At 32.0% G+C, this 72089-nt stretch overlaps 4 protein-coding genes across 12 annotated transcripts; 1 reads left to right on the top strand and 3 right to left on the bottom strand.

Annotated features, from left to right (window-relative positions):
* Positions 1-8655: 8655 nt before the first annotated feature.
* Positions 8656-10847, bottom strand: LOC131596302 (U-box domain-containing protein 45-like). Its single transcript, XM_058868914.1, has 2 exons — positions 10090-10847; positions 8656-9762 (listed from the first exon to the last, which is right to left on the bottom strand). Exons 1-2 carry the CDS (start codon positions 10707-10709, stop codon positions 8820-8822), a joined length of 1563 nt encoding a protein of 520 aa, XP_058724897.1. The 5' UTR covers positions 10710-10847; the 3' UTR covers positions 8656-8819.
* A 9624-nt stretch (positions 10848-20471) lies between these two features.
* Positions 20472-37946, top strand: LOC131600489 (CHD3-type chromatin-remodeling factor PICKLE-like). The gene is made up of 31 exons (XM_058872646.1): positions 20472-20574; positions 21895-22047; positions 23561-23698; positions 23773-23927; positions 24206-24367; positions 24919-25166; positions 25269-25364; positions 25498-25634; positions 25708-25917; positions 26184-26291; positions 26649-26699; positions 26804-26903; positions 27522-27664; positions 27791-27894; positions 28437-28575; positions 28675-28844; positions 30240-30306; positions 30379-30501; positions 31349-31458; positions 31539-31620; positions 32378-32569; positions 32843-32978; positions 33065-33173; positions 33293-33367; positions 34171-34232; positions 34330-34406; positions 35467-35597; positions 35794-36163; positions 36470-36602; positions 36828-36901; positions 37035-37946. Exons 2-31 carry the CDS (start codon positions 21901-21903, stop codon positions 37374-37376), a joined length of 4191 nt encoding a protein of 1396 aa, XP_058728629.1. The 5' UTR covers positions 20472-20574; positions 21895-21900; the 3' UTR covers positions 37377-37946.
* Positions 37947-45223: 7277 nt separating this feature from the next.
* LOC131600487 (two-component response regulator ARR12-like) lies at positions 45224-48192 on the bottom strand. 2 transcript variants are annotated; one of them, XM_058872645.1, is made up of 7 exons: positions 48042-48192; positions 47766-47898; positions 47421-47573; positions 46956-47330; positions 46789-46865; positions 45560-46390; positions 45224-45476 (listed from the first exon to the last, which is right to left on the bottom strand). In XM_058872645.1, the coding sequence occupies exons 1-7, from the start codon at positions 48042-48044 to the stop codon at positions 45435-45437; spliced, it is 1614 nt and encodes a 537-aa protein (XP_058728628.1). In that variant the 5' UTR covers positions 48045-48192; the 3' UTR covers positions 45224-45434. The 2 variants fall into 2 exon arrangements, with proteins under 2 accessions (XP_058728628.1, XP_058728627.1); XM_058872644.1 differs by having other exon boundaries at positions 47766-47901; positions 48042-48189.
* Positions 48193-59203: 11011 nt separating this feature from the next.
* LOC131596301 (uncharacterized) lies at positions 59204-64880 on the bottom strand. 8 transcript variants are annotated; one of them, XM_058868912.1, is made up of 13 exons: positions 64745-64880; positions 64305-64640; positions 63960-64037; positions 63840-63874; positions 63438-63519; positions 63322-63357; positions 63155-63232; positions 62787-62891; positions 61285-61340; positions 61099-61208; positions 60782-60888; positions 59927-60002; positions 59204-59828 (listed from the first exon to the last, which is right to left on the bottom strand). In XM_058868912.1, the coding sequence occupies exons 5-12, from the start codon at positions 63507-63509 to the stop codon at positions 59961-59963; spliced, it is 606 nt and encodes a 201-aa protein (XP_058724895.1). In that variant the 5' UTR covers positions 63510-63519; positions 63840-63874; positions 63960-64037; positions 64305-64640; positions 64745-64880; the 3' UTR covers positions 59204-59828; positions 59927-59960. The 8 variants fall into 8 exon arrangements, 5 of the variants coding, with proteins under 5 accessions (XP_058724895.1, XP_058724896.1, XP_058724894.1 ...); XR_009282267.1 differs by having other exon boundaries at positions 59224-59828; positions 59906-60002; XM_058868911.1 differs by having other exon boundaries at positions 59226-60002; positions 63960-64059.
* Positions 64881-72089: the final 7209 nt, after the last annotated feature.

The raw sequence follows: 72089 nt of genomic DNA, 5'->3' as shown, positions 1-72089 counted from the left end.
ATTTTGCATTTTTTTATTGAAAACATTTTGTATTTATTAAATTAACTTGTTAAAAGTAAGGATCACAATAAATAAGGTTTAGATAGTGTATGATAGCACTCATTATGTATCATATATATGAATTGACACTGATGTTTGTATTTGTTCATGTGCGAAATGGGTGGCAAATGGGAATATTCATACTATTAATGTAGCGTTTCACAAAAACTTGAAAAAGTGGGTGAGATGGGCGGACATAATTAAAGGTGCAGATCTAAAATTTTAATCTGTTATGCACTAAATTGTAAGTGGGGCGGGACGGATCTCCAGACACTGTATTTTTTAAGTCTAAAAATGCATAAAATTATGAGTTATTTTTTTCATCCATGCCATAATATGCAAGTCACACCTTTAAAATCCCAAAATATATATCATTTATGTATTCGATAATACATCTCCAGACGCACTTAAAATTACCATCAAAGACGTTGCAAATAAGACATTCTTATTTTGCTCAAAAAATTTGTTCAAGAATACATCTATGAAATCCGTAGTGTTGCCACCCTATATTAATACTTTTCAATCCTGCATAATGAAACTGTTGCACCTTTGTATTTAATTGATTGTATTAATTAAAAAGTATTAATACGTAGTGTTGCCACCCTACATTAATACTTTTCAATCCTGCATAATGAAACTGTTGCACCTTTGTATTTAATTGACTGTATGTCTGTATTAATTAAAAAGTATTGTTATTTATTTTAAAGAACATCAAATATATGAATTCAAATTAAAGTTAATTGAGATCTAATTACCTTTATTTCACTAATGAATTTGATTGATTCTTATTATCATCTTAGAAAGTTATAACTTCTCATCTTTCTATCACTTTGTTTATTTTATAAAAAATGTTACTAATTTTACTATTCATAAAAAAGGATAAGTAATCAATAAAAAACATAAGAGAAGGGGAGAATTGGAAATACTAAATGTGAGTGTGGTTGGAGTTGTGATTGTACATGGCCTAGTAGGGTGGCAAATATCAATGTAACAATTTTTAAGAAACTGTATTTTCGAACATATTCTTAGGATAAAATAAGGGTGACTCACTTAAGAAATGCTAAAATGTATGTAAAAAAGATACGTTCAGAGATATATTTTCGAACATTAAGGACAATTTTGACTTTTTTTACGGTGGTAGAGGAGAATATATAAAAATGGAAAGAGCAACCTCTAAAATTATATTAATGTCTATGTCTGCAAAAATCTAAAAAAAAATAGAGCCGAACAAACACATTAGAAGATAAGGACCTAAATTCTTGACTCACCCTACACTAAAATGTAGGTAAAACGGACATGGCTAATAGGCCGGACCTTTTTTGTCATTCATAGCTATATGGATACCAAAATACTTATACACATATGTGTATTTTTAATGAAAATAAATCAGCCAATAGTAAAATATTATATTATTTTAAATTTATATCAACATTAAAATATTTTAAAAATTTTTATTGTTGAATAATAAATAAAAAAAAAAACACATATATATATATATATATATATATATATATATATATATATATATATATATATATATATATATATATATATATATATATATATATATATATATATATATATATATATATATATATATATAAAGATATTAGGCGAGTTTGATACTAAGATCTTCGGATATGCATTTATATTCGCTTGTTTTAGATGATAATTATCAGAGCTCCTGTTCGTAGTTATTTTGCTAGTTCTTATTCTATTTAATGTAGATATTTTTTGCAGATACCCACTAAGTATGAACTTCATTACCATCTATAGTCAAAGGCTTTGTTCTTCGTTGACGCAGTCAAAAGCTTTGTTATCCAAAATATATATATATATATATATATATATATATATATATATATATATATATATATATATATATATATATATATATATATATTATTTTTTGGCAACATATTACTTTGGCGAGAGAACAATTAATTACCTGTATAGTAGTAAGCAACTTCTTAAAAGAGATCAAACTTTCACTCTTCACAAGTAACCCCTATCTAGCAAAGATATTCCTAAAAAATAAAAAACTTAATTGAAGAATATAAAAATGAGGTCATAATCCATAGCTTAAAAAAATCAGCATTGTATCATTATGTCAAATGCATTCAAATTCAAGTAAACTCACAAACTAACACAATTTTCAAACCAAAAATGAAACAAGATGCAAGAAGTCACATTGTACCATGAGAAATTGGGTTCAAAACAAGTTCTAAATCTCTAAACCAACATCCCGAACAGCCATGATATACGTATAAATTGGCTTTCAAAATTCACTTCAAACAAGTTCAAGATGAAAGAAAGTAAACTCAACCATAGCCAAAAGATCTATCGATCAACCAAAATCATGCATATTCAAATATCAAAGCTCAACGATGTCTTTAGAATCAAAATCAAATAATATCAATACAAAATATGACTTAATTCCACTTCAAAACATGAGATCAATTCCAACCACCTTTGAATCAATTAACTTAGAAACCGGGAAGCCACTACACCAACCTATTAACGCATACTTAAGTTCACTTCAAACATGTCTACACAACGAACTCGGGCAGCCATGAACATGAACCAAAACCAAAACTCAAAGAGAAGCACAATATCATTCAAACTCAACAATACACTCTAAAGACATTTAATCAAACATGTAATATGCTTCATTCTCAAATTGCAGTGCAACTGTGCAAGGTAAAGAAAAACAACATCCCTTAGTTGAAACCCTTAAAACTAAACCCATAAATCATTCCCAATCTCTGAACTAAACTAAACTAAACTGATGGATTATATCAAATTTCAACTTGGAATATAAACTACATATGAAAATAAACTTAATATGAATCCATTTGTTTTACTATAGAAATGCTATCAAATTTCTTTCAGGTATTTCATCAAACAAGTTGCAGGCAGAAGTCCAATCTTTGATACCAAAATAACAAAAGAAAATGAAGCCTAAAACTCACCGGCGGTGAGGTTCTGGATGAAGACGGAGGAGAAAACGAGTGTAGACAGAGGGACGCCGACGGTGGTGGATGGCTTCGACGGTGGTGGACGGAAGGGCGATGGAGGATGATGAAGATACAATGAGGGTTAACGTTTTTCGCGTGCAGAGAACAGAAAAAGAAAGAGAGAAAGTGAGAAACAGTAACCGGTGAGAAGCGTGTTTTTGGTTTTTTAATTAGTAATAAAGGCTACTAAAGCGCTTCTGAAAAGCGCTCTCATAGCCTGGTCTATACCAGCGCTTATGACTAAAAAGCGCTCTCATTAAACCCCCCTATAGCAGCGCTTTGAAAAGCGCTTTCATAAACCACCCTACCGGAGCGCTTTTAAAAAGCGCTTTCATAACCCACCCTACCAGAGCGCTTTTCAAAAGCGCTCTCATACCCCCCCTACCAGAGCGCTTTTTTTGCATCATTTTCCCTTGTTTATTAATTTTGTTTTTAGCGAACCCTACGAGAGCGCTTTTGCTAAAAGCGCTTTAGTAGCTGCGCTGCTACAGCTTAAATTTGGCGTAGTGGTTAGTATATTATATCCAAACATACTCTAACTGTCATGATATATAACTAAGTGCGTGTTTGGTTTCACGTTTGAATCATTCTTAATTGATTCTGGATGTGAAGAATTGATTTTGATATGTTTTGTTGCTTTCGAATAGAACTGATTATGTTTTTTAAATTTGATTTTGTTTGTACATAGAATTTGTAACATTTGAGTTTAAACTTGAATTTTATATTGAAATTTAGTGTCAACTCACTTTTACAGAAATTAATTCATCCAAACATAAGTCAATTTACTTTAAACCGCACTTTTAACCAGAATCAATTATACAAAATCAATTTATTCAGAATCAATTTTCTTCAACGTTAAACTAAACTCACGCAAGGAGAGCTATAACTCAACCTTCTACTAGAGGTGGTCTTGGGATCAGGAGGATCAGAAGTGCTAGACATGTTAATGTTGCCATGTTGATAAACATGTTTGGGAGATTTTCACAATCTTGACAAGATACGGGTTCAGATACTATCAACTAAATATAATTCTGTAGCCTACATCTTAAAGGCGAATAATTAGCATGGAGCATTGTACACAATGCGTTTTATTGTCAAAGCAGCTAAGACTCTCAAGTTGAGTTTTATCATTAGAGTAGTGAGAGGGGACATTTTCATTTGACATGAAAAATAGCTCCCAAATGATAGAATTTGTGACAAAATTTCTTTGGTGGATGAGCAAGATACACATCTACATATCATGGATGTATGCATTTATGATATTTAGAATTTTGACATCATTTCCACTAATCTTCCTCGGGGCATAAAAATGGATATGACTAATGTCTTTACTATGACTTAGATGATATTCTTATTTGGGAACCTTCAGTATCAAATACTTATTCTACCAAATCAATTTATTCTTGGTTAACTTTGGAGTTCAATCCACCTCATATTTAGACAATGACTTGATATTGGATTTGGAACATCAAATTACTTAAAAATATTCGTCATTTTGTTTGAATCATTATGCATGGGAAGTTACCTACCAACTATACACAGGTCACTCATCACATGTCAATAGATGCCTCTTGTTTTTAGATGTGGTGTTTTACACACTCTTAGATATTGCCCTAAGGCCATGCAAGTTTGGGACTCTTTCAGTTTTCCATCTCCCATTTATTTTTATGAGGATGATATATATAATTGAATGAAAAATAATACAGTGGTCAATCATGGCCCTTTGTTTCTCATTTGTTGTTGGATGATTTAAAAATCTTGTAACGGAAAATCCTTCAAAGATAATTGTCACTCTCTTAAAAAAATTCTTAGTCAAATAACTACTCTTTTACAATCTACCAAATAAATTTTTGAGAAAATTTCTTCACCCACCTCCTAACCTTCTTGCTCACCCCTGGTGAATTTACAACACTACCCCTTGTTTCGGAAGTTCATTTCCGAAAAGGTATTTTTTTTTGAAAAAAGGTGTTTTCGGAAATGAACTTCCGAAAACGTGTTTTTTTAATATAAAATATTGATTTCGGATATGCATCTCCGAAATAAAGTTAATTTTTCAGAAAATGTGGTGTTTCGGAAGTTCATCTCCGAACGCACCCTCCTTGGGGGAATTCGGAAATGAACTTCCGAAAATATGTCTGGACAGAAGAAAATGAAAAACAACAACAATTCGCTTTATTTAATCGGATGAAGACGATGGAGGAGACGCTGCAACAGGTTAGAAAGTCCCGATCCTCTAGAAATCCATACCACATTGTAACTTACCAACATAATAAACAACAACAAAAAACTTATGAGCAAACTATACTTACATCATAGTGGTGTAGATCCTTATCAGCCACTCGCAACTGAAAATGATTAGCACGAACTTGAATTTTCCTTCCCAATTTTCCTTCCCAATTTTCCTTCTGAGATGACGGAGCCGACTCTAGAGTAGCCTTCTGTTTAACTTCGGCAGTCAGGCTCTCGATGGAGATCAGAGCCGAACTCAAGGAAGCAACCGGCGCTGCGACAGATGGAACAAACGGCGCTGAAACAGATGAACGAACAACCGGAGCTGCAACAAAAGACGGAGGAGAGGTAACCGGGGCCGGAACATATGACGGAGGAGGTGGATGTCCTGAGGAAGAAGAACCAGAGGTACGTCCACCGCGAGAGCCACGGCCACCACCACCACAGCCTGATTCTGCAGCATTGATGGATGATTGTTGAGAATGTGTAGGAGATGGTTGACTCCGGCGATTATCGGAGTGATTTCCTCCACCGCGGCGAGACATTGCGTTGAAAGAGGTAACAACAGAAATAAAATGTGAGTAGAGAAAAAGAGTAAAGATGGAAAATGATTCGGATGTGATTGAAAAAAAATGGGTGAGAGAGGCTTTAAGTAGGAAAGTGTTTAGAAGGTAACCGTATGAGAGAGTGGTGGGGAGAAAAAAAGGCTTCCAAATTTCAAAAGGTTTTTTTATTCTTTTAATAAAAATACGTACTACTGTAAGTAACAAAATGGAATTAGCGCGTGGCTTTGGAGCTTCCCAATTTTTGTTACGTATTAGGACAGAGATCGTTTGAGTTCTTAACGATAAAGAATAAAATGGTCTATGGCAGATGGACGAACAACCGGCAACAACAGACGGAGGAGAGGTAACCGGGGCCGGAACATATGACGGAGGAGGTGGATGTCCGGAGGAAGAAGAACCGGAGGTACGTCCACCGCGAGACAAAGGAGCCAATCAATGTAAGCTATAGTTTATCATTATCATCAGGGGACGTCATTACAAAAAAATCAAACAAAGGGGTGCGCTGGGAAAGTCAAAGTTCTATGTTTATAATCCAGAAGATGGATAGTGTTCGCGGCGATGAAATCCAAGAATCTACATATTGAAATCAGAACAATCCAAAAACTAAGATGATAAATCCAATACAAAAACACTGTGCGATACAATCCGAAATCAGAACAAAACAAAACAAAACACGTCAAACAAAACAAAACACGTTATTCTGCCCGACGAGCGTTACAAAATACACATCAAACAAAATAAAAACACGTTATTCTTCCCGACAAGCGAACTCCTCCGAATGAAGATAGTTATACCAATCCTCATCCCACTCAGTATCAAAACCATCAGCGTTGATCACGCCTGAATACTGAGCCTGCACGTCCGAGCCATGGACCCCCAGGGGACGAGAAGCAGAACCAGTCAAAACCTTCTTCTTCTCCTTCACCTCCTTCACCTCCTTCTTTGAATTCTTTGAAGAACCCTTTCTTCCCTTAGCGCCACCCATTCCTGCGTAAAAATGAAGAAAGAAAGGTCCATGAGACCTCCTTTTATAAAAGAAGAAAGGGACACAAACTTCAAAGAAACAGACACAATAAATAAAGGCGTTAAAAATAAAGTACTTGCAAATTAAAACGGACACTCCCTACCCTCTCTAGTAGACGCAGTCCTGCGTGCTGGTTGGTTACCTGACATGTTCCTGTAAACAATTGAAATCGATTAATATGCGAGACAAAATAAAAAACAAAAAAAATTGAACTTCTGATACATTTCGGAAGTTCATTTCCGAAAACTGGGATGGAGGTGTTTTCGGAAATGAACTTCCGAAACACCCATGCGATGAAGTTATCTGCAACTCCCATGGCAGACCCCTAAACCAAACTTCAAACCAAATCAAAATGCTTCTAAACAACCTAAATACTACTAACAACCTAACCATATATCATTTATGCAATTAAAACCCTAAATAACATGCATTTGAATAATAGATCTAAAAATTTCAAAACTTACAAAGTGTTAGGATTGAGGGCTTTTGAATGTTGTTTAGCAGGGTGATTGGAGCCTTGATGCAGCTTTGGAATTCTGTTTGCACAAATTTTCGCCTTTGCCACTTTTTGTTTTGATTTAAGGTAAATGATTGGGGGAGGGGGAGTGTTTTGATAAATCTGCAGAAATCGCAGTATTTCGAAAGTGCACTTCCGAAATGATGTTTTCAGAAGTGCACTTCCGAAATAAGTCAATTTTTTCAAAAAAAGACGCTTTCGAAAATGAACTTCCGAAGCAGGGGTATTTTGGAATTTTCGCTGGGGGTGACCCACATAGGGATTGATGGTTCTAATAAAATATAGATCAGATATGATGGAAAAAAATTAGATTGAAAACTTCATTTGATATTATGCTCATAATCTTGTGGACATAAATAAGACTAGTTCAATAAAAGACATACTTAAATTATTATAGATTCTCAATTATTGCCGTACAAGCTGGAAAACACCGTAGCTTTTGTAACTTATCGTGCACAAGAAACTTAGGGAATCTTAGTTTCAAACAAAATAAACGAAAAAATGGACCCTAAATTGGCACATGATGGAAGTGTGACCTAATTGTCAGATTTTAAAACCAAAAAACTGCATCAACATTAGTAGAATATTTACAATTTACATTAAAGTCAACATAATTAGATCAATCACAGAAGATAACATATTACAAATCATAATACCCCCACAAGGGACATGATGCTGCATTTACATAGTGGGGACAACATGCCCTTATTTGCAACAAACAGCTAAGCTCTCTATGCCAAACCAGATCTAAGTTTTAATCCTTCTATTCCATTTGAATATACTAGTACATTAATTACTCAGTAAACTAATGCATGTCAGCATGTGGCATTAATTAAACAAAGAGGGTAATTAATGAATTCATTATTTTAACTACAAGAAATTAAACTAAGAGGTTACTTTAACAGATAGTAAGTACATAACGATCTCACTGCAGATTCATAACAAACTCACCCAAATTAGAATCTTGAAAACACAACACATGGAATTGACAAGCCTACAGAGGAAAGATTCTCAAATAGAAAATAGTATAGCAGTGAATGAATAGTCTCAATTTATATAAAAAAGATGAAAACGACCGACAACCGTTCTCCACATTTGATCCAGTTTTATGATTAAACCTAATAAAACATGATGTAGGTCCCAAAAAGGAGACAAAACTGTACTGTGGTTTGAAAGTGACTCCATGAATGTAGGGACACTCATAACAATGTTTTGACCTTAACATCCCTAAGATTATCCAATTTTGCATATCATGCCCTTCCATTGGAGCCTAAACTAGAAATATATTTCATAACTAACTATAAGATTTTGACATGAAATGTCTAATTTAGTAATGCTAGAAAACAAGTTGGCTACTACATACAATACAAGCTTAGAAGCTCAATAAAATTATGATAGAAACACTAACATACATTATGGTTCATTCTTCAGAATGGTAAACTCTTTGAAGTTGAACTTGAAGTGAGTGACTTAAAATGATCTGATGGAACAATATCTTGAGGCAAGTTGGCTCGCTTCGCGATCTTTCTCATGTTGTTTTGCAAACTCAATTGGACTAATTGCTTCACTGCTTTCTTTTCTTCGCTCATCATATCTTCGTCTTCTTCCGAACACTCTTTTCCTCCTCCTCCTCCGTCTGGTTTTGCACATGATGATGAAGTTCCGCAAATTGGGGCAGAGACTGCAGTGCCTAAATTTCCTCCGCCGTAGTTCCCTGAAACTTGTTTCCCTTTATCTATTCTCAAACTTTCCAATAGCCTTGACGCCCGATTCTGAGACAGAGTAGTACCAATAAGCGACAACTCAAGAAGCGATGACACAACCCCTGCCTCAATCATGGCCTGCTTGTCACTATAAGATTTATGCGACATAACCATCAAAACATACGAAACCTTCTCCTGGCATTCAGGTGAATCAGTCCAATTCAATACATCGACCAATATAGGAAACACATCAGGGACAGCACTGATCGCTTTTCTACCCGCTCTACTTGACACCAAGTTGCTAAGAATCGAAAGGTTTCTTTCCGTTACTTCCATGTCACCAATCGAGTTTACCAGAAACGGAACCAAATCAGTTTCCAAAATGAACGGAATATTCGCCGGAAAGATTGAAAGATTGTAAAGCGCTCTAAGAACATCCTGCTTAGCTTGATTGCTACTATTTTTCTTATCTAAACTCGTAAGAGTTCTAACTAAAAACGGTATTGCAGCAGACGACCCGATTATCGGTTTATTCGAATCCAAAGCACTCAATCCAAGGAAATTCGCAACAATCGCTTCAGAAACCGCGGAATCAGTATCATCTAAAGATTCAACAAGCTTAAGCATCTTATGAACAGAACCAACTTTAACAATGGCTGCTTTATTTCTGTAAAAAATAAACAAAAATCATAATCATTCTCAGAAAGTCACAATCATACACATGTGTAGAAATAGACATTAACCATTTTTAAAGAAAGAATGTTAAACAGAACACTTTAATAATAACAACAAACGCTATATAGAACTACCAAAATTAAAATCACATGCTTGTCATTAAACACTTTAATACCAAGAGAATAATCATAATCAAATAATTAATTAGTGAAAACGACATTATTAAGTTAATTGTTAATCATTAATTAATCATAAAGATTAAAACCTAATCACGAAAATTAAAAAGTAATACAAAAAATTAATCATGATTCGAACTCACGCATCGTTTCCGATTCCGAGATTGAGCAACGCGTAGAGTGACGCGATCTGAGAATCGAGGTTTGGCGAATCGAGCATTGTGACGAGAGGTGGAATCGCTCCGAGCATCGCGAGTGTTCCTCGAACTTCCAAATTCTCTTTCGCGAGCATTCTCACGGTGGTTGCAGCTTCTCGTTTCTTCACTGAATCCTCTTCGTGATGCAAATCCTTCACGAGGTGTTTCAGTTCCTCTAGAGCTTCTTCCTTTTTCTTCGCCTCAGCGTCTGATTCCAACTCCGCCATGTTCAGAAGATCCGATAGCTTCTCCGACTTTGTTGCATTCGGTTTGGAGGTTTGATTCTGTTGTTTTTGTTGATGTTTCTCGTTGGAGGAGAAAGAGTTTGATCTTGTTGTGGAGGAGAAGTCTTCGGTGTCGAATTCGTCGAGGCTGCGGCGGCGGTGGAAACGGGAGCTGGCGCCGCAGGTGACGGCGTCGAAGATGAGACGGCGGAGTGATGCGACGGAGAGGGAGTTCCATTGGCGGAAGTTGTTGGAGAATGTTGATGGTTTGGTTGAGTGGTGGTCGTGGTGGTGGTGGCCGAGAACGAGGTTTCCGACGTTGTTCCGGTGATAGTTTGCCATTCTCCGACGGCCTACATTGCAGGGAGAGAGAAAGTGGTTTGTTGTACTTGTGCTTAAAGTGGCGAGTGAAAAAGAACCGTTGAGTCCACGTTTTCGCTTTGTTTTGACTATTTATATTGGTGAGATGTATTGTGTGTGGGTCTCTGTATGAGTGTGCAGTGTGCATCAGTGCGTGAATTGTTTAACAACGGGTTTGTTTAGTGTTTATTTAATAAACACAAGTGATTAGTACTGCGTCCAATAATGAGTGATTATTCTTATTTAAACATTTGATACAATTAAGAAAAGTGTATTAATGAAAAAATGTTTAATTAAAATATTTTTATTAAAAAAATTATAAATTCACATGTGTTGATTGTTTGTATTGGGGTGAACATAATTGATTCTAACACAATTGAATTTGCTAGAATTGATTTTAACAGAATTGAGTTTAACATAATTGATCTGTGTTTGAATACATTTATGTAAAAGCGAGTTGAACAATAAATTTCAGTGTAAAAATCACCCAGAATCAATGTTGGAAGTAGATACTACAAATTTTAGTTTCACGTAGAATCCATTCTTGAGGCAGAATCAATTATACTTTTGATAAAACAAACATCTCAAAATCATCCAGAATCAATTCTACGTCTCTAGAATTGATTCTGAGTATTCCAAAAGTCAATTCAAACATGGTATAAGAGATAAATAAGTATAAGAATTCGCCCAAGAGTAATAAAGAGCCGTCAGAATATCAAGAATTTGTCTAAAGTATCAAGAACGTCTCATCTTAGAATATTAAGAGTTCGTCTAAGTAGGGTCGTATAAACCTTTTTCATGGATTAAATTGGTCTTTGATGGAGTACAAGAGAAATATTCTAACTTAAATACACATATAGCACACTTATGAATAATTGTCAACAATATGTCGCTGAAATTGACGATAAATGATGATTTCAATCTCCATTAAAAATGATTTCAATCAAGGACAATCATCTTAATGATCTTTAATGAGCTTTAAATACCTAAAGGATTAGAGACACTATATAAACATATAGTCAAAAAGAGAAAGACATAGACAAATCGACCGAGCTTTATTGGTCTTGCACCAGTGAAGTATTAATGGTGTACTTTTTCTAGTACATATGTCATTGACCGTGAGATCAGGTAAAACTGACATATGCCTCAAATTCAATTTGTGTAAATTGATGTTTCAATGTTCATACATTTTAGAATAATTATTTTTATTGTGTCGATAACCATGAAGCAGACAATTAATAACGGTGTTACAACAAAACTAAGGGGAGTGTTAATTGATGCCATCGTCCACCAGCTTGCAAAACCATATTTGTCGTCTACGGCAAAGATGTATTCTTGTCGCAATAGAAAATAATTGTAGTATTACAAACAGACTCACAAGTTATAGAGTACATAAACTCTATTTATTAAGTTTGAAATAGGTAATTTGTGATGAAAATAGATTAAATTGATGCATGTTAAATTGTAGAAAATTTCCATTAAGACTTCGCCCTACTACCTAAAGAGATGAAATTTTCAAAAAGAATCCTTAGAAAAAATTATCTACCAACATAACCAACTAAAAATCATATATCAGATTGTACTAACCAACTCATAAATGAAAAACAAGTGAGATGTCGTCTTGACGAAAAACACCACAAAAGAAACATAAAGTAAGAACAAGGTCGACAATCACCTTTCTCTTGAATAAAGTCCCTCCAAGAGAACATGATCACCTTAGATGGTGTCCAACTACCTTAAATGTGAGGATTAACCTATATGCCATCGAAGGACGGGGGACTAAAAGAAAACAAAAGGAAGTGATAAACAAATGACTATTTATGAACCAGTCTGAAAGATCTTTCAATTTAGAGTTAAGAGAAGAAATTTCTTTCTATTATGAGAAAGGATTGCGGAAACCATAATCTCTCCAGTCTCTTAGAGAAGAGATAACATAATCACCGTAACAAACAACAAAAATATTTTTCTAAAAATTAAAAACGTCTAATATAAGACCTAACCTCCACTTAACTAAAAAAGTTAAATTTATTATACCGAAATATCTAATCCTAAAATCATATTTATTCTTAAGTTTGTTCACGTAAGTCCAAGTAAGTAATGACAATTTAAAATCTTTATTAAGACCCCTCCACAAAAATTATACATGACACTTGAAAACAAAATATGTATTGTTTCCAAAATTCTCCTCTTCGTACAAATTAACATATTCAACAATCATCCTGTTAATATTCGATAATGAGATGATATGTCATGAAACAAACAAAATTTGGAACCGAATTATTGTTTTTCTCTAGTAGAATAGAATCTTTCTTTGATTTTCTATAGTTTACCTTTTTGCACTATTTTTTTCCGAGTAACCTTTCGCACTTATTTTATTTCTTGGAAAAATATGTAACTACATATACAAATAAATTTCCGTAATAGAACGTGTCGCATTTTTTATTAAATTATTGATTTAATAAAAAAGAACATACAATTTGTAAGTTCTTGAAAAAAAGGCCACGTGGTGTGTTGAGTTGAGTTGAGGTTGAGGGTACTATAGTATAGTGTGTAGTGTTGTGCAAGTTTTGTTGCTACTACTGCCGGCCAGCTAATAACGTTGGTGATGGAAGTTTCTTATGGGACCCATGTGGTTTTCAGATTTTTACAGTGTGGGACCCGTAATCATGCTGGATGAGGTGAAATTAATTGAGGTTGTATGACTGAGTTACGGTTGGTGTGTGTGTTCACAAATAGCGTGACATGCGACGGTGGTTATTGGTAACAGTGGTTTCTTCTATATACAGTAGTACTAGTACTCTTCATGTCAGAACCAAGAGGGTTACGTGTCCAAAACTGCACTCACTACTTTCGTTGAGACCAATACAGTGGTTAGTGGTATGAAGAAAAGTTGAGACCCTAATTTCTTCACCTCCTTCATCAAGAATCCATTTGCATATCTTAGGCTTGCTTCCAATTCAACGCAAATTGCATCGAAACTACTACTGTCTTAAGAGGAAAAAAAAAATCGCACAAATTTTATGTAATGTTATTATAAGATATTCCGGCTTATCAACTTCTTGAACCTTTGATCAAGATTCAAGAAGTTTTGAGAACACGTGAAAATGTTTTTTTTTTTTTACAAGTCAAAAGGTAGTTTTATTAAATTATAATGCACAATATGTGCTATGATAGGACAAATTTAGAAAACAGTCTATAAAGACCCGTCTGTATAATAACATCAGCAATACAATAGCCAAAAAAAAAAAAACAGACTTCAAAGACCAACCTATTATCACACATACTTGAACAAAGAAATCAGACTTCAAATTCAATTCGCAACTGCGCCGAAAAAACAAGTACAATACATACTAAAACAAAAAGTTATAAGTCAACACCCAATTATGCACCCATTGTCATAACTACCTCTTATGAAATCGTCAGAATGACAACCTTCTCCCTTTAACATCCATACATACCAAGACATGCCCAAGGATTCAAACACCACTGAGTTAAGTTGTAATTTAGGTTGTTGCTTTTAATGCTCAACCAATTCCAGGAAATTACCTTTACTTCTTCTAACATTTTCTCCAAGTTGATTTAACTGTTATGGAATACGTTTCTATTTCTTGTCTTCCATATGGTCCAGACGCACGCGAACCATACCACGACTGCACGCTGCAAGAACATTCTGCCACTGCTTATCAGCCCCTTGAACTGATCAAAGTGTATCAAACTATTTTTATGGAAAACTGTTGATACACCAAACCAGACTTTGCTCCATATACCTGCAAAAACTGGACACTAAAAAAAGATATGTGACATTGATTCTCTCTCCACAACCACTGACACAGTTACTGTCTTCTTGACTGAGCACTCCTCTTCTAGCTAGGTTAATTTTGGTGGCGATTCTGTCTTGAAATGCTCTCCACACAAATAAAGATACTTTTAATGAAATCGATCTATGTCAAGCTCTTACAAAGTTTCTATCAGAATTACTATGAGTGTTGGTCATTAAAATTTTGTATGCTTCTCTACCTGTATAACAATTTGAATTCCCTTCCAACCAAACCAAATAATCTTTCACCATTTCTCTCAACTCGGCACCATCAACCATATTTACTAGAGCAATTGCAAATTCTCTTTCTTCCTCGTTTAAGACCCTATTCCATCTCAAACTCCACTTGCTTACACCGTTTTCTATACTCCTTAACTCGCTAAAATATCATACAGAATCATCTAACTACTTAGATCAATTGATTCCTCTTATTTTCCTAATTTGTCCTAGTTTAAATTTGAAAATTACACTATTAAATACCCCATTAAACTAACTAATATAGAGAAAATGTTATTAAATTAATTAACATAGGGCAAATGCTAACATGTGCCTCAAGGGCACAAGTTAATAAACTATTTGTAAAAATAATTTTTAAAATGCGTATAATCAATTTTTTGAGACTTTAAATATGACTTTATTCCACTTTAAAATTTCTTATTGTAGTGTCCTTAACATGTGTCATTAGCGCACAAATTAGCAAGACCTTTAACATATTCATTTATTTTCTATTCACTCAAATTATCTCTTTACAAAATGTGTCACTATCTCATAGATTTTGTCAAGTACAATTTAAAATTCCTACTAACTCTTTCATATCATTTTAGACAGGAACTCTTTCCCCCCCTTTTCTTCTTCCTTTCTTTCCCTTATCTTATTTTCTTTTTCATTACTTTTTCAATTTTCTCTCTAAATCTAATTTGACAAATATTCTGGGTTGTCTATAGTGATTATGGCCGACCACTCTGAGGGAGTTACAACCCTTTTATAATCTTTTATATGCACCAGAAATATCATAATAACGATTACTGGAGATCTAAATTTGAAGTGCATCCAACAATTCTCCGCAATTCACCTGGCAAATATCAAGTTTGTTATTATCTCTCTCCTATATATAGATAAGGCTCCAATTCAGGTATCACATTTTAATTCATTCTTCTCCACCACACGCTAACTTGAGTGTTGGAGTACTAACCTTTCAGGTTGGCCTCCTCTCCGCTTCATTGGAAGCTCAGATCTGACGTTACTTCCTAGCCTCATTTCATTTCTAGTTTCAAAATGGAATAATAGTGTCGTATGTGAGAATCGACTTCTAATTCCTCTATTTTTCATAATTTCACGACTACTCTCTGATTCACCAACTCAAAACATTCTCAAGTCATCGAATCGAGAACACTCAAAATTGAACACAAAGATTCATTTAGTTCGATCCAATCAAGCATAGTTTCAACTATAATTCTCTGAATTTCCAAATCTATGATTCATATGCTTCCATGTAATGGCTAGATCCAATGCTATTTGTTCTGCCACTACTGTAGCTCGGGCAATAATCAGTCAACTGCCTCCTCCTCCTTCGCAAGGCATCACGAATCCAGAAACAGAGGCTACATTGCATCCATATCTAGTTTAGGCTCCACAAGTAGCTGGAATTTTCCAAATGCCTCTGATTGGACCTCTGATTCCACCTCCAGCCTTAGAACCTCAAGCCTTACTTAGTTTCCAACTTCTACAAGAAAACCTGAAGCCTTACTTATCTTTTACATTATTCTTATCTGGTTGAAAACTATCTTGAACCTTTTTGGTTTGAGCAATGTTGTAGGCATTACTAGCTTTTACAGAGATATATTTACTTGAATTAGGTTGGTCAAATTTTTAATATCCAAGACCACTCATATCATTTGTATATCTTTGCCTACTCAAGACACTTTCCATACCAATTTGGCCTTTTTAATCTCATAAACACTTAATTCAAGCCAACGACTTTTATTTAAAGAAGTTTACAATTAATGCATGTTGAATCCTTAACTTTGTCTTATTATATTTTTATGGTATTAACTTTACTTTCAAAACATCAAATTATTTTATTTTGTTTTGTGCTTTGTGTAGAAAGTGTTAAACATTCCGCATGAAATTCAAGAAAACATTTTTCAATTCATCATATGATGCGTTACTATTGGTTTCAAAATCACTAACCTCATTTTCTTCATCATCAGAATGGTGTGAAGCCATCAATGTGAAGTTTGATCTTTCTTCATTTTTTGAATTAGAAAATGAACTTACTTCGTTGTCCACCCATGCAATGTGAGTCTTAATTGGTTTAAAGTCTTTCTTTCCGTTGAAGCCATTTTTCCTCTCAAGAGGCAAACAATATGCTTTGATGTGACCTTGCTTACTGCATTTGGAACATGTAAAATTGACCCTCTACTTCGCGTCTGAGTCGCATGGCCGTGGTGGCATCAAAAGTGATGAAAGAATAGGATTAGAGAAGGCTCCCCCTTCAAGTATTCACACCGATACTGGAAGACATTTACATATGCCTTGTTTCCTAGATGAAGTTGTGATTGAGCCATCACCAGATTCTCAATAACTTCCACCTCAGAAGTAGTGAAAGGCATGTGAAGGCCCATAACTGAGAAGGAACATTCATAAAAAAGAATGACGCAATCGCTATACTAACTGCATATTCTGCTATTCTCGCTAAGGTTCAAGATGCCTTAACTCGAAGATGGACCAACCTCATAAAAGGCTCTGTCAAGATTACTCTTTCTCGCAAAGAAAGAAATGGTTAAAGAATAAATATAGTCCACCCAAGAAGATTGGGCATTTTTCTGGGAATTTTGAGCACTCTTCTATGATTTTTTACCCATAATGCACTAACGTTCCTGGATATGAGAAAGCAAAATATTAGAAGAAATGAGGATAACTGCAAACTGGGAAAAATGATTCAAAGCAATACGATGATGACTCTTCAAGAATTTTACGTTAGCATGTAAAAGAAAGTATACTCTATCAAACATGTCAAATCAGTCACACGCAACACTCAAGCGTTTCAAGTCCTAAGGATATAGTGATAGTACTTCCAAAAAGACATTTGAAGTATGAAACATTAAAGACGTAAATCCCCCACGGAAGTGAAACATTCCATTTTTCCTCTTCCGGGGGTGGATAAAAGAGCGGTTGCCAGCCAATGCCAATATGACAAACCCTTGCCTCACTACGTGTAGACAATGACTTAATGGGCTACTGTTGTTGGCCGACCATAATGATCTTGGCCGACCATTATAAGGGAGTTACAACCCTTCTAGAATCTTCTTAGGACATAAGAACTATCCTATTGACGATCATATGATATCTAAACTCTAAGTGTATCCAACAATTTTCTGCAATTCTTGTCTAACAAATAACAATAATATATTTTTAAAAATAAATTACATATTTAAATCATCAAAATATGACTTTTTTTACCATGTGTTTATTATTTTAGTCAAATACTAGTACTAGTATATCTTATTTTTTAAACAAATCAAACATCGAATTATTTTTAAACAAATAAATAAATAAATATTATTTAGTTATTAACAATTTTTTTGACCAACTATAAAAAACCATACATATAATTTTATTACATTTAATTATATTTAATTTTTTCTAATTATAGCTTATTAACTTGTGCCCCTAGGGCACATGTTAGCTTTTTTTCTATAAATAAAAGTAACTTTGTTTTTTAATGCAAGACAATTTTTGGTATGAATACATAATTTTATTTATGAGTAGATAAATTTAAACCGTCCAATTAAAACTGACCAATTTATTATCTGTTTGATCTAAACGAATTAGGCCGGGCCATATGTTGGATTGTTTCGATAGTTTAATTTAGATAGTACATAATTACTTCGATTGGGTTCAAATAATTATTTTAGATCGTAAAAGATTAAAACCTAACCTAAGAAAATCTAATTAATATTTATTTTATTACTATATAAAGATCAATGTTGTAAGGTTATTATATTTTTATATCTAATAGTTGCATTTGTGTACCTTTAAAAATACATGCATTATAAAATTTTGACTATTATTTTGTTTGTAGGTTAAATTATGATAATGATCGATAATGACAAATGATATTGGAAATATTATTACATAAGGATAACTTTTTTCAATCATAAAAATAATTTTATATTTTAAAATTTTGATATTTAAAAAAAAAGTTAATGTTTGTTAATGTTATAAAAAAATAAATTTTTATAAGTTTACTCTAATAAATATTAAACCAACTAAACTGACTCCATTTATCAGTCTAAACGATTTAATCAAATTTGCCAGAAATCAAAACTTTATCGATCGAAATTGAACAATAAAAATGAAACTATAATTTACGTCAGATTTAAGTTTTAAGCCAAAAATCGACCGATTCTTCAACCCTAATTTTAACATTTAAACTTATTTTTATATTAAAATGAAAACTAGGTGATCTACGATCTTACTCACACAAACTGAGTAAATTTTTTTAAAATAAAAAAGGTCTAAATATTTTTATAAATCTATTTTACTAAAAAAAACTAGACCACATACTATAATTTTTTTTAAATATATCAAACAAATATATTTAAATAATATAAACATTATTATTATTATTATTATATATATTATATCTTAAATTAAAATTAAAAACTTAATTATTTTAAAAAGTTATGAATAGAAGTTAAACAACTTATAAACAATATCAAAGTTGTTTTCATAAATTTTTCATAATAAATAATCTCTTAGCTTAGTAATTAAGCTCATATAAATAAATGCTAGTTTTCATTCTTCTTGCATACATTCTTCTTCTTACAACTATATAAATTATTTTCTTAAAAAAAAACATAATAAAAAGTAAAATATTTTTTAAAATCACCTAAAAAAGTTAAATAATTAATTTGTGATCAGATCTAAGTAATCTAATGACTAAATTCACATAATATAGCCTTTTTTTTAAACATATTAAATATTATTATAATTATTTCAAAATAAATTATATTCATAAGATTTAATAAATATTCTTACCTACCATATACATAATTATATTTATTTTTTATCTAGAAAAATTTGAAAATTTATGATAAAAATAATTTTAAATTAGAAAAAGAGAAAAAGAGTAATGCATTAATTTATACTGTCAATCAATCACAATTATGTATTCAGTTAAATTATTTTTTTATTTTAAAAAAATTTAAGACATGACAAATCGATGGGTTTTTTATTGGATAATAATGTAAAATTATTTTACACAATCAATGCATATTCATTAAATCCTTAGAATTTTTTTTTTTTTTTAAATGTCTTTTCTATTAAATCTATTTAAAATATTTTAAAAAAAGCCATTTTTTGAATTCTCTCCTGACCTATATATAATTAATGAGTTTAATTGCTATGCACTGTCAGTGTAAAACTTTTTACACTATCAATGCATTACAACCACTCAATTATATTATTTTTATAAAAATAAAAATAAAAGTCAAACACTTCTAATAGATTAACGGTTGTGATTTACTGACGGTGTAAAACTTCGTTACACCGTCAGTGTATTCCAATTAAATTCATAATTAATTATAGAATTTAATTGGTATGCAATTCACAGACAGTGTAAAACATTTTTACACCGACAGTGAATCGTGACCGTTAAATGTTTATTAAAATTTAATTTTAATTTTAATTATTTATAAAATAATATTTACGAATGATTGTGATGCACTGACTGTGTAAAAAATTTTACACTGACAGTGCATAATAATTAATCTTTTAATTATAATATTAAAATTTAATAATAAAGTATCTTTTGATTTATTGTAGTCAAAATTTTTATACTTTTATTAAAAAAAAATAGAATTTTCTTTTATATATCTTCGTGTATATAAAGACACGAAAAAAGTGTGACTTGGGCTTTCACCATTTCTTCTTCTCTTTTTCTCTCTTACAGTGTTTGTAGCAACTTTCTAACCGTTTCGCGGCGGGATTCTGAACTTCCCGCGTAGAGCACTCTTGCTCTCTGAGGTATGCTACATTACGTTACGTTGCGTTTCACTCAAATTTCGATTTTATTTTTTATGATAACTGGAGCTCTGAAAATCGAAGCTGTTGTTGAATTTGTTTTGTTTATGAATTCTCGTTAGTTTATGAAAATTGATATGAAGAAAGGGTGTATGGAATTTGGTTATTGTTTAGGGTTTATTGCTGTTTGATTTTGTGGAATAGGAGGTTGGAGTTCTGATGTGCATGTACATTGCTTGCGAGGCAAGAATCAAGGAACCAGCTTGGATTGTTTGTATGTTGAATTTTGGATGAAGTTGTTTTTATTTTTGTTTGTGAGAATATTGTATATGTAGTTCGGTTCGTTTGAAATGTTTCATTTTGCTTCCGGAAATAAAGAATGTATAACCAAGTTAAATGTGAAAATGAAATGATGCTATACTCAGTTTGGATTAGCTTTTGAAATTTGTGGTGATTGTCAATTATGATGAGAATTTGATTTGTAACTTAAGAAAAGTCATCGCGAGTTTATAATAGGGGTGGGCAAGTGAGAGGTTGCGATGGGTTACACTTGTCCCGGCCTTAACCCAACCCTAACTTTTTATCAAGTCAATTTTTAGACATGATACTCTATGGGTTAAATTAAGATCAGATCTATTACCTTTGGACTTAGGGTTTAGGGTAATTGAGACAAAATTTTAAGGTGATTATTCAATTATGACTAAATGTTGAAAGTGAAAGATTGATTTTTTACCACCTTGCATTCAAACTTAAGCATGATTATTACAGCAAAGCTTTACTACAAGATTTATATTTTAACCAACTTAGATTTCCTATTTAATAGTGTTTTGCTGCTGTTGTTTTGCCTTTTTATGCTTGTAAATGGTATGGCTGCAGTTTGGTTACTTATTAGCATGAGCTATTTTGTTTTAAGATTCTTTCCTAGGGTTGATTTGAAATCAAAATGAATTTCATTTTGTCAAAAGCACACATATCTGACTGTGCATTTATCTCGTGCATGTGTTTGATATATATGTTTTCATTTAAATGCACGTACTTATGCTTATCTTCTTGTTGTTTGTTGATTTGAGTATTTAAAATGTTCTTTTGGTGAAAAATATATTACTGGATATTTTATTTATTTACTTCAGGAATGGTGTCTCTGATTTTAATCCCTCTCTTTCAGATATCAGTTTATATCATAGTTAACATGTTACTCTAATACCCTAGTCAGTTACAAATTTCGTTTCCTCGGAGAAATCATGGTTTTACTTAGGGTGGGGGATTTGGTTGATAGATTAGTGTTCTTTCAACTTGCTTATTTGAAAATGTGTATCCTTTCAGAAGAACATGAGTAGCTTGGTTGAGAGGCTTCGAGTAAAATCTGATCGCACGCAGTTTTATACTATAGACTTGTCAGATGAGGATGATGACTTAATGCCCAGCAAAAGTCAGAAAACTCAGGAGAAGTTTGAGAGGATTGTTAGAAGCGATGCAGTAAGTTACTTCCTCCCTTTTTGCTTTTACCATTTCTGTGAAATCCATTTTATCTTGTGCTGTTCTCACTTTCCCTAAATTTTGTTTACATTTTTGGTAGTATGGTGTTAAGTGCACTGCTTTGATAGTTAATGCTTTTATTGCTGTAATGCAAAAAATACGTATCTGAATTTTCAGTCAAACTTGGCATGCTCTTGATGAAATTAAAGAGGCAGGCAATTCTTTGACATAATATTAATTGGCGAGAAGTGTTGTGGGAGAATTTTCTGCTTAAACTTGTTGTTTAGATCCTAGTACTGTTTAACTTGGTATGGAATCTGTAATTGCTAATGCTTACTAGATATCTATGGCATAGATTCAGACCTATCTGAGAAATAATACAGTGACTTCCTTCTTCTTTCTGTATGTTTATGTTATTCTAAGTTCTTGCAGCCTCATTTTTATCTGTTCAACTACTTGATATATGTTGTGCTAAGGTTTTGCTATTTGTGATGAATACCAAAATTGTTCAGTCCCATACAACATCATATGTCACCTAGTTATCTAATTTTTTTTCTTAAACTTGAGTGTACTTTATATCGCCAATTACACCAGAAAGCATGCCTTCATTTCAGTCTCCTTGCTTGAACCCTATGGTTCTGATCCTCACTATTCACTATCATTTTGAATGATGAACTCGTGGGATCTTCTCCAATTTTTATGGCATTTGTATGTTGGATCCAAGATACTTAAATTTTGGTATTTGTGGCGTGGTATCTTCTCCAATTTTTATCTCTAAGCATGAATCACGCGTGTTTCGTGATCAAAGAAAACACGGAAAAAATCCGTGTTGAGTGTGAAGCTAAACTTAATAGCTTCTCAAATTCACGGTGAAAAAGACCTTAGACGCGCGGCAGTGGTGACCCACTGGGTTACCAAACATTCCCTTAGTGCATCTTTTGCTAGAATTAGTGAGTCTTTTGCCAAACTTATATACCATATACTAAGTTTTACTTCTATTTAAAGGATATTCTCCTGCGTCCCACACTTGTCTGGACTACTCTAACCTGTCTCTTCAACTAGGACTATATTATTTGCTAAAAGCATGCAACGTAATGGCAATTATTGTTTTCAAACCTTTTCAAATTCTAATAAAATGAATTAAAGATGTGATTAAGTTCCTTATTGGAGTAGCTCTGGGATTGTCACTCCTTGCTTGCTTGATGTGTTTTTCTTGGTTCTGATTTTTGCATTTTTTACTTTTCTAATAAGGTTACTGTATCATTCTCTTCTTTGGTAGTTCTTTATTTACTTTTATTTCATCCAACAGAAAACGATGGAAGCATTTTGTTATATACCCATTTCCATTAATCACATTTGAAGTTAGTTACTATTTTTTATTCATTCATGAATTTTGGCCATCAGGCTGTGGTTATCACATTCACTTGTTTGATGTTATAGCTTTAGACAAGTAAAGTTGTCACCTCTTTTCTCTCCGACTTCTTGTTTTAATGTGTCTGTCGTTTCCAAATAGAAAGAGCATTCCTGTCAAGCTTGCGGAGAGAGCGAAAATCTTCTGAGCTGTGAAACATGCACTTATTCTTTCCATCATAGGTGTTTACTCTTTCCACTAAAAAGCTCCCATCTGGACAACTGGATGTGCCCTGAATGTGTAAGTCTAATACTTTTAACAAATTTTCTTCTTAGGTAATATCTGTATAATACTTGCATTCTCTGTGTGTGCAGGTTAACCCACTTAATAGTATTGATAAGATATTAGATTGTAATATGCGTCCTGCTGTAGCTGGCAAAAGTGATGCTGAAAACTTGGAATCAAAACAAAGCTTGGTCAAACAATATCTTGTCAAGTGGAAGGGACTATCGTATTTGCACTGCAGATGGTAAATTTACTGAAACACATAGACTGTTTTGTTATTTTCAGCTTACAATGGTTCCTTGTGAATATTATAATTTCTATAAATTTCCATTTCCTAGCCTCCTTCTATCTTTTACTGTATCACTATAATTTTCAGTTTTGAGTATTGGGTTCAATTTTCACTATCTATTACTGTATCAATACAATTTCCCAGCTTTTTACGTATTTATTTGCTCCGTATCTTTTTATCATTGCGGCCTACGGGTATTGTCCATTTATCAGCTACATAAATTTTCTCTTTAGGGTGCCAGAGGAAGAGTTTATGAAAGCTTTCAAGAATTATTCTCGATTAAAGACCAAAGTAAACAACTTTCATTGTCAACAGGCAGAAGTCAGACAATTGGATGAAGACTTTGTTGCCATTCGACCTGAATGGACTACTGTTGATCGAATACTTGCATGCAGGTTCAGCTTTTAGCAATTTCCCCCTCTTTTTTCTTATGTGAAAAATAACACAAGATGATTACGTTCATGGTCACTGTACATGTTTTTGAACTTTTGATTGAGTTTGAAATTCATTTGTCCCAGAATGTTCACAGGAATTTTGGTAGAAAAGTGGTTGTTAAGTTAAGTTCAAACTATAATTCTTGAATTTAGGATCACTAATCATTGACCTACAAAGTGAGATGGTTGCTGATTGCCAGAAACAAGTGCTGGGGATGGCAGGTTTAGACAATTTTATAAGTCGTTGCTGTGATTTTCAGGAAAATGGAGTCTGTTTCATTATTCGATCATCACAATTTTCCTCTAGTCTTCTCCTTATAAGTTGATGAGGGAATTTTCCTCCCCTCTGAACTGATTTTATAATTATTTTTCGTTTTTAAGTTGTGAGAGAATTTTGCCACTTAAATATGTTGCTTAATCATTTAGAACTATTTTGGGATAATTTTATTCCATCTTTTCTATGAAAGTGTTGTCAAATACTCAATTCATAGAATATTGTTTAAATGGCACAGGGGAAATGATAATGAGAAGGAATATCTTGTGAAGTGGAAAGAGCTTCCTTATGATGAATGCCATTGGGAGCTTGAGTCAGATATCTCTTTGTTTCAAGCAGAAATAGAGAGATTCAATATGTTTCAGTCTAGGACTAGGAAAATTTCTTATAGCAAGCAAAAAGGCAGGGTTAATGGTGATTCTGAATTGATAATGCAGCAGAAAGAATTTCAACAGTATGAACAAAACCCAGAGTTTCTTTCAGGGGGTGGGTGTTTTGACTGATCTATTATTTTGGCAAAAGCACACCTTTTGTCTTTCCTTTATTAGATTTGAATGATCCTGATTTCATATATTTATGCAAATGAAGGTGCACTACACCCATATCAACTTGAAGGATTGAACTTTCTACGATTCTCTTGGGCCAATGAAACCCATGTTATACTTGCTGATGAAATGGGACTTGGTACTTAGTTTCAATTGTTCTTGTGCTCAATCTATTTATTCCCTCCCCCTAATATCGCTTTTCCTTACTATTATTCCTAATTTGGAGTTTCTAGCTGAAGCATAATTTTGATGGCTTGCTTTTTCATCTTCAGGAAAAACCATACAAAGTATCGCTTTCTTAGCATCTCTTTTCAAAGAAAATGTTTCTCCACATTTGGTGGTTGCTCCACTTTCTACACTACGAAATTGGGAGCGGGAATTTGCAACTTGGGCACCTCAAATGAATGTTGTATGTATACTCAATTTCTTAGTTTCAATTTTATTAGTATATTTAGGCTTTTAATATTTGTTAATTTCTGTAGGTTATGTATTGTGGATCTTCTCAAGCTCGTGGCATTATCAGAGAATATGAATTTTACTTTTCGAAGAATAAAAAGAACAAAAAAGTTAAATCTAAAAAAATAGCTACTACAACAAAGTTGGAAAGCATTAAGTTTGATGTCCTTTTGACATCATATGAGATGATAAACTTGGACACAACATGGTTAAGACCTATTAAGTGGGAGTGCATGGTAAAATTCTACTCACCATTCTAGTGCTAGAACCAGTAAAATTAGGGGGTATTTGGTCTGTGGAAATGTTTTATGTTTCTTAAGATTACAGTTTTATACTTTAACAATTTGTGAAAACAGTAAATGAAAAAAAAACCATGAACCAAACATACCTTTAGTTTTCCAGTTGCCTCTATGGTTACCATCTAATTACATCTCGTTTGTGCTTCAGTGCATTATTCTTGGATGCTAATAACTTAACATCTGTATATACATGATGCATGCAGATAGTCGATGAAGGCCACCGTCTCAAAAACAAGGATTCTAAATTGTTTTCTTCATTAAATCAATACTCTAGCAGACATCGCGTGCTTTTGACAGGAACTCCTCTTCAGGTTTATTTAAAATTTATGCCATTGTGCCATATCAAATTTACTGTATGTTTATGTCTTGACTTTTTATAGCATTGATCAACAAGAACAGAGTTGCTATTTGGCTATACTTAGTTCTAGATGGCGTATTGTGGAACAATATCAGCCTGTTCCTATTTTACTATACTCTAGCACAATAGTGGCTGTTCCTATTTCACTATGCTATAGCACAATAGCGCCGCTATTTGACAACACTCTACTCTGTCTTGTAGACATTACTCCTTCTAGTGCATATTATTGATTTTTTACATAATGGTGCATGCATTGAGTTTTATGTTCGAAGATTGAACCCTACTTGACAACATGTCTGATGCATTTCAGAATAATCTGGATGAACTGTTTATGCTTATGCATTTCCTTGATGCTGGGAAGGTTAGTACGGGACATATATTATGAAAAAGTATGATTATTATGTTATCTAATATACCCCATAAAAGTCAAATGTCTCTAATGGACTTTCTATTTCCTTCTGGTAGTTTGGAAGTTTAGTGGAGTTCCAAGAAGAGTTTAAGGATATCAATCAAGAGCAACAGATTTCAAGGCTTCATAAAATGTTGGCCCCACATCTCCTGCGAAGTATGCATCTATTTCTTTAATAAGTTAAATATTTTTTTTTTCTGATTTTCTTGTCAGCGTTTCTGTTTATGCTCATGATTTGTTATAAAAGCACTGGCTTGTTGGTTGGGGTTTCTTATACTATTTTTGCGTTGCCTTCTTTTGTACTCCTCACACGGTCGATGTTTCCTACATTATCTTTGTGCTTCTTCTGTTTTCAATTTGTGCACTGTCAAATAATCTCGTTCTCTTAGAAATTCAGTCTTCGTGACCACTCTGAAATAATGATTGATGCAGGATGAAGTTGTTGGTCTTGTTTTCATTTTATACTGATATATTAACTTAATAAAAATAATGAGTGATAGTTATTGGAATGATCTATGTTGGATTAGAACTGGTCCAAGAAGATTCTAAGATCTCGACTTTCCTAAAAAGAAACTTTTCTAAAAGAAAAAAAGGGCTACTGGCTACTGATGTAGTCTGGTTTCCCTTTTTGAATTGAAGTGCACGAGTTACTATAGATTCAGAAAGTTAGACTTAGTTTGCGTAACTTTAGTATTCAACAAGGGTTTGACATACTAAATAGCTTATGACAAATAGGATTATCTGAAATGTGGAATCAAATGTTAACCCATGCAGGAGTGAAGAAAGATGTCCTGACTGAACTACCTCCTAAAAAGGAGCTTATTATACGTGTTGAATTGAGCAGCAAACAGAGAGAATATTATAAGGCAATTTTGACTCGTAATTATGAGATATTAACTCGCCGTGGTGGAGCACAAGTAAGATTCACGCTTTAGCAAACTGAACCTTTTTGTGTTCTATTCTTAACCGTAGCTTCATAAAGAAGGAAGCAAAGTGTGTCAACAGTATCTTAAGTAAGTGTTTCATGTGTTTTTTTGAACCAGATTTCTCTTAACAATGTTGTCATGGAACTACGTAAACTATGTTGTCATCCATTCATGTTGGAAGGAGTTGAACCAGTTCTGAACGATGAAAAAGAAAAATACAAGTAAGTTTCGATATTATTATTTTTAAATGCCATAATGGCTGTTGTCTATTAGAAATACTGGTTGCTCAGCTTATTTGGTGCTAAATCTTGTTTCTCTTTTCATTTATAAATGAAATTTGCTAACTTTCTTAACTAAGAGGAAGTATTAATTACTCCTATGTTTATGGCGCCAAAACAAGAAATCTTATGTTTAAAGGAATTGTTTTATCAATTTGAATCAGGGTTACCAAAAGCTATCGATAGTGGCATGGTCCTTGGCCGCTACAATGCCTCCGTCGCATCGAAAATAGTAGGTATTGCGATATGATAGCGCCACCCCCATAAATACTCTTAAAAGCTAATAATTAGGATGGGATATTTTAGAGTTCTCACTTCGTCTCTCTTGTTTCTAGAAACCAACCAATCTTTTTCACACCTCTCTTGTTTGTAAATTTAAGACACCAACGACTTTTTATTGTTAGTATAGTAATACCATGATTTTTCATTTTTTAAATACTTTTTATAACATATAGTTAGTTTACTTTCATTTTTCTCTGTTACAGACAACTGCTGGAATCATCAGGGAAGTTGCAATTGTTAGACAAGCTGATGGTGAAGCTTAAAGAGCAAGGGCACAGAGTCTTAATATATTCCCAATTTCAGAGCATGCTGGACAAGCTTGAAGAATATTGTGCTTACAAGGTATTCATATCACAATATTCTACGTTACTGACAGTTTCTGCACAGTTGATTTTTTTATGCATTTTATTGAATTACTTTTCCTTTTTTTAAACATACCAGCAATGGCAGTATGAAAGGATAGATGGCAAGGTTGGTGGAGCTGAAAGACAAGTAAGGATAGATCGATTTAATGCTAAAAATTCTTCAAGATTTTGTTTCCTTCTTTCTACTAGAGCTGGGGGAGTGGGAATAAACCTTGCAACGGCTGACACAGTTATTATATACGACAGGTACTTTTTACTTATTAAAGGACTCATTTCAATTTTAAATAATATTTCAATCAAATTAAAGTTGGAAATTCCGCTTTCATTGCGGTCCATTTGGGGCATTTGGGTTGCCTTCATTTGAGGCATTTGGCCTTCATTTGGGGCCGGTCCAAGGGCCAAACAACAGCTTTAGGTCTAAAATATTTGGGTCGAATCCCAATAAAGTAAAATTTAGTTATAAATATTTAATGGATAAAGCTAACATGTGCCCCAAAGGCACATATTAAGAAACCTAAATATAGTAAATTAGTATTGGAAAATGTAATAAACACATTAATTATGAACTTTTTATGAAAACAATGCACAATTTCTTAGAAATTTTTTCTACATTTAGCTCTTAACATGTGCCCTAACATGTTAGCATGACCCATATTTAATATGCCATATTTCTAATAGATTCTTTAGTTTAATTGGCGAAAGAGAATGCCTCATATTTATATGGTTATGGTTCATCTCTTAGCTACAACAAAATTTGGTTTTTTTTTTCCAAAGTTTTAAAAGGTCTCACTATACAAATTGCTTTAGGCCTCTAAGTAATTTGGACCAGCCTCACCTTCATTTCCACACCCCAACACCTTCATTTTGTTGGGTGTGAAGGGGTGAGTTTAGTCTCACATGGCCTAGAGATATTTTGTGTAGTGTTTATAAAGCTTGGGTAGCCATCACCTTACAAGCCATTTGTGTAATAAGGTTGAGTTAGGCTCAACCCAAATTCTAAGTAGTAATGCTATTGGCCATAAAAAAGCTCACTGCCTTTTTTTTTTGTAGTGAAAATCTAGAGCCAAAAGTTTATTATGTCTGATGTCAAGCACCTTTAATTGGTATTTTTAGCTTTCATAATGATAACTGCTTTCCCTATACATTTGCAATTTCTTAATGAAAACAAGCTAGTTTGATCATAGTAATTGGCCAGTCATTAGTTATCCTTTTACCATTTTTGTAGCAGTTTCCGTGTTATTTCTGCTAGTATTTACTATTGTCTGTTTTTTTGGTCAAGTATTGTAATCTTTTAATGGCATTAATGGTATAAATTTGACATGTGAACTGTTAAACTACCTTTTCTATGCCTTTTTAAGCTATTGCCCTATGTTACTCACTGAACATTAGGAACATACATATATGGTGCTTAACATGTCAAGTCGTTCTCTTAGCTTGTTTCTTTATGATGGATATTTACAAATACAACAATATGAAGTATACTTGCATTCATATAGCAAGTTGTGGGAACTCTCAATATAGTTCGTTTTTTAATGGCGACAATGCTACCTTGCTGAAAGTTTAATTTTCATAAATTTAAAGTATTGTCTAATTAGGTTCATTTTTTCACTATCATTTGCTGAGCAAACTGTTATTCTACAGTGATTGGAATCCTCACGCCGATCTACAGGCTATGGCCAGAGCTCATCGACTTGGACAAACTAACAAGGTTGGAGCTTTTTTCATAATTACATAGTGGTCTTTGTTTAGTGGGAATATCACAGAAGTTTTTGTGTTTTAGGTGTTGATTTATAGGCTTATAACCCGAGGAACAATTGAAGAAAGAATGATGGAAATGACAAAGAAGAAAATGGTGTTAGAACACTTAGTTGTTGGGAGCATAAAGACTCAAAACTTTAAACAGGTAATAAATTTATTTCTGTTGTTGAAAAATTGAAGTTTTTTGTTCTCCAAATTGATGATAACAGTCTTCTGTCACATTTCCAAACTGTTTACTGGTTGTTTAGTGTTTACAATGTTGGATGAATGATCATGGCTGCAAACCAAAAATATGCCGCAATACTGTGGTGGACGACATTGCAACCTATTGTAGAAGCTTGACAGCAGTAATTAGAATATAATATCTGTACTCAAAGTAATACCAAAAGAACTGCTGAATGCAATAAAACAAATAATAATGTACATCAAGAAAAATAAATTAAAAATAATATAATTCATAAACTTTAAAGACATTGTTGTAAGTCTCGTAAGTTCACTAGAGAATAAAAAACCATCAAGGTCAAGTAACAGAAAATTGAGAAGCAATGCCTGTTTATAGTAGGTACTTTTGAAACTTATGAGACATAAGCTCAACACCTGAATCAAAGAGTTTTTGTAACACATCCTTAAAACTGAGTTTCAACATATATCAGAAATTTCTCAAACACGGAGAACACTCTACATTTAGATCGAAGAAAATATATCCAAGTAAAATGTTGGTAATCATCAACAAAAGTGACAATACTTTTAGTGATCATGAGAAACTATGGGAGACATACCCACACATCACTATGAATCACCTAAAAAAGTTAAGGTGCTAAAGCTCATTTCAACTTACATGGTAAACAAGTAGTAGAAATACTCATGGTTTTTTCAATATTATTTTCAACTTTTCTTTTCCTATATGTTTGTTCAATAGTTTATCCAAACTGTCTCATAGTCATGGTACTTTTTAATATTTAATGGTAACTTCTTACTATTATCATGCATAGGAAGAGTTGGATGATATCATACGGTATGGGTCAAAGGAGTTGTTTGCTGATGAGAATGATGCGGTAGGAAAATCTCGTCAAATTCATTACGACGATGCTGCTATAGACAGGTAATGTAGACCGTCATACCTTGAGTATAACATATGATTATGCTTGATAATTTCCTTTAACATACATTTCGTTATAATAGATTGTTGAATCGCGATCAAGTTGGAGATGAAGAGGCCACTTTGGATGAGACTGACGAGGATGGGTTTTTGAAAGCCTTTAAGGTTGACGCTATATGATCTATTATATACATTTTTGTGCTTCTACCTTGACTTATTTTTGGTCATCTATTATTTTTTTTTGGGGGGAATATTTAGTTAGAGCTGAGTAGTTTGGGTATGGGTGTCTGGGTGCCAATTTAGTTGGGATGTCCATGCCTTCATCTTTTGCTTCACTTCAACTTTTTGCTTAAAAAAACTATACTAAACAGATTTAGGGAATTTACACTAATTACAAGCTACTGTAAACTAAACTGCAACTCCATTTTAATGCATTCCAAGAACTCAGATTTTCCATACAACCCCTGATGTTGGTGAATAAGTACTCTAACTTCCCGGGTTTGGATACTTTTATTTCCAATATTGGGCTATTCAACCAATCCTTTAGTGAGAATATCTACAAGCTGTCCTATTTCGCACATATGGAATACAAATAAAGTAATTATCCCGCTTCTTCTTTATGAAATGTCTGTGTCCCCCTTGACGTGCTTAGTTCAATCATGCTGAATTGGATTATGTGTTACGCTGTTTGTTTATATACTTTCACAGTATAGCTTCATATTTCCTTTCCATTTTATCTTTAAATCTTCTAAAATCAAAGTAAATCACAGATACTTTGTGCCCTAGTCTGAAACTCAAGTCCGATAATCTTAATTCAACACCAATTGTTTCCTTTATAAGAAATGTAATTGCATGAAATCATTTTGTACTCTTTCTTTTAGGTTATGTTCTTTTCATTTACCTGATAGATAATATGTTCTAGGTGGCAAATTTTGAATATATTGATGAAGCTGAGGCTGCAGAAGAAAAAAGTGAAATAGAGGGTAAATTTTCTGTCAGCGGCTCAGAAGGAAAAAATTACTGGGAGGAATTGCTAAAAGACAAGTATCAAGAGCAAAAAGTTGAAGAGCTTAATGTCTTGGGCAAAGGGAAGCGAAACCGCACAAAATTTCTGGTATGTCACTTAGTGTTGATGTGTATAAGTTGTATTAATCTACAACGGAAACTGTTTTGGTCCTGGTCTACTACGAGTTTGTGCTTCCAATTACATTTTGTCGTTTTTTCTCTATTGTTGGTTTCATTGTTATGACCACTGGATCCTATTTATTTTTCCTTGCTGTTGAGTGATGAGTTTGTGCAAATTCATACTTTTTTTCTCTCCTAGTGATTGTGTTTTTGTTGAGGTTATATATATGATTCACTGACTTTCCAGATGGTTTCTTTTAAGGGCGAAAATTTTTCTCGTCTAGAAGATGTAAGCTCTGACGGTGAGGATGACAATTATGAAGTGGATCTTACTGATGGCGATTCAAATTCAACAGGAACTACTACTGCTAAAAGACCTTCCAAAAAGAAAGCTCGTAGTATATATCAATATTTACTTATTATTTCTTTGGTGATTATGAACTTCATTATCTGTCTTTGACTGTGATGTTAATTTATATACTAGCTGCAGAGAACTTGGACCCACTTCCTTTAATGGAAGGCGAAGGAAAATCACTAAGAGTACTTGGTTTTAGTCAAAGTCAGAGGGCTGCTTTCCTTCAAATTTTAATGAGGTTACATTCTAGTTGCTGGTTTATGAGTATGTCTAGTCTTTCCCTAACCCTTATGTATTAAAGAAGGGTTTTTTCATGGAAATATTTGCAGTTTATCTCATTTAGTTAGTCAATAACAGGTTTGGGGTTGGTGATTTTGATTGGAAGGAGTTTATTTCCCACATAAAGCAGAAGACTTATGAAGAAATCAAAGAGTAGTAATCTGACTTTCCATTAAAATGTCACCTATTCTAATTTTTCTTTGCTGATTTATGCCAGAACTTGTATGTAGCTTTTCATATTAGCTTAGTTTTTTGGTAGGGGAGGGGGGATTAGACGACATTAAGGTTTGGGTAGAAAAAAGAGAAACAGTAGCAATATGGATACTGATAAAAATATACTTATGGATTTAATTAGATTGATCTTGAATATACTTGTCTGTCTGTATAGTTGTACATGTGGTCATTCAGGAAATTATGATATTATTGGTCGCTGTTGAGAGTTCTACGCTGGATAGTGATATGGTTTATAAGTGGCTGGCTACCCTCACCGTATGAGCTAGCTTTTGAAATTCAGTTAGGTCCAAACTCATTTTTAGATTTTATCACCGCCTTTGATCTATTGGGCCACCCACAAATGTCCAGTTCTGAAAACTTCATACCTTCTGGTTCTATATATATATATATATATATATATATATATATATATATATATATATATATATATATATATATATATATATATATATATATATATATATATATATATATATATATATATAAAGAAGAAAAAAACACCAAGAGTGACGAGAACATTTAATCTTATAACTTTGATAGTTTATTCCAAATATGATGCAATATTAAATAGTCTTGGGGAATGGTGAGATCCACTTATATGGGTAGATGCATAATTAGTTGCACAGTACAGTATGTTATAATTTTACCCACCACAAGGTTTATTAAATATTGTATGTTTAGTCATTATTTCCGAGCAAGTTTGATCTATATATTTTGAACAGGTATGGAACCCTTTTCTTGTCTCATATTGCTGAAGAGATAAATGATTCACCTACATTCTCAGGTGATAGATCCCTTATTCCTGTGATATTTCTCTCAAGCATCATCTCTCCTATATTTTCTATTAACTTCTTTTCCCTCTCTGTTGAACGTGTCTATAGATGGTGTTCCAAAAGAAGGATTACGAATACAAGATGTACTTGTTAGAATTGCGGTTCTGCTATTGATAAAGGAAAAAGTAAGTTCTTGAAATAAATGCACTGTCTATAAGTTGTTTTTTTTTTTGGATAGTATTGTGTCATTATGCTTTCTTGCTGCCTCTCACACTTGATTTTGTTGAGAGTTGTGTTAATTCAAATTAGCCATTCCTAGTTAGCCTGTGCAACAAGTAACTGTAATAGTTATCATTTCGGAATTTTCTATTATGTTAGTTATGACAGTTAGAGGTTGGTGAAGCTGTTGTAAAGCAGTTAATTCAGTTGCAAGAGATTAGTAAGTGCTAAACTATGTATTAGCAACTTGTATAAATGCGTGGCTTTGTTCCATCAGCCTGATTTCTCTCTTTTTTTTCCCCTTGATCTAGTGTGTAAGAGAAAGAACAAGTGTGTGTTCAAAGTTCAAACAGACTTGACTGCTTGTGTGTCTAATTATTTCAAATTTAGAAACTCTTTAACCTTGAATTCCTTCCTTGAAATGTTCCCATAAATTTTCTTGCTCAAGGTATATTTCATTAGCATATGTTCTTTAGTTTTTTTCATTAACCTGTTCTTTAGTATAAACATTAATGCAGAACACATCTGTGATAGTATCTGTATGTACTCAACTCTATTAAACTATGTTCCCTTTCACTGTTGTGCATGCCAGCTTTGTTCAGGTGATTTATTTGTGGTTTTGATTCCTGAAAAATAGCTGCGGGGGTTTGAAGTTAGTTAGGGACAGGGGGCTACGTTAATTTATGTTATCCCTAAAGACTATAAATCCATTAGTATAACTATGAAAGATACTGATTCTCTACTTAAACTGCTGAAAGGTGGAACAAAGTTAACAATATTTGCATATTTTGATTGGTCATCAACTGTTGAGCAATAACATGTGAAAATAAATCCATTTAAACTTATATTACTTCTATATCATTGCATGGTTTTCCTGTTGTGAAAACCTTTTCCAATTGATCATTTGAATTATTAAACTGTTAAAAATTGTTGCCACTCTATTTACCATATTTACATTATCTTTACTGTTATTACTTCCTCTAGTTGACAAATATGTTTTCTTCATCTTCAAATATGGAATGACAGGTGAAGTTTGCATCAGAAAATCCTGGTGCTCCACTTTTTTCAGATGACATCTTGTCACGCAATATAGGCTTGAAAGTTACAAAGACGTGGAAGGAGGAGCATGATTTAGTCTTACTGCATTCAATTTTGAAGTATGTCTTTTCATAGCTAATTATCTACCATCACAGCCATAGGCAAATGCATTGTATCTTTTCAAAATCTCTGTGTGTGTTACCCTCAATTTATTTCATTTAATAAAAAAAGGTTTTGAATGTTTTTGCATTATTATAATCTTTGCAGGCTATTTTTATTTAATCTAATCCTCTAACATAGTTCTTTTCTATTAAGGCATGGGTATGGAAAGTGGCCAGCTATTGTTGATGATATGGATCTGAATATTCTGATGGTCATCTGTCAGGAGTTGAATATTCCATTCATAAATGTACCAGTAGGACAAGGTGGCTCTCATATACCAAATGGTGCAAATATGACAAATGCGGAATCCTCCAGCAATCAGTATAGGCAGAATAGCAGCAGCGTCATGGCAGTTAATGGGGCACATGGTTCTTGTGATGCTGGGAACCAAGAAAACTTACATCAAGAGTCCTCTACGTTATGTCAATTTAGAGAGATGCAAAGAAAACACGCTGAGTTTGTAAAAAAGAGGTTTCTTCTCTTAGAAAAGTGTATCAATTTTGAGTACCAAAAAGAATACAATGTAAGTACATAAATGCTTCATGGCAAGCAAAATCTTTTTAACACTTTGTTTATTTCTCTTTGGTATGCACATGATTTGAGTTTGATATTTTGTTGAATTATATGTTTGTTTTGTTTCTAATTATTTCACTCATTTATCATCTTAGATTCCAACCTTAATCGTAGCTATGTATGCTTATGTTTAAATGACAAGGTTTATTTTACACTTAGGGTAGATCATGTAGTTACTACACATAACATGATTGGTCTCTGAAGATATTTAGTTGACTTGAATGTGGATTAACTAACCAGTGATCTTTGTGTGCAGGATGATATGAAAGCAAGGGAAGGGACCAATAATGAACTAAAAAATGACCCTACGGCTACAAATGTAGGAAGGCACATATTAGGGGAGACTCACACCGAAACGGTTGATCAACTGCCTCAATTAGAACCAATAAGTATGAATGATACCTATCCATTGACAGCTTTGTCTCATAGTCAGACCATATCAATTGCCTATTTTGCATCTGATAATAATGTATAAATATGTTTACTGTATGCCATTTTGTGCTTTGGTTCTTTTTACTTTCTATGAAGACCATTTGTCACATTTTTAATTTTTCCATTGCTATCTGCATACCAAAATCAAAGATTTGATTGCCGTTCTTCCTTTTCTTGTGCAGCTTTTGAAGAAATCTGTGCTTCTGTTTGTGATAATAATCCAAATCGGTTGACATTATGTTATCTTTACAATGAGGTAATAATGTGTTTTTATTGCCACTCTTCAACTGTTCTTTCTGTATACAAGATCTCTGCATGATACAACAAATGGTAGAAAACAGTTGTATCCTGAGTATCTTTATCAATTATCTTTTCTGCTGTATTGGCAGATGTGCGATGCTGTGGAGAGAAATACTGTGGATTTAGTTCAAGCATCACAGTCCAGAGAGCAGACAGAAGTCAATGCTATGGAGAGAAATACTGTGGATTTAGTTCAAGCATCACAGTCCAGAGAGCAGACAGAAGTCAATGCTATGGAGAATTTCCATGAACTTGCAACCAGTTGTGACCATGTGAACAGAATTCTAACACCACAAAATCAACCCACTTCAGAGCCAATAGCAAATTCTGATTTCAAACCAGATGGTATATCACAGACTGAAGTTTTGGAGCCTGAGTCCAATTTCATCATCCCTCAAGATGAAAGCAAATCTAGAGGTAATGGAGTCTGAATTCAAAAAACAAAGCAAGCAGTTCGAGCTTGATGGAAGAGAATCCTGATGACGTGTCTTCCAGAGACAATGTGGAGAATGATACGAGTTTAATGGCATGGCATACCAGAAATCTGATGCGGTGGTAATTTTTCGGGATGATGAGATGCAATACCTTATAGACATATATTTATTTATGCACCTTTTAGCATATACCTAATAGTAGTATTATACATACTCTCTCTATTTCAATTGTTTGGTTCTTTAAATATTTAAACTTTAAACAATAAAAGTTATGCACCTTTTAGGTTTTAAATTTATGATTTTAGTTAAGGTGATATGTCTGGTGACCATATTATTGTCTTTGTATAGTGCCGTCCTTATTAAACTCCTATCTCATTGAATTTAGAGTCGCATTCATGTCTAAATAAGTGGTTTGATCTAATAATAGTGTTGAGTTCGTGTCTAGCCAAACCTGTCCCTTGTACACTTCTACTTCTAGTAGAAATAAAGTCTCCCTATTCTTCAAATACATACCAAAACCTGTATGACCATCAGAAAACAGAACATCCACGAGGAGGCCGACATCTAGGAAAAAGGAGGTAAGTGATTAAGGTCCATACCTATGGCAAGAAAATCTACCTTCTCACGGTACCAATTAAAGATATACTGACTAGATCTAGTGAGAACTAGTGTTGTGAGAATAATTACATCATCCCAAAGCTTCGCATTCCTCCTCATATGTCATATAACTATAATCCAAACAATCCTATCAAGTTTCTAGCAATTTGGGACTGATAATCTGTCACATGTGACTCCTTGGTGTGAGGGTAGGTGGGAAAACATGTCAAGTATTCTCCAAGAAGGATTTAAAAGGAGTCGGGTAGAAAATTGACGCCCCTAACTTTGAGTTGGTTATAAATTATAATAGGTAGACAACTGTGGCATGCACACAATAAAGAAACAACTTAACACAAGGGGGAATAATGATAAATAAAGATGGTTCTCATGATAACTATTTCAGATCATTCCATTCAAACAAACAAAATGCATTTTAATTCATGAACAAATAAGATAACCAAATATTTTAAGAGATCAAGATATTATAAGCAAGAGATTAAAATAGATTGATGTTCATATTTGACAAATAGTTGAAATAGAATTTGATCATTAACTCTAGCATTTGTAGTCTGGTGTCGTGACTTATAATAAAATTCTAAACTGATATTTGAACTCAATTGTTTTTTATCATCAATCTGATCACTATTTTGCCACATCTTTCCACGCAACTCAAACCTTTGAGAACATGTAGAATAAGCACAATCCATAAGAGATTAACAATCTAAAAACAAACACAAATATGGAATCACAAAATACAGAGTAAAAGTTAAGCCTCAAGTCTAACTTGTAATCTATCATATAAACTTATTTTTTAAGTATGATTCTAGTTTTTCTCAAGTTTTGTTTGATCTATTAGTTTACTTAAATGTATTTCATTTGAACACATGCAAATAGGCAATTCAACTAATGTTTAAATAGATTAACAAGCTAAAAAAGACCAACAAAATTAAAAATTTATTTATATTGACTTATCTGAGCCAATAACATAAATTTTGTGAGATTATTTATTCAAAAGAATTTATGAAAACAATTTATGTCATGGTTCATAAGATGTTTTTTTACCTATTTTTATAAGTTCTTCGGGACAATTAAATTTTATTTTTACATTTTAATTAAAACTATAAAATAAATATAATAATAATAATAAATAAAACAATAATAATAAAAATTATTCATACTTATTTAAATAGGTGGATTAAATAATTCTAAAATATTTTTTTATGATATGTAGTCTAGACTTTTTAACTAAATAGAGTTATACAAAAATAATAATAATAATAATAATAAACAAAATAATAATAATAAAAATTATTCATACTTATTTAAATAGATGAATTAAATAATTTTAAAAGATTTTTTTATGATATGTAGTCTAGACTTTTTAATTAAATAGAGTTATACAAAAGCCTATTATTTTTTCATTTAATTAAAAAATTTGGCTTAACCTAAACATGCTTAGGCTATAGTGACTATCTAATAAAAGTTTCGCTGAACTATGGTGGATCAATTCTCGTTAATCGCACATTCGTGTAGTCGGATCAACTCACATATATCATGAAATGCATGATCATATATTTGACTAGTTAACATATATAATCAACATGAATATCGCATATAATTTTCTGAGACACAGTGCAAGTAAGAACACATAAATACTTCACAATGGTCATCAGAGAGAAATCAAAACAGACTTACAAAATACTCTATATTTGCTCGCACAAAATCTTTGATACTATGTGCTCTAAATCAAATAAGGGACTTAGGTGAATAAATGAGCTTTTATGTCCATCCATAGATTGAGTCAAGTTTAATAAAATTAGATAACGTCTCATTACATCTTTTGATTCTCTTATGTATTTGACGAAATTTTAAATATGTCCCTTGTTTCGGTAAATGCACATCCGGAAGATTTTTTTTGGTTGTCAAAAGTTGAATTTTTCCATATGTGTATATACAGAAGTATTTTAAACTAGTGAACATTTGAGAAAATGATAAATTAATTCACTTCAGAGAATATTCTGTAGGTACATCTACAAAATGACTTAGCGCTAGAATGTTCTGTAGATGCAATGCACTTACGGAAGTATCTGGTATATTTTGAATCAGCATGATCACTCTCCAATTGTTACATTTTTTCTTCAACACTCACCTCTCCACAACCTAAAAATCCTACATCATCAATATCATTTTTCACTCCAAAATTCTAACTTTTTAGTGCAACAAATCAAACGAAGCAAGAGAAGACTGAATTTCAGGTAAATAATCATCTTTGTTCATTGCATTGCTCATATTATGTATCAATTTTCTGTCATAAAAAGTAACGCTGCTTTCCTAGGTACATGAACAAAATATGTTGAAGACGAACACGTTTCAGATGTGCATCTACGAAACATGTTTGTGCTATTTTTTCAATAGTCTTGTGATTTTGTGTTATTGTTTACAAATAGTTATGGTGCACCCCGATAATATCTCAAGAGAATTAGTTCATTCAGTGGATGTTTCACCAAAGAGTGAAGGGGTAGTCGTAAAGACGATCGATATCGGCGATGACTTTAATAACAAGCAAGAGTTTGATGATCATGATAGCATGCTAACATGGATTCGTAGGAATGTAACTAACCTTAATTTTGGTGCGATAATAGGAAGATCAGATAATAATACGACAAGAAGAAACGCTTTCGTAACAATGTTGTGTGAAAGAAGCGGGAAATACCATCCCCATCTAAGGAAGTTTAAAAGAGACGACACGAGTACTAGAAAATGCGAGTGTCCATTTAAAATTCGTGGTTATATGTTGGCAAGCAAGAAGTGGAAATTTAGTGTTATTTGTGGCTCACATAACCATGACTTATGTGTGTTATTGCTAAAAAAATGAAACTAGGTGAGGCAATAAAAATGGACGAAGTTATCCCTCATTGGAAAAGACTTAGTTTTGATGATGATGGTTGCATCGAAGTCGAAAAATTGAATATCTCTATTAATTCCAAATTGGAAGCGATACAAGAGAGGTTATTGAAAGCCTAAGACAACATGAAACTTCACATCAAAGAACAATTGCGGAAGATTGGATATCCCGAAACAACCGACATGAAACCGCCTTCTCAACCGATTAAGACAAAGGGTGCACCGAAGAAATTGAAGCCTACACCGAGTGACAACTCAACTACAAGGGCTCCTTCATATTATGAACACGTCGATAAACTTTTTCTCGACTCACTGACTCTGAAATCTCAAAAATCTCAAACAAGTTCAAATAAAGGAGCACGCATAAGGAAACTCCTCCGACACCTATTCCGCCAAAAAATTCCAATCACCAAAGAGATGCCTATTCCATCGAAAATTCTATTAATAGATGAGATGCCAGTTTTTTACAAAAATACATCGAGCGGATGTCAACGTTGCTGACGATAATTGCGGTTATCGGGCTGTCCCGGCGTTGCTAGGTAATGGAGAGGATAGTCATACGCTCGTCCGTCATCAACTTATCCAAGAGCTGAAGACGCATAAAGATTCGTATGGTGACAAAATTAAATTTGAAGCGCTTAACGAAGCTCTTGGTCCTTGGTTGGACGCTTACGAACCAGTGTCAAAATGGATGAAATTCCTTGAAATGGGACAACTTAATGCATGCGCGTATGATAGGGTGTGCATTGACTTGACACGTTATGGTTTTTCGAAAACATTTTTCCCCTCCGCAGCGCACCACCTACAAATCCAAATGATCGTATCATGTGTATTGGATGGATTTAATAATCGAGTCACTTTGTGCAAGTTTACTTGAAACCGGAATGCCCCATACCACCTACGTCACCAGAATGAACGCTTCATCATTTCGAAGATGCAGAGAGGTGGCCGGATCTTTTTCTTGATAGGATGCGCAATTCGAAAGATTAAACAACATCGAGAAGGAAGCGAATAAGGAAAAGTCAAAATTGGAACCACCAATAGATTTAGCCGGCGATAGTTCTTTTGATGTGTTTTGTAGTTTCAAAGTGTAATGTATGCACTCTTTAGCATTGCAATATAATAATTTTTTCTCAATGATAAATTCTAATGGAAGGTTTAGTTTGGTGTTTATGTCTTTTTTAAATTCTGGACTGTATTATAATTCTATTATGCTAAATAAACTAACAAGGAAATTTCCGTAGATGTATCTATGGAAGGATCAAAATTTGCAAATTACAGGTATTTTTCGTAGATATACCTACAGAACCAAAATATCTATGTTCCTTCTGTGGATATACCTATGGAATATTCTGTGGCAGAAAATGGATGGTCCATATTCACTTAGATTTTCTATAAATTTGGGGTTTCTAATGTTGTATTTCGCACAAACACAAAAATGTCTCAATTTGAGTATAACGTCCGCTGGTATGTTGCAAGTGTCTCCTACTCCGACGGTAGAACACCCAGGCAAACCTTCAAACTCAACGAGTACACCTCGCTCGACGTTATCATTGACGAACTTCACTATCGGCTACTTTACAATGACAAATGGAAGGTTGTATTGCAAGTATCGTTCACCTCCATTTGAGAACGGAAGGAACACCGTTTACAACAACATTTAGCTCAAGGACCGAGAGGATGTTTTGGCGATGTGGCAAAGGTATTTCGGTTTTGAAGAGAAAAATCCGCTCGAGTTCGTAGCGACAGTGAAAAGACGGTCGAGCAAATCTTAGAGATGTGCAAGAGTACACCGAACTATTGAGATGTAATATTTAATTTGCTGTTGAAATTATCGATGTAATGCCGATTTTAATCTATAAATGTTGTTTTTATCCCCCTTGCAATGTTGATTTCTTGGTTTTCTTTGTTTGGAATATTCCATAGATATGCATACAGAAGTTTTCCGTATATGCATTTACGGAACGTTTTCACGCAAATATAGAAAAATGCTTTTGAAAATACATATACGGAATTAGAGAAGCATTTATTGGAAGCATACAGGGTATCTAAGAGAGCTAAAGGATGTAGTAAGAGTATCTAAATTTAATTCCTATTGTTTCAAAATTTGCATAAAGTTCTAGGAACACTTATAAAAATATTTAATAAAATATTTTTCAAAAGCGTATAAGTATGATTTTCGGACGAAATTTTAATAGAGCCTCCTCTGTGTTTATGTCGTTTATCAGAGCCTTTGACTCACTTAATAACGATTAACATTAGAGATAACAAATTAGAAAAAATACGAGGATATTATGGTTTTAATAATGTAAATAACATAACTTATGAAAATAAGAAATACAAAGAAAACATATAATAAAACATAAATAAAGTAAATTAGTCTTAGGCCAACTATAACAAAAGACTCATTATATATTTTATAACATTTCCCCTCTTACTTATAATGCATTAACATAAATCATTGAGAATTTAACTAACAAAAAAACTCAATAATTAACAAAATAAATCTTAAACTCTAACAATTCCTTTCAAGTTAAAGTTTGTTGCGAATTAACTCTGAGAATAAGAGATCAAACCAACTAATAGCATAACCAACAGAAAGAGCAACCAATGAGAAGAACCCTCATAGCAAGAAACAACAACCAAAGAAAGGAAGGATAAGAAACTGAAGAAGCAGGGGAAAGAAACCAATAAAGAGAAAAGGAGCATTCAAAGAGAGGGATCAAACCAAACCAAAGATAAGAAGCATCCAAAGAGGAGTGACCAAACATAAAGACACATATAGAGAAACAACTAAACAGAATAACCTATAGAAATATGAAACCAAATAATTGATTAAATATGGAAATGAGTAATTAAACAGAAGAGCCAATAGAGATGAAATTAACCAATCAGAAGAACAAAATCAAACTAATAGAATAAAATCAAACCAAAACAAATCAAACAAAATAAAACATAATCATTCTAAACTGAACCAAATCAAATTAACCGAACAAATTCAAACAAAAATGAATAAAACCAAACTAGATCAAACAAAACAAAATCACAACAAAGAAAGAGGAAAACGAATGTGGGAAAAACAGATCAAAAGGAAAATAAAGGGTATACATAACCAATACGGTGAGAAAATTCATATATGATTCAATCTCAATCATCAAGCATACAAAGTGGGAGATGACATACCAAAAACAATTTAGGAATTCAACATAAATATTTTTGTTCTTTAATATAAATAAAAATCAAAACAAACAAATCTCAAACTTTCCTAACTCAATAGTAAAAGCAACAAATGATTTAAGATGTTAGAATTTTTGGATCACTAATGTAATATTACATGTGTTAGAGACATATTTAATTTGCCAAGACTATATTAGTCTAATTAATATTAGGTTTGTGGATAAAAGCATATATTTTATGAAAGGTAAAATTATTGTGTAGATACCATAAGTCAATATCTAATTTGACGAGGGGTCAAATTAGAATATTGAAAACTAAGAAAAAAATCTTAAGGTTATTTATATGGGTTACGGTCCCTATTTGTAAAGCGATCGAAATACACGGTTTATTAGAATTCTCTCTTCATCCCCATCAGAAGAGATTTAAGAAACCCTAAGAACGATACAAATCAAAAGATCACATACCCGCAAATTTTCAACAATTTCAAATGCCAACTCAGGTACGCTTCCGCTTTCATTCTCTAATTGAATTCTTGTGTGGGTTTAACGGATGCGAGTCAATGACATATTTGACTCATAAGAATTAGTTTTAAATTCTGTTCTTGATGTCTAGATCGATATAAATCACAAGGTAAAACACGTTTTTGATATGAATGATCGAGGCAAGCTAACCTATTTTCTTGGCATGGAATTCTTATCAACCTCAGGAGGAATGGTCTTGCATCAAGCAAAATATGCAAGTGAAATATTGGCAAAATTCAACATGTTGGAGTGAAATATTGTTTTCATACCAGCTGACACCAATCTAAAACTAGTGGACTCAGATGAAAAGAAGGAATACAAGGTAGATGCTACCACATTTTGTTAAGTGAAGTAGTTACTTACTTAACAAGTAACAACTACCTGGTGTATATATAGCTCCTATATTGATCAATGAAAAATAATCTTTTCTCATTATATTATATATTTATTTAAATAATTGTTTTCTACATCTTTTTTATAAAACCATTATAGTAGAGCAGCATGACCAGTTATGTTTATGTTCTTGCTTTCATTGTGATGTCAATAGAAGAATTGGAACATGCAAACCATGAAAGACATAATTGATAGACTACCTTGAATCATTTGAAGGACCACAAGCTAAAACAAAACAATAAACAAATGATGTTCATAGGCCAATATTTATTGTCATTTGCAGCAAGAAAACAAAACAAAAAAACATGTCTGCACAAAACAAGAAAAATGTATCAACTCCAAAAACTGCTATTAAGCAAGTGAACAACAACATGTTTTCACAGATTTTGAAGGAAAAAAACAACTCTTGCTGGAAATTAAAAATCTTGCTGGCACTCTAAAAAATTCATCAACAATCTTGTTGTCACATTGATGTCCCACCAGAGAACTTGGCATATAATTGTTTCTGCATCAGAAAAAATTAGTTATCAGTAAGCAATAGAGAAAAACTCAGATAAGAACTTTATGACATTGCATAAATTTCATTACCTGTTTAACCATGTCATTGACGACGTCTTCGAGTGAACCAATATTCTTAGAGATTCCATTGTTTTGTGACTTCAGCTGGTTCATCATATATACTTGATGTTCTCTCATCGACGACCCTTCAGGTAAATCCGGGATGCGATTATCTCTCATATGTAAGGAATCACAATAATTGTAGTCCAAGTTTTCTTCTTGTTCAACAGCAGGAATCACAGAAGAACCAATCACATGATTAGAATGGTAATTTCCTTCATGATTATTGTTATTATGGTTATTATCCCAACCTTGAAATGGCGCATTACTAGTAACTCCAGGTAATTGCATATTGCTTGACCAAACATCATTGAATCTTCTTTTCTCAAGTGAAGGGAAAGAAAAAGAGTTTGATTCCATCATCATTGGATTGTTTGAGATATCCAAAACCGAAGAAGGTACTTTTGGTCTATAATCTGGAAATTTAATGGTTATGTTGTTAATAGGACTAATGTTAATACCTCTATTGTGTTGCAATTGATCAAGCCCTACAGGAGGAATTGGAGTTCTTTGAATATCGTTTGGATTGGCGCGAGTTATGGCCGGTTGGTATGATCCGTGACTATTGACATTAGCAGGTGTGTTCAGTCTGTTGTTACTCATACCATTAGATTGAAAGGGTCTGAAAGGATTGTTGTGAAACTGCGTAGAGCCGCCGTTCATTGTTGGCAAATGTCCTCCAACTCCATTGAGAGAATTCATTCTGAAATAGGATGTATCTGCAGAACCTCCTAAGGCTGCTGCCATATTAGCTTGTTGGTTTTCCTCGCAACTAATTTTTTTCAGATAGAGTCTATATTTCTGCACAAATTTCAAAGACTCATAAGGTTTCCTCGAATAATGTTGTACACACACTTCAAGTTGAACGCGTATCTAATGTCTGTCTCAATGTGTCTGACTGATATGACGCCGATACATGAGGTTACATTCAAGTGTGTCTCGTATTAGGTGTTTATGTTTGTGTGTCACTGATAAGACACATGTGGTTACATTCAAGTGTTTGTCTCGTATCTGGTGTCTGTGTGAGTGAGCTTGACATTGATATGACACTGACACATGTGGTTATATTCAAGTGTATGTGTCCCGTATATAGTGTATGTGTTAGTGTGCATGACACAAATATGACACTGACACATTTGGTTACATTTAACTGTGCGACTCTCTCGAATGACTCTCTCATATCAGATAAGAAAAAGTACCTGGAGATGGCTGGCCACATTCTCCCTTGTAAGCTTTTCAACATTCATCAAATCAAGAATCTTTTTCGGCACAGCCTCTGCGAGCAAAATAACAACTACCTTTAGAAAAATGGTGCAATATCGAAAAAATTCATAGAATAGGTAGAACATAAGAGGGAAGAACATACTGTCGATGCCTAATTGATTAACAGCTGAAACAAACATGCGGTGCAATTCAGCATCCCAAACAACTCGAGCCTTCTTCTGCGCCGATGGATCCTCATCGTCATCATCATCATCTTCATTCTCCTCCTCCTCCTCCTCCTCTTCCTTCTTATCCTTTCTTTTTCTAGGCGGCCTTACATTTTTATCCGAACTTCCTGTCACAGCCGAATCTACTCCATTTACGCTATCCGAATTGCTTCTTTTACTTTTCTTCTTCCTAATCACATGCTGCCAAATAATTTGCACCTCTTTCAATCTAACAGGTTTCAGCAGATAATCACAAGCACCATGAGTAATCCCTTTCATCACCATCTTCGGATCATCATTCGCAGAAAACACTGAAACCAAAACACATTTAACATTAGCGTCACTCTAAAGTCAAATCCGATTAATTCGATCAATAACATAAGATCGAAGAATTTGCATACTTATGACAGGTAAATCCATCTCAAGTCCAATAAGCTCAAGAAGCTTAAATCCATCCATATCTGGCATATGAACATTACTGATTACTAAGTCGAAATTCTTTTTGTTTTCTCTCAACAAATTCAGCGCGTCTATCGCATTTTCAGCCGTAGTTACTGCAAAAAATTCACAACCATACAGATACTATCAGTAACATATCATAGTAACATATAATAAAATCTATGAAATAACAGAAGATCACAGAAAAGAAATTTTAAAAAAATCACAAACTTTAAAAACCAAATCATGTGATAGATCAAAATCAAAATAAAAATCTGAAATATGATTTAATCAAATCTAAACAATACCATGATATTGACACTTAAGGAGAAGTTTCTTCAAAATCATGAGACATGTTCTGTCATCATCAACAGCAAGAACTCTCATTCCAATAGGAAACTTTTCATTCTTCTTATGTTCATCCCCCACCAAAGTCATTTTCTGCTAATCCAAAAATCCAAAATCAGAATCTATGCAACAGAACCAAAAAAAGTGATTTTTAAGGAAGATTTTTTGTTGACAAGACAAAGACAATAAGGATTGAGAAAAGTTAGAGAATCTTGAACTATATATATAAAAGTTACCATGAAACAATGGAGAGATAAAAGGGATGATTGAGACAACGTGTGACCCAAGATGGATTGTAGTGATTATAAACTTTCCTTTCTTGTTAGATACCAACAAAAGAGAACAAGAATCATAAATTCAAAAAATTTCGAAGAAAGTTGAAATTTTTATACGATGTTAATGTTTTGATAGTGTCACTGATTCTGTTACCTTAAACTTGGTTTTTTGTTTGAAAAATAGTATCTTTCTATTAATGTTTCTTGATTCTTGATTTTTTTGAAAAAAATGTTTCTACTTTCTTGATTCTTGCCATAAATATTTCAAATATTTGAAGATAAATCTAAAAAATTTATATTTGATTTGTTAATTAATATATAAATATACTATATTTTATTTAAATTATAAATAAATTTATTAATTAAATCACAAATCAAATTTAAGTGTTGTAAAAAAAATCAAGTTACTTGGAAAAATATTTTATTTGTGATTTTATTTTACTTTGTTGATACACTTAATTTAGTGTTGATTTTCTATTTTCTTGAATGGCAATAACTAAATCCTTTAAATTGTGCATTTATGATTTAATTATTTGAGAAAGTAAGGAAATCAAATCATCTTGAAGAAGAAAGAAAATATTTTTTTTCACCTAGATCAATGCATTTTCTTTTGTTTTTCCAAAATGGGATATCGATGTAATTTTGCTAAGGAACATTGTCTGAACTAATTTGCATAAGATTTGCCTAAAAATGGAATGTATTTCAATGATTGTAACAATAGTTTTATAATGTTTTTCTATGATAAATGTTTTAATTTTAAGAATATAATTTATACGAAAGTCTATACTTATCATATTTGAAGGATATTCATGAGTATATTAAACTATGTTTATAGATGTTTGAGATAATTTTATAATATATATATATATATATATATATATATATATATATATATATATATATATATATATATATATATATATATATATATATATATATATATATATATATATATATATATATATATATATATATATATAGGGCATATCATATGAGAATGACATATTTATATGAGAATGTGATAATGAATCTGAACCATTGGATTTTAAAATAAATGGTGGAGATTATATATGAATCTTTTTTTTCTCCTACTTCATTTATTTCAAGATGCATGAGAGAGAAAAAAAAAAGATTCATATATAATCTCCACCATTTATTTTAAAATCCAATGGTTCAGATTCATTCTCACATTCTCATATAAATATGTCATTCTCATATGATATGCCCTATATATATATATATATATATATATATATATATATATATATATATATATATATATATATATATATATATATATAATCTGTATTATTTTAATATTATGATATTATTTGGTTTTGCTAAGGATTTAATGGATATACACTGACAGTGTAAAATAGTTTTATACTGCCATCCAATAAAAAACTATCAATCTGTCATATCATTAAATTAAAAAAAAATAAAAGAATGATTTAATTAAATACATAATTGTGATTGATTAACTGTCTAAATTTTACACGTGGACGAGCACTCAAGTGCCCGTCTGTCTGTTTTCTTTAATGCAAGCGGGTGAAAATATAAACAATATTTTGTATATGTTTATTTTTTATTTTAATTATTTATAAAATAAAAAAAAAATAGAATGAAAGCAATATAAAAACCACCATATAACATATAGTAAAAAAGAAATTGAAGATAAAAACAAAAAATAAAAATAATATAATTGGAATAAAAATAGGCTACATCAAAACCATATTTTGCCATTATATATAGTAATAGATAATTTATACGATATCTTATATATTTTTTATTTGAAGAATATAGATATTTATATTATAATGGATTTATAAATATTTAAGATATTATTTTTAAATTATACAGAATCCTATAAATATTTAAGAGATTTTTTATTTGAAGAATATAGATATTTATATTATATTGGATTTTTAAATATTTAAGATATATTTTTAATTTATACAGAATCCTGTAAATATTTAAGAGATATTTTAAATTTATATGGAATCTTATAAATATTTAAGATATATTTTTAATTTATATGGGATTCTAATTTTTAATTCTTATAATTTATATGAGATTTTATATATGTTATAATATGTTTTTACTATAAAAAATTAAAAATTGTTTACACATCAATGTAACATGTCAAAATGATCAAAATTTTTTTTTTTATTAAATGTTAAAACACTATCAATATACAACCTAAAAAATGAGTGGCAATACACGAATTTGTAATTATTAAATTGTGACATTATTAGATGAGAGTGGTTAACAATATTATTGATTTGATTGCCGTTAGGTATCTAGAGTTTAAAGGCAATATTGAAGAGTTTTAAGGTTGTGTAGCAGTGTAGGATTTGAATTTGAGTTTTTTTTTTTTTTTTAAGGATAGACTTGTTTGATTTATAATATCAGTGAACGCTAGATGAATAAAATGGTTTGACTTAAAGTAAATTTATTTTGGCTGCAAATTATAATTCAAATGAAAAAAAGCGATATTTATTAGATTAGATGAAATAATTCGAACTCTATTATTCATAATTCTGTGTGTGAATATCTCATGGTTATTCTTCGAATCTATAATCCTGCACTCTAATATTTTTGTACAACTATCAATTGAATTGATTTAGCGGAACATTTTATTTTTGTTTGGTTTAGTCTGGTTCGGGGATCAGTTCTGACATCAAGTGGTTCCAACCCCCTCCTGATCGTAGTTGCGGGGGATCGAACCGTGGTTCTCCCTACCAAGTCTAGAATCACCACTAGACCAACTAACGAATAACGATTGGTTAGTGCCCCAGAATATTTGTTAAGCATTCAAAATAATGAAAATATTCTAAATTCAATGCATTGAATACACATTATTCTTTAGAAAAATTAATTATTTATATTTTCAATACATAGAATACACATATTTTAGGTAAAAAAAAACTTATCTTTTTAATCTATTAAACAATGTTCAACTTACCTTTTTAATCTCTTAACGAGTGTGTCTCAAGGACGTTCGTTAGCATTTTTCTTTTTCTTATACAAATCGGACATGAAAACTAATCTCAAATTTTTTTACCATCAGAATCCGGTCCACTGGACAGTCTAATTTGGTTATGGAGTCAGTTATGACATCAAATGATTCTTGCCCTCTCTTGATTGTAGTTGCGGGGAATGAAACTATAGTCATCCATATGAAATTCAGCATCAATCATCACTAAAACAACTAACAATCCGTATTAATCTCATTTTTAATGTATAGATCATTTGAATAACTAAGGCAACAAAATTAGAATCCATAAATTATTTAGAATTTAATGAATAAAAATCAATTATTTGGAGACGGGTGCAAGAAATAAGTTATCATTATATTTATTTCACACTTACCCTTATTAAAATAGTACGTTGTTTTGATAATTTAATATTTAAAATTTTAATTTTTAAAAAATAAGTTGTATGATTAGTTTATGTTGTATGATTACTCTTGTATTTATAAGTTGTATGATTTAATATTTAATTTTGTATGTGATTGAAAAAGTTAAATATGAAGTTCGAAAATAAGTAAACATGTTTTATTTTTATGAAAAATTATTATTTTTGGGGGTGAGACGGGAAAAATTGTCACCTATTGAAGGCGACAACAAATGTTTGATAATCATCTCCAATAAATTTGGGACGGGGGAGGTATATAGAGGCGGGAACAAAGGTGATATAGAGAGGATGAAGAGACTGATAATGCTGAAAATCGGGCCTCCACTCAGTTGTCATACCTACATTTGAACTATTTAAAAAGTCATTTAATGGCTTTAATATTAATAGTGTTTTACAAGTCACGTTTAGTTGTTGTTTTAAAACTATTTTTTAAGCTGGTGTGCTTATGAAAAGGAAACCCAAAAAAACGAATATAAATACGAGAGAAATACAAAGGCAATGGGGGAGTCAAACCCTTACGGAAACTAGAAAAACCTATAGTAAGGGAGTCCAAGCCTAATCTTGACTAGACCCTCTCTAATTACAATTGGGTTGAAATCCACCAAGTAAAGTCAGACAAAGATAAATCTTCATTCGTAAGAGTGTCTGTAAAGTGGTTTCCTTATATGTAAATATGAGAAATAAAAAAATTCATGGATCTAAGCTTGACTAAGAAATTGTTCCATATGTTTCTATGGTTAGTAGGAATGATGTTAGGGTAATTAAAGCAAGGGTAACTAACATAAAGTCACATTCTATCTACAGATGATGTTAGTTCTTGTTAAAGACTATCTCTACTTCCATGATGACTCCCATGGTCTCTACATAAAGAGAGTTGGAAATACCTAGGTTGAGTGCGAAATAACCCTTACACTCATCAAAATTGTTTCTAAAAAGGCCACCACGTGCAGAGAGGCTAGGGCTCCCCAAAGAAGAGCCATTAGTATTACATTTTATCCATCCAACCATAGGGGAATGCCAGATAACCACCGAGATTCTAGGAGCATTTGGATGATGAGTTGTGACATTGAAGGTCTTGAGGATCACAAAATCTTGCATAGAAGAGACAGTGACTTTAGTGTGATTGCCTGATAACTGCACATTCGCAATAATAGAGAACATAACATTATGGGAGTTGGTCTTAATGTTCTTAAATCTATAATTGTTTCTAGTGATCCAAATGCAATTGAATATGTTGACTATTGTAGAGTATATTACTATCTTGCACTAAAGGCTCCAACTCTTATTACAAACATCAAAGATGGAAGTGAATGAGGTAAAATCAATGTTATGCTTGACAACTTCCTAAAACCATATTCAAATGCCTCTAGAAAAGCTGCATCTAAGGAAAAGATGTTCAATATACTATTCCTGATTGAATCAAAGACTGCATATAAATTGGAGGCTGCAACCTCTTTTCTGCAGGCTTATGTGAGTAGGCATTTTGTTGTGGATTAGCCTCCATAGCATAAAATATTTGGTAGCGGGATTGCAAGGTTCCAAACAAGTTTAGGCCAAGCTTTAGAACTTGAGGTAGGAGCATAGAAGAGATGGGCATGTTTGAGGGAAAGCATACCTTAGTTGGAATGCTTCCAAATGAGTTGGTCATTAATTTTCTCCAAAGGAATATCAACTTGCAGAATGTGTCTCAACATGTTAGGATATATTTCTTGCAGAACCAAAGGGATGTGCCATTGAGAGTGGGCAATGAAATCATTAACAATTAACTTGAGGTTTTGGTGGAGACGAGTAGGAATATTAAGCAGGTTTACTAGAGGGACACCACTCCAATCATGGAGCCAAGAATTTTTAGATCTACCATCACAAAGCAGCCAAGAAGAATTATTTGTGAGCAGGGAAACTTTGTCTCAGATGTCGCACCATATAGAGGAAATATATGGTGTTTTATGAAACTGGTGCCTCTAACCACTCTTGTTTTAAGAAACAGAGCCCGCTATGAGTCATAGTGCATAACATCCCATAGTAGTTTCAGGCAAGAGGCTTCAATGACCTTTGTAATAGACCTTAGCTCGAGACCCCCATTCTATAATAGGGGTACAAATAGTGCTTTATGAAACAGTTACCAACTTCCTATTGTTGAGGTCACCAATCCATAAAAAGTTTCTCATGTCTTTTTCCATATTTTTGATTAAACTCACATGAAGGGAAAAGGACCAACACAAGAACCAAGAGATTGAGCAATCTGAGTCAACTTGGCACGAGAGATTGAGCCACCAAAGATGGTTGAATTTTTAGGATTGATTAATTGGACAGAAAGCAGACCATATATATCTCTCAAAGCCGGAGATAAAAGAGATATCACTCCATGATGGAAGACTCCACTAAGGGAAATGCAGGGAAAAAACACTGATCCAACTGGAGAATAAACCCAAAATAGTCAGTTGGGAAAGAGAAATACTACCGACTCATAGTTGAAGGGAGAAAACAAGATATGGATATACTACCAACTCATAATTGAAAGCATTAAATAGGAAAATAACACTTATAGTTGATTGTATACTACCAACTCATAGTTGAAGGTAGTGGTAGGATTTGAATTGATAACAAGCTTCCCATAACTTCCAGTCTTCCACATGGAATGGGGCTCAGCTCCTTCTTTGACTAAGTATTCCACTTGGAAAGGGTAACAAACTTCCATAACTTCTGATCTTCTACCTAAAACGGGTCTCAGTTTCTTTTTTGACCAAATATTCCATCTGTAAAGGGTAACAAACAAGCTTTCTTCGACTTATAGTCTTCAACCTGAGGCGGTATCCACTTGGAAAGAGTAATAAACCTCACATGACTTTTGGCCTTCTACTTGGAACGGGGCTTATTTTCTTCTTTAACCAAGTATTCCACCTAGAAAAGGTAACAAACAAGGTTTCTTCGACTTCACGTATTCAACCTAAAGCGATCTCCACTTCCCAGGGATCAAGCTTTAAATCTGATCGGGGATTACAACAGGCTTTTAAATAATAGCGCCCGATTCAAAAGCGCTATTATTAGTCTTCGAATAATATATTTAATAACGTTTTACTAATAAGCGCTATTATATATTAAATATGTAGTAGTGCTGGTTGTAAATTGGTGAAAGATGAAAAAGGTAAAGCTGAAGATGCCACTACCTTCAAACAAATGGTAGGAAGCTTGATGTATATATTGGCAACAAGACCTGACATTGAATTCTCCGTGTGCCTAGTGGCCAGATACATGGAAATACCCACAAAAATGCATGTTGGTGCAGTCAAGAGAATCATGAGGTATCTACAAGGCACCCTCGATTTTGGAATCTGGTTCAAACATAAAGAAAAGAACAACTTGCAGTTGTTGGGATGGACAAACTCAGATTATATGTTGGATATAGAGATTATATGTTGTTGAGATGGACAAACTCAAGATAGGCTCATGATTAGTTTCATGGTCATTAAAGAAGCAACCAATTGTCAATTTATCAACAAATAGAGCAGAGTTTATAGTTGTTTCCTGATGTGCCGGTCAAGGAGTGTGGTCAAGAAAGACTCTAGCTCACTTAAAAGTACCTCAGAAACAAGGAGGGTCGATCATATTTTGTGACCACACTTCATCCATCAAACTGTCGAAGAATCCTATCATGCATGGTAGGTGCAAGCACATAGATACGAGGTTTCAATTTCTAAGAGATCTTGTTAAGGATAGAACCATTTAGATGAAATACTGCAGCTTTCAAGACCAATTGATTGACATATTTACTAAGTTATTAAAGCTTGATTTGTTTGTCAAATTAAGAGAAGGCTTAGGAATGGTAACTCTAGCTAGTGTTGTTCTTACTAAGAAAATTAACCGTTAATAATTTAAAAAGGTACATTTTGAATAATAGAAGAAAAGGTAGTTAATTCAAAAACGTGGGTTAAGAAAAATCAAAAAAAGAAGTTAGTGGAATAAAGTTGCTTTTAAAATATTTAAAAATTCAAAAAATAAAATGAAATAAAATAATAATAATAATAATTAATTGAACATAAAGAAATTAATTAGTATACTGTCATGTAAGCATTATATTGTCATGTAAAGGCCACAAAGGCCACAATTGGTCTTGAAAGTTGCAGTTGTGGATCATTAGCCTTTGGTACATTTTGTCATGAAAGCATTATATTGTCATGTAAGTTAACAATGACCTGAACTGAATTATATAGGTTTGTAAGTTATACTATCATGTAAGTTAACAATTATATGTAACTTGTGCTGTCATGTAAGTTAACAATAAACTGTACTGAATTATATAGGTCTGTAACTTGACAATGACTTGTAATTAACATATATTGATTTGGTCTGTAATGGACATATTAACAATGACCTATAATGATATATCTTCTATGATGAACAATGACCTATTTGTAACAATTACACGATTGATAAACAAACTGATATTCTCATTGATAAAAACTGACATTCTCATTGATAAATAAACTGATACATTTGGAACATTTGACAACATTAAACATTGAACAACATTTTACATCCTACTTCATTACGAATCCTACCACTAGTGATACTACCAATCCTCAGCTGATATTCTCATTGAACAAATTGATACAAATCCTAAGCCCTAAACATTGAACAACATTTGACATCCTACTTCGTTACAAATGTCTTTTGCTCTAGGGCTCATATCTTCATCATACTAAACAAAATGATTGCATTTCTTGTACCCCAGAATCTGTAGATATTTACAGATGGAATTTACAGTAATTCTCAATGATAACAGATGAAAATTATAGAAGAAAATTATAGCTTATAACCTTGTAATCCCACACCCGTAAAAACGACGTCTCGAGTTAGCATCAGTCCATGATGTCATCAACGGTGCATCGAGACCACATCTACATTTGTCACCGACGGAGGGAGATTTTGTTCGACTGCTTGCTTCAGAATACCGAGACATGGTAGAACGAAGATCTTATAACGAAGTGGACGAACGAAGATGATAGAACAAAGCTGGAGAATGAAGATGATTGACCGAATTTGAGGAAGGGTGCTGAAGGAAGAAGAAGATCTTTGCAGTTCTGGGTTTAGAAGGTGAGTACAAGAAAGGATTAGGGTAGGAGAGGCTTATAAAACGTTTTCAAAATTTATTTTTTAGAAATTTGATTTTCAGAAATTATTTTTTAATTATAAATAATTACATAAAATATTTATATTACGTGGCACCAAGGTCATTGAAGTAGGTCAGCATTACAATATGTCACATATGCAATTCTGGTGGGAGACTAAAAAATTGCCCAAAAATAGTAAATTTGGGGACTAGAAAGCCGAATTTTGTAAACGGGGGATCAAAAATTCAAAATAATGTAAATAGGGGGATCAAAACTGTATTTAAGTTTAAAAAAAAAAATTAAAAGTTAGTAGGATAAATTTTTTTTTTAATAAATAATTAAAATTACTACAAAATAATAAAATAATGTATGATAAATATAAAAAATTACTAAAAGAAGTGAGCTTTTATTAAATAAATAATTTTTTTTTAATAAGTAAATGGAAGACGAAGAGGTTAGTTAATGGAATAAATAATATTAAATTAATAATTAAATGATATTATAAAATTACAAAGTTAGCCTCAGTTTTAACATTAAAATTATAAAGTCAATTAATAACTTTTATATATAAAATCCTCAATTTTGACGTTAAAACTTAAAATTGTAAAGTAATTTAACAACTTTTATATATGAAATATTTTAAAATAAATGGTATAGTTTAGGTGTTATAAACTTACAACCCTTTATATATAAGACTTGTACACAAATGGTATAGTTTAGGTGTTACAAACTTACAACCCTAGGGTTGACAATGAGTTGTTCTAACCTAGAAGGCTTATTTGGAGAGACATGCTACAATGAGTTGTTCTAACCTAGAAGGCTTATTTGGAGAGACATGCGATGTTTTCTACTAATTTTAATATCACAATATGTAATTAGAGTTTTGAATAAGTTTCAGGTTATAATTTCTCCACGTGAAAAATACATATGTTCCATGCATTGTAAAAAGCCAATTAACATTGACCTATTGGACATCGAAACGTATAGAAAAGCACTTAAGTAGGGAGTGTTAATTATCCAAACAACTCTTTTAGTTAAATGCCCACTATACGTTGACTGCGCCCTTTGGAGTGGAGAAAGCTTCACATCATATGATTACAAAAGTTGAATCATTAGAGTATGTTTATATGAAATGTTTCTATCATATTGACCCATACTTAGAGTTTTTTTTATTAGTAAATAATATTAATCCATCTACATATTGATATGAACAATATATAATTGGATTCCTTAGATGGAATTGGCAAACATATTCAAGAAACAAAGACAAAAATACTAATTAAAAAAACTGAGATGTGAAAGTTACTTGGTTGGAGTTAGCTCTTCAAATCACATGCTGGAAGATCATGATGCAGTACGTAGATACTATGAGCTCATTTATGATTATCATAATCACAATCATTGTCCCTCTACTAATATTCAAAGAAGTTTATAACCTCTAGTTAATATGATAAGCATATTTTTAAGATTCATTGCGACACAAAATCTCAAGATTCCTAGCTTTTTTAAGCCACATGACTTACTCTTTACCAGTCAAAAGAATACATTGTTTTAAGATAATGCTTCAAGAGTTGAGCTTTAAAATAAAACATGAACATTTAATGATCACCATCTAAGAAAGTGTTATTTATAAATTACTAGTGTCTTACCCGTGCGTTTGCACGGGTACCCGTCGTTTCCGCGCATTTGGGTTTAGGGAAATGATAAATGTTAGGAAAATATTATAAGTTAGGTTAGAGGTTATGATAAAGAAAAATGGTGTATATATATATATATATATATATATATATATATATATATATATATATATATATATATATATATATATATATATATATATATATAATAGTGAAGGTGGAAGGTGTGACAAAGGGAAGGGTAAGTATGTGGGATCTTCTTCTGGTGGTGTTGATGAAAGCGTTGATATGCAGTCATACATAACTATTTCGTCGGATAGTGACAGGTAAAGTTATTGTGAAGTAATAGTGAATAGGACTGGGTTATTTATTTTGAGTTTATTTTGATCAGTAATTTAATATTTGTTAATATTAAATATTTTTATCAATAAGTTCATGTTTCCGTTAATATTCAATATTTTGATTAGTAACTGCATGTTTCTGTTAATATTCAATAGTTTGATCAATAACTTCATGTTCCCGTTAATATTCAATATTTTAATTAATAACTTTATGTTCCCGTTAATATTCAATACTTTGAGCAGTAATTTCATGTTTCCGTTAATTAACTTTATGTTCCTGTTAATATTCATACTTTAAGCAATAACTTCATGTTTCCGTTAATATTCAATATTTTGATCTGTAACTTTATGTTCCAGTTAATGTTTTGGGCTGGCCTATTTTATTCTCAATAATATTCTTAAAAAATAATAAAACTGACAAATGTAATTATTCAATTATGAAGCAGTTATTGCATTAATTTTTTTTTTAAAAAAAATTCTAAGCAAGTTGAAATCGATTAAAGATTTATAGCTCATTAATAAATAAATTTAAAAAAAAAAAAACTGCCACACATATATTATGGAACAGTTATTTTATTTACTTTTTTTAATTTCATTTACTTTTTTTAAGAAGAGCCCGAGGGTGCAGTGGCATCCCTCACATTTTCTATTAAGTTTTTAATATACTTAAAGAGGTGGTGATGAGTCACAAAGAATAAATACAATTTTTTCTTCAAATTTATTTTTTGTTTTGAAAGAAAAGCATTATTTAAATGGATGTATTGTATCGTGTCACTGGAATATTAAACATATTGCAACAAAGATGGAACAGTATAAGAGAAATTACCAATGCATTTTGAAATCTAATTTTTTTTAATATTTAAATATTAGAATAGTATAAGAGAAGTAGCACAATTTTCCAATGCTTTTGATGAAGCAATTGCTACTATCATGTCGCGGTAAACCTTGAATACCAAAAAGAATCAAAATACAAACCAATAGAAGAAATAAGAGGAACTCCTCTAGCCTCTATGAATCTAATCCTCATAACATGAGCATGCACAATATCTCCATCCAGCCTATGAAGCCTCTTGACACCAACTGTTATAACTTGAATTATTAACTTACCATCCACATAAATTTCATAGCTCTTGATCCTTTGGCCAAAATCCAATTGCTTCTTGTTGCATGCAGCAAGTGCGACATTGACTTGTTTAGTGGTCTTAATTTGATCTTTTGTACGCCCAAGAAAATCATAGCCACCTAATAAAGAAACAACTTAAGTCCAATAATAAAAGGTTAAAAAAATCTATGACAAATGATTGGTTAATCAGAACAACTGCTTCATTTTCCTAAGCCACCCTTGATTTTTTTATGTGGTGAGAACACTGTCAGTTATCTCCAATGTTTTTTGGGCAAATAAACCTTCTGAACCACCTGAAAAAAGGAGAAACAGAATATGCAGACCTAGTTACTCAGTTTTCTATCAAATATCTCTATTTCATGGACAACAATATAATAAACTGTGAAACAATAGCACAGACAAAAAAAAAAAGATACAATTTCAATCAGAAGTAATCAAAAATCAAAGTTATGACAGAAAAACCAAAAATTAAGACCAGTAGTGCAAATTACCAAGAAATCCAAGCAAAACACTCTTAGAGTGTGTTTGGATGGAACATTTTAATGAGGGAAAGTAATGTTTTGAGGGAATTTAAAATGATTTGACCAAAATCCATTGTTTGGATACAAAAATGAAGAATTGTTAAAATGATGGAAATTTATGGAGTATTTCATTTAAGTTAAATTTAATCATTTTGAAATGACACCAAAAACCAAAGAATTTGAAATTCCTCTTATGTTCCATAGAATGTATTTGTTATCATTATTTCTTCAAAATTTACAAATTGGTCCTCATATTTTTCAAAATTATAAAATTGACCCCAAAATTTTTTAAAAAATTGCAAATTGGTCCTTAATAACTTTTAAATTTTACACTTTGGTCCTTCAAATTTTTAAAAATTACAAATTAGTCCCTACTTTTTCATTTTTTAATTTGGTCCAAAAAATTTAAATTTTATACAAAAGGACACCAAAAATCTAACAATGAATTATCTTAATACTCCATCCAAACAAAACAATTTAAAAATGAATGGATTTGAATTGAATCATTTGAATTGCTTTGAATTTTAAATTACTTTAAAATTTCTAATTACCTCATCCAAACACACTCTTAGAGTTGTGAATATTGAGAGCAGAGTGAAGACCCCAAATAACATTGTGTCCACCAGGAGATTGTCTACCATAATAAACAATTCCAACCCTGCATCACCACACCAACAACAACATCATAATTTGTTTGACTCAAATCACACAAAACAAATCAAACATATTCACAACAACGTATAGAAAACATCATCAACAAAAACAACAAATGAGCCAAAGGTTGCCCATAGGTATTAGGGAAAGATCTACTTAAGAATTAACACGCAATTTCGACCAACTGATGTGTAATAAATATCAATTAGCTCACTTAGTTTTTTTGGTGATTCTGATTTATGCCAAAACCATCCTCCACGAATTGAAACATCACATTCGGCTTGTAGCCAATCTGTCCCTCTTGGATCACGAGTATTCAAATACCTGCATTTTAACCCTATTGTTGAAACATCGCATGCTTTTACTAAAAAAAAAAAGAAAGAGAAAAAACAACACTTACTGCTTTATGTCAGGACTTCCCATTGTAAGAGAACTTCGATTGAATATCATCGACAGCTTGTAAAATATCAAGTCAACGTTAGTCTTTTCAGCGAGTGAAGGCGGAACAGCGCCGTCGATAATTATCATTTTGATACATTGCAAACATAATATGTACTATAGCGTCGTCATAGTGGAATTTAGAAAAATTGATAATGTTTTGCATACACAATTAAGTGCAAACTGTTGTGAAATTGCTGCTTAAGCAGTGCTATAGCACTTAGTGTAGCAAAAATTAACTACAGAAGGATTATATAGAAACCGCACAAAAATAACAACAATAACTACTACAGAAGGAGATTAACTGCATGTTTGTCTTTAATTGTAAGAAATTTGGAGAAGAAAACAGTATAGAATTGCACCAGTTCATTTGAAGTAGCACTGCATCATGCAATTATGAAAACGCATTATGCTCACCGCAAATTCCATCATTGGCTCTAGATAAAAAAGATACACAGGAGCATGACCAGCATTGAGACAATAAAATTTCCCACATGGACACGCCGACGTACCTACAACAACAAAAATGACATAGATACGCAACCATCCAAACAAAGCTGCAAGCTAAGACCATCAGCAGCTGAACCACCCCAATCAAAATCAGCAGCACCAGTATCATAAAATCAGATACTTCTTAGCTAGCCGGAGTGGTAGCCTGTGATCCTGCACGGGAAAATTTTAAAAGATCACTCTCAATTACAATGGCATAAGAATTCAAGATACCCAAATAGACACTAATTATTCAAGGCCCCAACATCTTGAAAATAGAGTTATCAGAAAGAAGATCAAATTTAAAATACATTTTGGAACCCGCCGTCATATATCGCCTTCCTTGCTCAAATTGCGTCCTGCTTAAGAGGATGTTGCTCTTGGGGATGCATCAATGTTGCTCTTGGGGATGCATCAATGCATCAATGTTTCTCTTGCTCATATATCTTATTCTTAAGAATACACCATCGTTATTAATTTCAGTGTACAAATGCCACATGTAATTGCTATGATATCTATTCTAAAAAATTTGCACCATTTAGCAATACAACTACACACTCATTGATTTCAATGATACAATGCCACATGTAATTTCTAGAAATCCATGCTCAATTTTGTACCATTAAGCATTTCTCTTGCAAGAATGGCTTAATGATCTTCAATGTAACACAAGCTGAGCTTCTTGACCGTAACCTTCATCTGGAGTTAAAATAATTTAAAAAAAAACCCTTCATTACTGAGAATGTTCACTTTTCCATCAGCTCATAATAAAAGAGAACTATGGTATAAACATGACACTTAACACATCTTTTTCGAAACTGTCACACGGTGATCAACAAAAATATAGAGACGGGTCATATATGCCATGGCCTAGGGCAAAGTTGAATTTCAGCAAGAGCAATCAACAGTCTTTTCGTGTTGACTGAAGCAACAATGATTAAACATACACAAATAGAGAGAGGGAAAGTGCAATACCTCTCCACTGAACTCAATTTGAGGTTCCTCTTTAAGAATAGCTTCAGAATCGTCATTAGCATCAACAACACGTGCAACCGGATGCTTCCTATTATACTCTCGTATCTACACATACCGCAAAACAACCAATCTGTTACACACCCGACAAATTTACAAATAAATGAGAGAACTCATCTTCACCACATCTAATTATTTAACCTAAAATCTAATACTACAATTGTCTTCCACTCCCAAACAGAAAAACATGTAAAGCCTTAAAAATCACAACAATTGGAATGGTCCAAAGTCCCAATTGATGCTTCATCTCTTGAAACTAAAATATTATAAGAATAATATAAATTGAAAAATAAAAGGACTAAAACTAAAACCTCTTTGAGTCTATCGTCGAAGGCGCTGAAAACATTAATTCCAGTAGCAGTTTTCCCTCCCAGTGCAGCAATCTCATCCTTCCTTCCACTAACATCATCATCAAATTTCACGATTGCGCTAAAAACAAATTGCATGTCATTACCTCAAATTCCATACCGTTAACAACCTTGTAAGTTATGTCAAATTCGTCCATGATTGCCCTCTGTACACTCATAGGCAAGACACATGATAAATTAGTACCTTACTTGAAGTGCAAAATACATGTAATAAAGTCAGATCTACCTGAGCTTCAGTAGTTAGAAAACGAAAACGATAGCGAAAAAGTGCACATTCCATAGAAAGAAACCATTTCATCAAGTCCTCCCTGGTCATACAGGTAGAAATTCAAGTTATTTAGTATATATTGAATAACTCAGATGTTGTTTGGATTTCTTTATGAATATACTATGCTTTCGCAATCTGCTTGAGATTGATCCTTGCATTGGTCTGGAAAATTGTCATTTAGGCTCATAATGCAAGTTTGAAAAATGAGGATGAGGAATGAACCACTTCCTCTATAAAGTCATTTTTTAAACATAATTATATAGAACAGTCGGGTTTATTATGTTCAAATCCATAACAGAACATGTTGCTTCGTGTAATATCTAAAAATGTCAAAATATATAGATATTACATCAGACTTACCAAAACTCGATGTCCAATTAGGATTTACCAGCACTCTACAAAATCGAAAGCAAAATTATAACCGCCAATATAATAAATTAGAAACTATAATGATCAAGAAATGAAATGGGTAAGACTTACGATGTTGCCGAGAGCAAAACATTGACGAAAGTTGAAGGTCTTCGGGAACTGTTGATTTACCAGCACAGACCGATGACTCTAAGAAAGAAGAGAGCTGGTTCTTAAATAGAATTAGAAAATCGTAAAAATATAATAACAATAAAAAGGTACAAAAGTAATGCAGAAATGCTACAGAGTAATGGACTTGGAAGTGTCTAGGTCAATAAACCTACAAAAGAGTTTGTAATCTTGAAATGATTTAGTAAAATAGTAAATGAACACTACATAAGAAAAACACTATAAATCAGCAAGAACTGAGAAGAAGAAAAGCTCAGACTTTCCAAATGCAATAACAATAGTACTTACTTAAAGCATCCAAGGCCAGCAGCAAGATGACCAGCAAATCCCATAGCAAGTCTTGTCTCAACCATACCACCAATCATCAAATGCAATCCTGCTGAACTTGCTTTTTTAATCATATCCATTGCACCTATAACTCCAACTTTAGCAAGCTTAATGTTAATCACATCTACAATATTCCCTTCAACTATTCTGTAAACATCAACTAAACTTTTGCAACTCTCATCAGCTGCAACAGATACTCCATATTTTTCTCTTGCTATGTTACACTCACATATCCAAGACCATCCCAATCATCTCTGTGAACTGGTTGCTCAAATAAAATAGGTGTTAACCCAATTTCTGTAATGAAACAAAACAAACAAAGTTTCTATTAGCAAAGATAATTCAATAAAGGTGCATATGTGCATTTTCTAGTTCGACAGCGACAATCATTGGGTCTTAACTGTGTAATTTCTCGAGAACTTCCACTGCTTCGTCGGAGTTATACACTTCGTTAGCATCAAGAATAAACTGACAGTCAGGGTGAGCAACACGTATGGCTGGAAGCACTTCTATATCTGCATTCAGATTCTTTCCTACTTTCAACTTTAAGGTCTTGAATCCTTTTTTATAGTACTTAGAAGCCAATTCAGCTGAAGAAACAATCGGGATATGCATATATAATAACCTGACTTATTATAAAAATATTATATTCTTCATAAGCATATGTCAAAAATTATATAAGATCTTAATTGTTATATCAGTGGTAATGGTATTTGAAGCACCACCAAAAAGCCTCCTCAATGGCACTCGAAAGTATAACAACATCGATTACTGCCACCTCTACTCCAGCCCTAACCTTCAATATTCAAACATGTAAATTGAAATGGAAATTTCCATAAAAACCAACATTGTATTCACAAACAGTAGAACTAACAGCACTGGTTGGAGAAATACAAGTGAGTCTTCTAACCACCAACAGAAGTTTTTTCTTCAGCACTCCGTCTTCCCTTTTTCTAATTGATTTACCACTCTGCAAATAGAAATAAACATTAGATTGATGTTCCAGATTATCGTTAACAGATCAATATAGGACTGAACAATAGATGACCCAACATAGATGTCACCATATCGAAGAGAGCCAAATAGATGTCACCGAAAGGCGTTGAATAACCAAATATGCTACTTCCATCAACTGTTCTGTAGTCATATATCTTGAATAACCAAATATGCCGCTTCCATTTTCTTGATTACTTTATTACCCTGTATGAGATGTATGCATTATTATCGATACCTGTTAATGCCTTTGTATCAGCAGCAGTGCCTGCTCCACAACAACTTGTCTTATACCAGATTGATGTAAGTGTACGCAAACCTAATTCATTCAATATGCCACTTTCATTTGATAGGGTATAACATTTGAAACCATATATGTCAGTAGTAACAACAGAATAGAAAAGGGATAAACTATAAACAAATATTTCTTACCTCTAGGTCATCATAGTTCTTACAATGAGATGGAACATTAAAATATGAAAGAAACAAATATTTTCTATGAAAATAGACAACATTATCACTGTAAGTTTCAACCAATAGATAGACCAATCAAAATTCCATAAAATGCTCCTACCAAACCTTCAGTTGATACGCGCACCCATTCCTATGGAAAGTTAACACCTTCAGCCATTCTTCATCCAAACCTATAGAATTAAAAAGATTAAACTGAACCCTATACATCAAAAGGCATAAAGTAAACCATAAAATCAAAAAGCAAGATTCAGAAAACACAATTTTTCATCCGACTCCTTGTTCTTCATTGTCAACTGTATATACCTCAATGCACTGACAAAAAATAAACAAATTTATTCAGCATCAATGTTAAATTTTTATGGTTTGAAGGTGACGTAAGAATCTCGGTGCCATCAGTGCCAAACATCATTAGAGGCTTTGAAGAATTGCCATTACGAATAAGAATGCCAGAACCCTGCACCTGATAAGAACTCTGTAAATCTTTTGGCTTTTCAATATGAAAGGATGAAACGTCCACCGCAAAAACAATTTAATTAACAAAAGAATACAGTCATACATGATTATGGATAATATATGAACATTGAGACGCCCAATCCTCACCCTGGCTTGCAATCTTGTCACAAAATGCAACCACTACTGGATCCATTTGAGAGACCATCCCATGCTCCTGAAAAGTAATGAAAGAAAAGAGCAAGATAAAATAAATTTTACCGACAATAATTGACATTTAAACCATTAAACCAAACAGAGATGTAAAACTTCGAGAAAGTTTTCAATCAAATCCGACAGAGATTGCTATTCTGATATCACAAAGTCAAAGCATATATCATATGATAATGGTTGTAAACACATCATTATAGACACCGTACCTTTTCCCTTCAATCTTGTTCCCAGACGCACTGAACTCCATTCACCGGAAAATGCAGTCGCATTTCTCCATCGTCGGGAGGAAGGCCACCACATACCGTGATTACATAGCATTAGATAGTTTAACGAATCCATGTTACAGAGAAATTAGAAACTATTTGGAAGAGAAAGGGTTTTGTGAAACCGCTGTAGAAGAAGATTGGAACGGGAAGATGGAAAGTTTCGTAACCGTGAAAGAGGATGGGGTTTAAGGGTAGTTATGAGGATAGTGGAAATTGAAAAACAGGATGATGTAACTACCGAATCATAGTGGAAGAAGAAGTTAATTTTGAGGATGCTGATGTGGAATTATTAGAGAACAGATGCTGATGTGGATGGCCTAAGAATTACTCAAATGGTAGACTTTTCTTATATGATAGATTACTAATAAGTTAGACAATGTTTGTTCAAGGAAACAATATCTAAACAATGATATTACAATGTAATGGAGAAAAAAATAAAAAATTAATTATTTAAAATTTGATATAAAAAAATATAATAGAATATATAAACTATGATAAGTAAACATAAAAATAAAAATTATAAGAAAAACAAAAAAAAATGCAGTGATTATAATTTATATTAAGTAAAAAATATGAAAAATATTTTTAAAATTGAGAACAATTATAATAAATTGATACAATCAATAGAGAAAAATCACACATATTACATAAAATTGCTAAGAGACGTCGACCAAATGCGCACGCTAACAAACCAAAAGCTAACACTAATGAGTTTCCTTAGCCTTAAAGTGAGGACTACAATTTCTGGCCTTGAAGTTAACAGTAGCATCTAAATGAATCATTTAAAATGATGCTAAATAGTTTATGTCAAAAGAGACATTTAAGCGGAGATAAAACATAAATTAAAAAGAAGACGCTAGTAGCGTTAGTTTTATGAGATGTTTTTATGAGATGCTATTTCATTGATATGTTAACCTTGACTTTGGCCGAAGCTAGATATTCTCTATGTCTCAAATTATAAGAGAAAATTACTTTTTTATTCATTAAATAATTAATATATTTGATCTATATATAGATCAGATATATTAATTATTCAATGAATCTAAAAAATGAATTTCACTTATAATTTGAGATGGAAGGGCGATTGTTAGCTTCAATTTTGGCCGAAGTTAATTTTTACCATCTCTTATGGGAGATGCTATTTATGTGATGTATAGCGAATGTTAACTTCAAACATTGGCCGCTGCTATTTTTTAATATTTCTTTGGGTAGACGTTTTTTCTTTGATGAGCGCTAAAAATAACATTTTTTTTCTTCATATTGTTCCATGACCTATTTTTAAAACCTGTTTTCAGATATCATATATTGACCAATCTACCCATCATTAAAGAGTAAAACCCAAGAATTACCAAAACAAAAATCAAGCACTTTGATTGTCAATTTGACTTGTACATAACAACACTATGTTTTCATTAGTAAAACAACACAATTTACTTACTAACCCAACATAAAAAAAAAAAAAAAACTAAATTTTAATTTAAGAAATGCAAAGCTGAAGGAAAAGAAACAAATTTTGAAATACAAGCAGATAAAATTTCCATTATATTTTATGAAGTTACAAATGGTTCATTAAACTTTTATTTGAAAAAGTGATTGATTGAAGCCCTTAAAATAGGATATTCAATCAAATTAACACATAAAGTTAGGGTTGTTGAAAAAAAATCCTAGAATTGAACAAAAATACAAAATCGAATTAAAAGTTAAAATAACTGAACCGTTACATTTGGTTAGTGAACCAAATTATAATGCACAAATAATTTTAGAATTGAATCAAAATTGAAATCAAATCTAACTGAAATTGAACCCGAACCCGAACCGAATCAAAATTGAAAATGAAAAATACTTAAAATAAGTTAATTTTTTAATTAAAAAAAACTGAAAAATAACTTAACGGTTCGGTTCTTTGATAAATAATTCGATTTGAAAAAATTGTCTTCTAACGGTTCGATACAGTTTGAAACTTCAAAACGTTATACCAAACTAATGACTTTGGTTCGGTTTGGTTCTAAGTAAATTGAAACAGTTTAGTTCAATTCGAGTGAATGTTTACTCTAGTTTAATTCGATTCGGTTTGATTTTCTCACGAATTTAACCATAGACAGCTATACATAAGGTGTTTAGCAAAACACAACCTAGATGATTTGAAATTTGATGTGGCATAAAGTGTCACAAATCCCATATTTAACTTTACATTCACTTCAAAGATAAAGATGGCATATCGATGTTAGGGGTGTTTAAAATCAAATCGGCCCAATTGAAAACTATAAAATTAAACCGAAACAAATTGAAATTGCAAAAAACCGCATTTGGTTCGGATGTGTTTGAACCATTTTTAACAGAACCGCGTGGTTCGATTTGGTTTGCGGTTTGTATTTACAAATCGAACCAAACCAAACCACATTATGAAATCTTACAAACCAATATATTTTTCTTTAAATCTTTAGAGAAATCAACAAATATTATGTGTATATTTTATTATATTCTTTATATGATATTTATTTTAATTTAGATATAAAATTATAAAATATTATTCATTTATAAATACTATTGGGATAAAATAAATTTTATCGTATTCTTTGTATGATATATTTTAAAGAATGTTATTTTATGTATATCATTCTTTAGATTTAAGATAAACTTGTAAGATACAATTTTATGTATCAAATTTTATTTATTTTGACAATTATAAATTTTTTGTATGGTAATATATGAATGATAAAACACAAAATTATATTTATATGCATATGTATGGCTCAATAATTTTTTAATAAAAAACGAAATCAATTCAAATCGCATTAGTTTGATTTTATTTCAAAAGCTAACCGAACCAAATTGAACCACGTGTCTTTTCTCTTACGGTTCAGATTATTTTTAGCGTCAAAATCGCCAAAATCACACCGCGAACACCTCTAATCCGTGTATCTAAGAGATACACTAATATCTAAGAGATACACTAATTTAGATTAATTTAGATTGAATGACATAATTACTGATAAAACAACACTGCTCTATTTCTAACAAATAAGATCACATTGACTCGAGAGGACTTTGTAGATCTAATCTCACGCTAATCAACGAACATACCTTCATCTTATGCTTCCATTTGTCAGATTCATAGCTCAAGGAGTACTTATTCCTGCATTTATTTCGCAGATCCCATTATAAATAAAGAATATGACAATTTCAAATTATAATCTAGGAGGATGCGTTTGACAAAAAAGATTTCAGATTAACTTCCCATTAGTAATGCTACTTTGGTGAACAAGAAGAATATTAAAACGATCAAGAAGATTTCTAGGTGAAGAGTGATGTTTAGGTGAAGAGGAATCATCACATATATCTCTTCCATATCTTTTTTTTTTAACATTATATAATTTAATTGCATATTCCTATATGATGTAGACTTTTTTTAACATTATATAATTTAATTGCATATTCCTATATGATGTAGACTTTTTTTAACATTATATAATTTAATTGCATATTCCTATATGATGTAGACTTTTTTTAACATTATATAATTTAATTGCATATTCCTATATGATGTAGACTTTTTTTAACATTATATAATTTAATTGCATATTCCTATATGATGTAGACTTTTTTTAACATTATATAATTTAATTGCATATTCCTATATGATGTAGACTTTTGTGAAATATTATCGGTAAGAGATCAACACAAAAATTGTATAAATTTTCAACTAATTAAAAAAAATGATGCAAAAGAATATTACAAGAAATAACTTAGCCTTAAAGGAACTAATCCACCTAAAAACTTGTATTCAAAAACCATTTTTTTAACTCTTCAAAAAAGTATGCATAACATCGTTGAGATTGTTATCAACATGAAACCACTTTGAAAATGTAGACATCCATTTTCTTAATCGATAACCACATACAAAGGAGAAAACTATTTCTAACTTTTATGGGATTTCAAGTCAACAACAATCTCATTGATAGTTACATATTACAATCACATTATTAAAAAAATTGAACAAGTATCATAGCTGAGTTTTCAAATGAATGCAACCATATATTTTCCTCTATTTATTATGGAATAGTAACAACTCTTCTAGTAAATTAAGGAAGAAAATTTTCCTTTATTTTTTCATAAATTAAAACTACTTTTTAAATAAAAAATATATAAAAACTACTTGTTCATTAATCACAGGAGTTTTTTGAGAAAACTTTGATGTACTTTTGAAAAAACTAATTTGTTCTTAATAAAATTTTTAACTAAATTACCTATTATTTTACATACATATCTCTGGCTTTTTCTAAAATTGGGGTTACAGTTATTTTAGAACTTTAGTGTAAAAAATAATTAAGTAAAAATTATTTTCAAAAAAGATTAACAAATTAATACAAAGAAGAGTAAATTTGAAAAAACTAATATTTTCCTTTCAATAATAATAATAATAATAATAATAAAAGTTAATGGAGAAAACTTTTCTACAATTCCTTAAGAAGTGAACATAGGAGAAAATTGCATACGTATAAGAGAAAATTATACACTTGTCATATTTTCATTAGAAAATAATATAAACCATACCTAAAAAATTGTATCTAATTATTCTCCATAATTACAACTAATTAACCTTAATAATTTAAATTACTTAGTCCATGATATCATATTTTTAGGGTTGTTACAATATATTAAAATCACAAAAGTAGATAAGCAAGTTGAAATATAGTTTAAATATGATTTAATTGTAAATTAATTATTAAATATTTAAATATATTATCCTATCAAAAAAATTATCTAAATAAAAAAACAAAAAGAAGAATTATAAATGATTAAAATAGTATTTCTAGAATGTGTTTTATTATTTTTATACACAATTTTTTTATTTTTTTAACTATAAAGAGATGTGAAATAGATCCATACGATAATTAAGGATAAGATTCTAAGTTTCTCAAATATATTTTGTAAATATAATAGAAATTAATTTCATTTTATACAAAATATATATTTGAAAACATTTAGAAAAAATTTAATTTTTTATAGTTCATTATTAATATTATAGTTGATTGATAAATTTTTATTCATAATATGTTAAGCAAAATATTCTGAGTTACGGTTAGACATCCTGTCTCGAGCTGCTTACTTGGCGCATATATTTTAAGATGATTTTGCTCTCTTCTACTCCTCTTCCCGCCTAAAATTTAAATAAAAGATTTATTAAAAAAGTTTAGCTATAAATTCAATTAAAATGATTTAACGGTATTGCATCTCATAATTTGGTAAGCTATTTTTTTTACTGTTTTACTGTTTTAAGAGCAAAAACGTTTTTTTTACAATTAAGGAATCTAAAACCAAACATAAAACACCTAACTAAAAAAATCAT

Source organism: Vicia villosa, linkage group LG4, assembly GCF_029867415.1.
Source record: "Vicia villosa cultivar HV-30 ecotype Madison, WI linkage group LG4, Vvil1.0, whole genome shotgun sequence".
NCBI classification, from domain to species: Eukaryota; Viridiplantae; Streptophyta; class Magnoliopsida; order Fabales; family Fabaceae; genus Vicia; species Vicia villosa.
This window is presented reverse-complemented; position numbering and strand designations above follow the sequence as displayed.

What these genes read in the sequence shown, in the direction of transcription:
- LOC131596302 (XM_058868914.1), bottom strand. Translation starts at nt 10,709, where the DNA reads ATGGCAAACTATCACCGGAACAACGTCGGAAACCTCGTTCTCGGCCAC. An exon ending in CTCGGAATCGGAAACGATGC is followed by an intron (nt 9,763 to 10,089) that starts GTGAGTTCGAAT and finishes TATTTTTTACAG; the next exon opens with AAATAAAGCAGCCATTGTTA.
- LOC131600489 (XM_058872646.1), top strand. Translation starts at nt 21,901, where the DNA reads ATGAGTAGCTTGGTTGAGAGGCTTCGAGTAAAATCTGATCGCACGCAG. An exon ending in GATCGAATACTTGCATGCAG is followed by an intron (nt 24,368 to 24,918) that starts GTTCAGCTTTTA and finishes TAAATGGCACAG; the next exon opens with GGGAAATGATAATGAGAAGG. An exon ending in CTATTAAGTGGGAGTGCATG is followed by an intron (nt 25,918 to 26,183) that starts GTAAAATTCTAC and finishes TGATGCATGCAG; the next exon opens with ATAGTCGATGAAGGCCACCG.
- LOC131600487 (XM_058872644.1), bottom strand. An exon ending in GATGGATTTACCTGTCATAA is followed by an intron (nt 47,331 to 47,420) that starts GTATGCAAATTC and finishes TTTTGGTTTCAG; the next exon opens with TGTTTTCTGCGAATGATGAT. An exon ending in TCAATGACATGGTTAAACAG is followed by an intron (nt 45,477 to 45,559) that starts GTAATGAAATTT and finishes TTTCTGATGCAG; the next exon opens with AAACAATTATATGCCAAGTT.
- LOC131596301 (XM_058868912.1), bottom strand. Translation starts at nt 63,509, where the DNA reads ATGAAATGGTTTCTTTCTATGGAATGTGCACTTTTTCGCTATCGTTTT. An exon ending in TTCTAACTACTGAAGCTCAG is followed by an intron (nt 63,358 to 63,437) that starts GTAGATCTGACT and finishes ATGAGTGTACAG; the next exon opens with AGGGCAATCATGGACGAATT. An exon ending in AATTTGACATAACTTACAAG is followed by an intron (nt 63,233 to 63,321) that starts GTTGTTAACGGT and finishes AGTGGAAGGAAG; the next exon opens with GATGAGATTGCTGCACTGGG.